This window comes from Schistocerca serialis, chromosome 9 (assembly GCF_023864345.2).
Source record: "Schistocerca serialis cubense isolate TAMUIC-IGC-003099 chromosome 9, iqSchSeri2.2, whole genome shotgun sequence".
NCBI lineage: Eukaryota > Metazoa > Arthropoda > Insecta > Orthoptera > Acrididae > Schistocerca > Schistocerca serialis.
This window is the reverse complement of record NC_064646.1, coordinates 380729915-380802003: the sequence shown is the minus strand read 5'-3', so window position 1 is coordinate 380802003 and position 72089 is coordinate 380729915. Positions and strand designations below refer to the sequence as shown.

At 42.3% G+C, this 72089-nt stretch overlaps 2 protein-coding genes across 3 annotated transcripts; both read left to right on the top strand.

The window, feature by feature from the left end:
- The first annotated feature begins 14715 nt into the window (after positions 1-14715).
- LOC126419006 (histone chaperone ASF1) lies at positions 14716-61135 on the top strand. 2 transcript variants are annotated; one of them, XM_050086059.1, is made up of 6 exons: positions 14716-14756; positions 15742-15836; positions 17236-17421; positions 59679-59818; positions 59911-60055; positions 60805-61135. In XM_050086059.1, the coding sequence occupies exons 3-6, from the start codon at positions 17257-17259 to the stop codon at positions 60997-60999; spliced, it is 645 nt and encodes a 214-aa protein (XP_049942016.1). In that variant the 5' UTR covers positions 14716-14756; positions 15742-15836; positions 17236-17256; the 3' UTR covers positions 61000-61135. The 2 variants fall into 2 exon arrangements, with proteins under 2 accessions (XP_049942016.1, XP_049942015.1); XM_050086058.1 differs by lacking the exon at positions 14716-14756 and adding an exon at positions 15905-16052.
- LOC126419005 (NADH-cytochrome b5 reductase-like) lies at positions 61117-62634 on the top strand. The gene has a single exon (XM_050086057.1). The coding sequence runs from the start codon at positions 61117-61119 to the stop codon at positions 62080-62082; it is 966 nt and encodes a 321-aa protein (XP_049942014.1). The 3' UTR covers positions 62083-62634.
- Positions 62635-72089: the final 9455 nt, after the last annotated feature.

Sequence of the window (72089 nt, the reverse complement as noted above, 5' to 3'; positions counted from 1 at the left end):
TACACAAAATATTGCATGACACTAATGTTTAAGTTGTTTTTTTTTTTCTCCTTAATTTATATCTAAAAATTCAGTCAACAAGTAGAAGCAGTTGTCATCTAGAAATTCTTTTAATTTATTTTTAAATGTTGGTTGGCTATCTGTCAGGCTTCTGATGCTGTTTGGTAGGTGACCAAAGACTTTTGTGGCAGCATAATTTACCCCTTTCTGTGCCAAAGTCAGATTTAACCCTGCATAGTGAAGATCATCCTTTCTCCTGGTGTTATAGCTATGCACACTGCTATTACTTTTGAACTGGGTTGGATTATTAACAACAAATTTCATAAGTGAATATATATACTGTGAGGTTACTGTGAGGATCTGTAGATCCTTAAATAGATGTCTGCAGCATGACCGTGGGTGGGCTCCAGCAATTATTCTGAATACACGTTTTTGAGCAATGAATACTTTACTCCTCAACGATGAATTACCCCAGAATATGATGCCATACGAAAGCAGTGAATGAAAGTAGGCATAGTAAGCTAATTTACTGAGATTCTTATCACCAAAATTTGCAATAACCCTAATAGCATATGTAGCTGAACTCAGACGTTTCGTCAGACCATCAATGTGTTGCTTCCAGTTTAACCTCTCATCAATGGACACACCTAAAAATTTTGAAAATTCTACCTTAGCTACAGACTTCTGTTCAAAGTCTATATTTATTACTGGAGTTGTGCCATTTACTGTACGGAACTGTATATACTGTGTTTTATCAAAATTTAAGGAGAGTCCGTTTGCTGAGAACCACTTAATAATTTTGTGAAAAACATCATTTACAATTACATCACTTAGTTCCTGGTTTTTGGATGTTATTACTATACTTGTATCATCAGCAAAAAGAACTAACTTTGCACCTTCATCAATGTGGAATGATAAGTCATTAATGTATATCAAGAACAGTAAAGGACCTAAGACCGAACCCTGTGGGACCCCGGACTTGATAGCCCCCCAGTTTGACGTATCAGCTGTTGTTTTAACATTACATGAATCACTTATTTCAATTGTCTGCATTCTTCCAGTTAAGTATGAATTAAACCATTTGTACACTGCCCCCCTCAAACCATAATGATGTAGCTTGTCTAAAAGAATTCCATGATTTACACAATCAAAGGCCTTTGAGAGATCACAAAAGATACGAATGGGTGATGTCCGGTTATTCAGAGCATTTAATGTTTAATCAGTGAAAGCGTATATAGCATTTTCTGTTGAAAAGCCTTTCTGAAAACCAAACTGACATTTTGTTACTATTTTATTTTTACAAATATGGGAGGCTACTCTTGAATACATTACTTTCTCAAAATTTTTTGATAGAGCTGTCAGAAGAGAGATTGGGCGGTAGTTGTTGACATCCGACATATCCCCCTTTTTATGCAATGGTTTTACAATGGCATATTTCAGTCTATCGGGGAAAACATCCTGCTCCAAAGAGCTATTACATACATGGCTGAGAATCCAACTTATCTGTGGGGAACAAGTGGCTGCTGGACGACACAACAGCTCGTCGCGTGGAGGACATCAATTTTCCGTCCCAAGCCACACATCTAAGCTGGTTCCACTGGCTTTTCTACATCTAAGTCTACATCATTTTCAGACGCAAGTGGCGATGAGCACGTTGTTTATTTGTATGTACATCATGAGAGGCACCGTGGCTGCGCTCCTTTCAAATATATACATGGGTTTTCTCGAAGACACCGACAGATGTCTGTTGTCAAGGTATCGTCGTGACTGCGGCAGCCATTCTAACAGCCGAATTAAAGCACAAGCTCTTCATATGTTCAGCTGATTCGCTCATTGCAAATCTGGGAACTATTATGTCTCTTCTTTCTTTGAAAGTGACCTTCTGCCCATTTCATACTCATTATTTACATAGTGGCATATAGTGCGAATATTTACTTATTTATTTATTTCATTAACAGTACAGAGTACCCCACCGCCTTGAAATGTAAGGTGGATCAGATGCTTCTGAATCCAACAGCAAAAACTTCTCAGTACTACAATGTTATAAGAATACAGTTGTTAATGCTTTTTTGAAATAATATAAGGAACAAAATATAAACATTTCTATAACATTACAACGAATTGAGTGCTTAATGGTTGTTAAAATGGTTCTATATAATTTGTTTCTGCTTAGCTGGTGAGAAAATACACTCCTGGAAATTGAAATAAGAACACCGTGAATTCATTGTCCCAGGAAGGGGAAACTTTATTGACACATTCCTGGGGTCAGATACATCACATGATCACACTGACAGAACCACAGGCACATAGACACAGGCAACAGAGCATGCACAATGTCGGCACTAGTACAGTGTATATCCACCTTTCGCAGCAATGCAGGCTGCTATTCTCCCATGGAGACGATCGTAGAGATGCTGGATGTAGTCCTGTGGAACGACTTGCCATGCCATTTCCACCTGGCGCCTCAGTTGGACCAGCGTTCGTGCTGGACGTGCAGACCGCGTGAGACGACGCTTCATCCAGTCCCAAACATGCTCAATGGGGGACAGATCCGGAGATCTTGCTGGCCATGGTAGTTGACTTACACCTTCTAGAGCACGTTGGGTGGCACGGGATACATGCAGATGGGTATTGTCCTGTTGGAACAGCAAGTTCCCTTGCCGGTCTAGGAATGGTAGAACGATGGGTTCGATGACGGTTTGGATGTACCGTGCACTATTCAATGTCCCCTCGACGATCACCAGTGGTGTACGGCCAGTGTAGGAGATCGCTCCCTACACCATGATGCCGGGTGTTGGCCCTGTGTGCCTCGGTCGTATGCAGTCCTGATTGTGGCGCTCACCTGGACGGCGCCAAACACGCATACGACCATCATTGGCACCAAGGCAGAAGCGACTCTCATCGCTGAAGACGACACGTCTCCATTCGTCCCTCCATTCACGCCTGTCGCGACACCACTGGAGGCGGGCTGCACGATGTTGGGGCGTGAGCGGAAGACGGCCTAACGGTGTGCGGGACCGTAGCCCAGCTTCCTTGAGACGGTTGCGAATGGTCCTCGCCGATACCCCAGGAGCAACAGTGTCCCTAATTTGCTGGGAAGTGGCGGTGCGGTCCCCTACCGCACTGCGTAGGATCCTACGGTCTTGGCGTGCATCCGTGCGTCGCTGCGTTCCGGTCCCAGGTCGATGGGCACGTGCACCTTCCGCCGACCACTGGCGACAACATCGATGTACTGTGGAGACCTCACGCCCCACGTGTTGAGCAATTCGGCGGTACGTCCACCCGGCCTCCCGCATGCCCACTATACGCCCTCGCTCAAAGTCCGTCAACTGCACATACGGTTCACGTCCACGCTGTCGCGGCATGCTACCAGTGTTAAAGACTGCGATGGAGCTCCGTATGCCACGGCAAACTGGCTGACACTGACGGCGGCGGTGCACAAATGCTGCGCAGCTAGCGCCATTCGACGGCCAACACCGCGGTTCGTGGTGTGTCCGCTGTGCCGTGCGTGTGATCATTGCTTGTACAGCCCTCTCGCAGTGTCCGGAGCAAGTATGGTGGGTCTGACACACCCATGTCAATGTGTTCTTTTTTCCATTTCCAGGAGTGTAATTTATACATGCAAATGTCAAAGAAAAAAAAGTGATACAATGAGCATGGTGGAAATAATTTACAATATGTAGAGGGAAGTGATATACTGTATCTGGATGTGTAATATAGCTTATGTATCATGTTGGTTGGTAATGGCCTATTTCTACCTATTTCGGGTGAGAAGGTCTCGGTAAAACCTCGACCTATTTTCATCTGAAATGGTTTGTGCCTATGTATGTTTACTGTGTTTGTGTGTATTGATTTATTACTGGGAGTACTGGAAGTCAGGACACTACATGGTATTCAGCAGCAGGTTGCTTGTCCTATTGTTGGTAGTTTAAGTATATTCTGTGTGATACCTTAGATACATGCACATGGTATTATTCAGATTAAATACTGACTGAGCATTTGATACACGGAATACATGACTTTTAGCTTTACATGGGAAATACACAATGTTTGCAAATCTGTTTGTAGAAAAAGAATGTAGTTTATAGGTATTTCATTATACCTTAAATAAATTAATACATTACAGTTTTAGAATTATACATACTTTATGCAGAAAATGCTTTTGATATAAAAAATTAATTCATTGTAGCTTTAAACAGAGAAGCTCTAAATAAGTGTGCTGGTTGTGTGAAGAGTGTTCTAATTTGTGCATAACTTGCAAGGTTTGATGTATTTTCTTCCTTTGGATGTGAGAACCTGTCAACTACATGCTACTTATTTATGTAGCGATATGTATTACAAAAATTACTTATGGAGAAGCTAAATAATTGTGCTGGTTGTGTGAAGAATGTTCTAATTTGCGCAAAAATTACAATTCATTGGCAGGAAAGTAAAACTCTTCCCTTCGTCTTGAAAGTAACAGAAACACCTATGAAAAACACCAGCAGAAATGTGCCTGCATCATTACTAGAATATATTTCATACACATATGTGCTTAATTTGAAGACATTCTTACCTGAAAAAGAAGTCTCCTAAAATAACTACTTCGTAATTTCTCTTTTATACTTTATACTGACAGTGAGACTAAATCACCTTTTAATTCTTGCTCACATGTGTCAGTGTCGTTTCTTTTTTGTTCTGACGATGAGAGGTAGTTTGTTTTTACCAGATAATAGATGTGTTTTGAATATTCACTCTCACTTTCCTATTTCATGCTTGATTTTTAAATGACTGACAGTGACAAGTCACAGAAAATGACCGAAACATGATGTGAATATTAAAATGTTTGCGGATTGTAGGATATGGACCAACAGTTCAGTTCATACAACTTAATATCATCTACTCTTGTTATCCGATACACCATAGTGTTGCATTGTAATGTGTGGATTTGTTCTGTGTCATATGGCCACTGACACCTGCAAATGCTGATAACTCATTATTTGACAATCGGTATCAATAAATTGTACCTTTTCGAGAGATCCTCAATGTACTAGTATTTTGTGGTAAGGTTTTACAGGACCAAACTGCTGATGTCATTGGTCCCTAAGCCTACACACTACTTAATCTACCTTAAACTAACTTACGCTATGGACAACACACACACCCATGCCCGAGGGATGACTCGAACCTCTGACGGGGGAGGGAGCCACTTGGACCGTGACAAGACGCCTCAGACTGTGTGACACTAGTACTTTGGAGCAGCATTTATTTACAGGACTTAAATCATAAGTTGGTTATAATATAAAACACACTAAATATGTGCTTGATGAGATCCAATATGGCATCTTCCAGGTGCTTCAGCCAAAGTATATCTTTGAAAGGAGTGCAGCCACAGTTCTTCTCGTGATGTATATACAAATAAAGGCATGTCAATAGTTATGCACACTTCACCATTGTGTTGTGCGAACCGCGTTGCACATGCTGAATCCCAGATGCTACCCAAGGCGTCCATCTACTAGATACGACAACACCCTCAACGACGTCAGACTGCAGTATTTGCGCCATATGGAAAAGAATGTTACTCCATTGACGTCCTAGTAACGTACCAAGGTTCCACTGACATCTGATAGGTAACTAGTTACACTAAGAAGCTGTCTCCACAACATTTGTTCCCTCTTGAACGATTGCAATAGCTGTGTGACCAAGTCATGGCATACAATTTGCTCTATTAAAACAACCCTCTCTCACAACACATGACAACTGCAGCACAGGTCACGGGGTCTGCCACCCCTGGCATATTTATGAATTCTCATCCTGACAACTCACACCATACAATCTCTGTGATAAACTGTTCGGTCATGCCTCACACCAACAACACTTACAATACAGCTGATCACACTTATCTGCATCTCCATACCACGATAAACAGTCCATCTGTGCCCTGTCTCACAGCCAGCCACGGTATGGGTGGTCACATGCATTTGCGCAAAGATCAACTCACCAGTATTATACAAATCTTCTCTCCTCATCCCGTGCTCCACATTAAATGGGAGGAAGGAGGACGGACCTCTGTGTGGAAGCGACCAGCAAAACTCCACAACACAACATCTCTGACTATCGAGCTGCGTTGAGTAGATATTCTCCATCAATTTAGTCTGGACTCACCTGTGATATGTTAGGACACACAGTCCATGTAGTGTATACACTGCGATGACAGAATTGATGTGCACATCCTGCAGTCTTTCTCAAACTATTTTACAAAACTCATTCCATAAAAAAATCATTTTTGATGTACTTATTGTTCTGTATGTCAGTTTCATGATGACGTGCCCATCATGTCGATAATAGTTGTAGTTATTATGATACTTGCAATGAAGTAAGGCACTATGCGAAATTCAAGAAAGTTGCAATGAATAATAGGCGTCGCTAGGGTTTTGGGTTTGGTGCATATTACATTATATGTTGCTACAAATGAAACTTAGCTAACGTGTTTAATTTTTATTTTGAATTGGATGGATGTCTCTACCAGTCTCGAGAAACTTTATCCGATGTAGCACACTATTTTGCGAGCATACCCGCCTGTAATAAAGCCAGAATAAAATATCCACAACATTCGAAATGAGATTTTCGCAATTGGTAGCACACAAAGTGGAGGGTACTTTGCCATATGGTTATTATACAAAACTTCATTATATACCATGTTATTTCACTACCTACAGATTTCTTAGATGAAAGGATGTAATTTTAAGGGCCATCAATAGCTGGTGAATCGAGAATCGTGTCGGTTTTGGAACAACATACTTTAAGATATTACACGTTTATTTTTGTACTGAGGATGTCCTTTTACATAATCCATTGACATTACTTTTTCCTCAGCTCCTAACTTAATAAAATTAATGAACCACTGATTAACAATTCTCTCGCAATTGCCTCTGCACAGCATGTTAGTGAAGTGACATTGTGTAAAATCCGCTGTATTTTGGCTAAAGAAGCAAATTTTAACTTGGCTGGAAGAGAAGTGTAGTTTTTTTTCAAATATTCGCCAGTCATGACGTTTCTCTGTTAAGTTACAAATTGTTAACAAGCCAGGCGAAAATAAATCGTCATTTTTGTTGCATTTCTGCGGAATTCTTTCTAGATGCTGACCAAAGTGGCAGTTACAGTAGTTTTTTTGAATATCCATTGTGCAAGTGTGGGTGCGTAGATGCTCCACTTAATGTATACAAAAAGTGCAAGTGTAGGTTTCAGTTTAGGACACCACTTCTTCTCTAGTACTTGTTGTTTCCCCCACAGGGGCTGCCCACAATCCTCACCACCACCACTCTCCACATGCATGCCCCACTGACTGTGCATCTACTGGCCACAGTATTCTCCATGCACTATGCTTGAGATCCTAAAGATTATTGCTCATTTTGCTCTCTTCATTCTCACTTGCTCAGGTATGAAATTTGTTGGTTACAAAACAATAAAAAAGTTATTTAATGTACTCATCATCTTGGACTGTACATAATTAAACCTAGACTTATGATAATAATAATAATAATAATAATAATAATAATAATAATAATAATAATAACAATAATAATAATAATAATATAAATGATAGCATATCACATCATGTGCATTGAGATTTAAAGTTCCCTCAGTTTTGGTACTTCATGCATCATATTCTTGTTTGGTGGATCTTCTGCTTCATGAAAAACATCATGATTCTTTAGTGACACTAGTCAGAACATGCACATTTCTTTCAGAGTCTGTCAGCCAAGATTACTTTTGTTATTGTGTGAATTCATATCTTACAAATATTAGTAACAACAGACAACAGATGATGTATGCGTGTACTATAAAATGATATTGGTTAGGTGGCACTTTAAAAATGAATGTAAGCATCTGTAATTAATTGGTCTTACTGTGCCCTTGTTCCATTATAAAGCAGGCCCCCACCCTCTTTATTTAAATATTAAATACAAGATCATTTTAATCTATGGTTATGAGTTTAGATTTATGAACACTACACTGAGCTCATCAGAGAGAGATGTAAGTAACATAGGCAGGACAGGTTCTGTTCAACCCTACTAGATCACTGTTATGCTGTCTAGCATGACATGTGTTGTGCGTGAAGCAGGAAGTTTCTCTCCATGTCCTCCTGTGTTCTACTGCTCTCTTCATTTCCACATAGTTACTACGTTAGCTTACAGGTGTTGTGAACGTCTCCTGTAGCCTACCAAGAGCTTCAGTAAGTAACAGTAGATGGATCTGCTCTTGTTCTGCTTCTGTTTATTCAATGGTGTAAGTTTTGAGTCGTTTGTTTGTGTATGAGAATAGTTAGTGTTACAGCAAAAGCAGCTTTTGCCTTCATCTACAAAAATAAAAACTCTTTAATGTGGCAAAATGTTCATACACGTTGTGATAGGTATCTTATTCCAGGCTGCAGTAAATCCTTTTAATCACTGGCTAATGTTAAAGTAACACATTACTATTTACTGTAATGCAAGATGTTTAAAATGTGTTGTAATTGACAATATGCACTTGCTGAGGTGCACAGTACTGGATGTTTAAAAATATTGTAGAGGTATTTTTATTTCAATATAATATTACTATAGTTTTAGATTAGTCACTGAGTGTAAGTATGACAATGAACTGAGAATAATTGTCTATACCTTCATTCCCATGTAAATGCAACAGTACTTTTATTAACATAATCGTATTGGTGATTCTTTACATTAATACAAAGTCTGGTTACAAAATTCAGTAGGGTCAACTAAAAATATAATTCGTATGCAATGAATTGTGAAAGGTCATGGTCGCAAATTAATTTATTGATGCATTTTGATACATAATCATAAGACATAGAATGAAAAACATACCACTTCAAACTGAGCTGCCTTATGTATCCAGTTTGATGTAGTTTGGTTTTATATTTCATTCTATGTCTGATGATGTAGTATCTAAGCACATCAATAAATTAATAGTCAAACAAGATCTCTGCAATACATTGTGTGCTAACTCTGAACAGTTGCCTTCCTTGTAAATAGAAGCATTTCTTTATCAGGTGAAGAAAAGTATAACTATTCTAGGAGTTTTTAAAGTTAATTTTAAAAATGACTATGTTAAACTATGTGTTTTAATATAACAGTGAATGGATATGAAGACACTATAACGTTATAAATTGGTCTGAAACAATAATTCCAATTAATTGTGAGCATGCACAAATTTGAATATGTCAATGAAATCAAAGTAATATTGATCTTGAATATTTAATCTGAGAATAATGTATTGGCCAATGATAAATACAGAGAGAGAGAAGACGCTAATTAATGCTGACAGCACAAGGATTCGTAATAACATTGCAAAAAAGGGTTACGGATCACTTTTTTAAAACCTCATTATTTTCTCCTAGTGTGACAGGGAACTATGAAATTTGGCTCACAGGTATACAACCCTCTTCTATAGTGGCAAGCATGGTGTCCTGCAACATCAGCCTGTAACTCAACCGAGCATCAAACAGCAAGACAAACTGAAGAAAGGCCAGAGTCCTAAAGATCAAGTGAGGTGTAAGGTGCATTAATGACTTCACATTGACATGAACTTTCACTGCAGTTCTACCCAACTCCACTGTCGACATGTCACTCAACGGGTAGGGGTCGCCATACCTCCTCTTACCTACGTCTCACCCTTCCTCTTGACCCCACTGCGATGGAGGTCAGACCTGTAAAGCTCAGCATTGGAATCCCACCATTTTTTTAGGGGTTGTCAAACACATGGGTAATCCAGAGAACAGAAAAGTAAGAGACATATTCAGGATGTTAACTAAATCTACCAGGGAAACTGAAGCATTGAGCCATATGTAAAAATTTATAGAGGTTAAAGCAGAACAAAATTTTTATACTACATACAACATGATAATCACCCCTACATTAAGAAATATAGTTACAAAATGAAAACATGTTGGGAAGTAATAAAAAGGAAAAGAAATGCCAACATTACTGTAAAAAGTGAAGGCAAGACTGCTAAGGACCCACTGCTGATAGCCAGGATATTCCACAAACACTTGATTCAAACTAAATCTCAATCTAGTTTGAGAGTTAATACCCCATGAATGACAATACGATGTTTCTCCATACTGTAAGTACGAGGTGTGGCTAGAAAAAAACCGGACTAGTACTGGTGAAACAATAAAACGAATGCAATAAAGCTGAAAGTCGCGTGGCCTGTCACGTGACTCTCGCTCCGCCTACTGCTCGAGTTTCATCTGCCTCCTACACTCAGTCTGCCCGTGGCGTCTGTTTTAAGTAGTTGACGTTTTGTCTGTGCGTCGGAAAATGTTGAGTGTACAGAAAGAACAGCGTGTTAACATCAAATTTTGTTTCAAACTAGGAAAATCTGCAAGTGAAACGTTTGTAATGTTACAACAAGTGTACGGCGATGATTGTTTATCGCGAAAACAAGTGTTTGAGTGGTTTAAACGATTTAAAGATGGCCGCGAGGACACCAGTGATGACACTCGCACTGGCAGACCATTGTCAGCAAAAACTGATGCAAACATTGAAAAAATCGGTAAACTTGTTCGACAACATCGCCGTTTAACAATCAGAGCAGTGTCTGAGTTAACAGGAGTTGACAAGGAAAGTGTTAGGCAGATTCTTCATGAAAGTTTCAACATGAACAAAGTGTGTTCAAAAATGGTTCCAAAGTGTCTCACAATTGAACAGAAGGAATGTCGAAGAATGATTTGTTCTGACATCCTGGAAAACATTGAAAGTGATCCCACCTTCTTACAAAATGTTATTACTTGCGATGAATCGTGGTTTTTTACTTACGATCCCGAAACTAAACGCCAATCGATGCATTGGAAAACTCCTGGTTCTCCATGACAAAAAAAAGCACGAATGTCAAAATCGAAATTCAAGGCAATGATGATTTCTTTTTACATCAAAGGGATTGTGCACATTGATTGGGTACCAGAGGGACAAACAGTGAATCAGCATTACTACATTAGCGTCCTGGCTACCCTACGTGAGCGAGTACGGAGAAAACAGAACGATTTGTGGAGAAAAAAGTCATGGATCCTTCACCAAGACAATGCCCCAGCTCACAGTGCGTTGTCAGTGAAGACGTTTTTGGCAAAACACAACATTCCCATCTTAGATCATCCACCCTACTCACCTGATTTGGCCCCCTGTGACTTTTTTCCTTTCCCTAAAGTCAAGTCAGCTTTGAAAGGAACTAGATTTGAGACTGTTGAAGCAGTAAAAGAAAAAGCGACGGTAGTAATGTATGGACTTACCGAAAATGATCTGCAGCATTGCTATGAACAGTGGAAAATTCGTATGGAGCGGTGTAGAGACCGAGGAGGAGAGTACATTGAAGGAGATAACATGAAATTGTAAATAATTGTAAATAAATGTTTTTTCCAGCATCTGTCCGGTTTTTTTCTAGCCGCACCTCGTATATTAGATGTATCAGACTTACAGATATATTAGAAAAGTAATTTAGGAATGTTGGGATTCCAAACAACCTAATAAAATACAGTGAAAGTAACATAGCATTCCAAGTGTCTTATATCATTAATGCATCATTTAGCACAGGAGCCTTCCCAAAAAACTAAAAAATCAATAATGTCAAACCAATTTACAACAAAGGTAACTAATCTGACATTAGTAATTACAGACGATATGAAAGTTCCTTGTTTTTAACAGATTTTTAATTTCATTTACATTATGTATATTTTTGTTACTTCAAATGAAATATTTATGTTCCACCAATCACAATACTATACTTTCTTATCTTGACTAAAAAATTAAATAAATTCTCCAGTTTTTCTAAAAGCGTTAGTGGATCTGCATTTTGTGACCTATAAAGTGATAAAATAACAATTTCTAAATGCTTAAACTATATATATTTGTCGTTTCAAAGTGCAACTTACTATGTAGTTATTATCCAGTACTACCATTTAATAAAGCTTTATTAATATAAACTGGCTCACCTCCATAAATATGCAACTCCCTGCTGAAACTAGTATTAACTAACTGGAAATCATCTAATACACAATAAGAAATTTCAGTTCCCTTGCACCAGTGTTCGTTCAAACATAATGGATCGCGCATATTCCCATTTTCATTGTGTCCAATATATGAGATCCGTCAATTTTTGGGACACAGTTCACATCAAAATATCGAAATCATATATATCCTGTTACTATAGGAGAAATTGTGAATTTTAGTCCAGAATTGTACTTTTCCATTACTTTCCATATTTTTACGTAAAAAATTAGCTCTACAACTGATGTTAGATTAGGCAGCATCATAAAATTAATATCATGAAGAGTGAACTTACCTTTCTCATTGACATCGATACAAAGAATGAATTTGCTTGGCAAGAATGAAAGGAAACGATTAAGTAAACAACGGACAGGAAGGAGAAAGAGAGATAAATGGCTGGATAACTCGATAAGGAGGTGGGGATATACGAGCAAAAATGACATTGAGATTGTAAAAGACGAAATATACATATAAATAAGGGAAAAACTCATTGTGGTGGCAATAATATGTTCATAATTTGCATTCCTAACTTTGTAGCAGTGTTTATGTATTGTGGACAACTCTCACAAGACAAAACATATGATAGGTTGTTATAGCTTTTCCTCTGGTAATGCCTGTTTGTAATGCACAGGAATGCAGTTCAGTATAGTAGTCGATGGTAGCTGTCACTGCTACGTGTAAATATTAGCTATTCTCTTTAAGAGTGGGTAAAGGTTCACGCACAGAGATATCGGCCTTCTTCCGAGGTTCTACCCACTAATATTCCCGTTAGATCCTTAAAAAGCCAAAATAAACACAGTGGAAACGTTGTAATGCTTGAACTAAAGCCTGCAACTTTTAAATTTTATTAGTAGAAAAAGTAAATAGGCCAAATGACAGTCCAGTCAAAAAAGGCAGTAGTTTCTAAGATCGATTTATGTTTTCATTGTGGAAGTAATGTAAGGTCTCGTATATTTTTACATGTGATTTGATTTTTTTTATAAATTATTACCATTGTGGTGCTGCTATTACTCTTAGATGTAATTTATTTCCTTAATGATTCGTGAATATAGACCCAAGATTATAACAATAGACACATATATACATCGATCTGAGAAACTACTGCCTTTTTTGATTGGACTGTAATTTGGCCTATTCACTTTTTCTACTAACAAAATTTAAAAGATGCAAATTTTAGTTCAAGCTTTACAACGTTTCCACAATATTTCTTTTGTCTTCTTAAGGTTCTAACGGAAATATTAGTGGGTAGAACCTCAGAAGATGGCCGATATTTCTGTGTGTGAACCTTTACCGACTTCTAAAGAAAATAGAGAGTATTTACATGTGGCGGTGTCAGCTATCATCGACTACTATACTGAACTGCATTCCTGTGCATTACAAACAGGCATTATGAGAGGAAAAACTGTAACAAGCAATCATACATTTTGTGTTGTGAGAGTTGTCCATAATACATAAACACTGCTGAAAGTCAGGAATGCAAATTATGAACATATTATTGCCACCACAGTTTATTTTTTCCCCTTATTTGTATCTATATTCTTTTACAATGTCAATGCTTTTTTTCCTCATATATCCCTACTTCCTTATCATGTTATCCAGTCATATATATAATCTTGGGCCTATATTCACGAATCAAGAAGAAAATAATTTACATCTTAGTGTATTAGCAGCGTCATAATGGCAATAATTTAGAAAGACAATCAAAGCATATTATGGCGCTCTTTAATGAGAACGTAAAAAGTATTAAGAAGCGACTCGCAATTATGAAAATTTCATCGTGCTTGCGTACTGTTCAGAAAGTTCTGCAGCACTCAATTTCGACAACCTTCCACAGGAAGTAAAGATGGTCAGTGACACACTTCATGTTTGGAAGCTCTAGCTGAAGGCTGTCTTCAGGAACAGCTAAGTACTCATTTTGTGGTGGTTTATGTCACTGCAAATCATTGTAATGAATAACAACTAGGAAACAAATGTTTTATAAATGGGACTCACGAGTGCTACCTATTCGTGGCCTCTGGATTTGGCATTTCCATAGGTTTCGCAAAAGGTTTAAACGCAGCAGCAGGAAGGTTCCTAACAATAGCCCACGCCCATTACGTTGCTTCTCCACAGATCATTTTTGTTGATTTGAAATTAACATAGTAGTTCATATAGATACATTGTTAATGTTGCTAATTCAGTTTAGATTAGATTTACTTTCATTCAAATTGATCCGTAGTGAGGAGGTCCTCCAGGAGTGGAACATGTCAGAAAAACAACAATACATGACAAATATATAATCTTGGGCCTATATTCACGAATCAAGAAGAAAATAATTTACATCTTAGTGTATTATTATTTCAGCAGCGCGATTCTTTCCATGAGCTTGTGATAATTTTTAAGTGATCCTGAGTAATTGATAAAGAGACTAAAATAGGCAATTAATAAATGCAGGCCTCTAGAATGAATTAGTCACCACCATTTAGCTCTTGAAATGAGTGATTCAAACTTCGCACCAAAGACATCTCTAACTGTATTCGAGCGATATATGTTTTATTTATATAAAATATTTTTTTAACAATTTCAGCGGCTAATTATAATTATAGTATCAAAGATCCATATCGGTATAAATATTGTAGTCATCCTTGATCACTGAGGTGGGGGGTGTGAATATATGTGTTCAAGTTTTTCGCGCTGCGGCAGTTTCCCGCGTTCTTGCAGGGGTCGTGTGGACGGAAGTTGCTGAACTTTGAACAGGCAAGAGTAATACCGTGTTAAACATTTAGTGTGTAATGTTGTCTTCCAACGTTGCTTAAGCAATCTCCTTACGTTCAGTATGCCTTATGTATTAGTATCTACACAGATACGATTGGTAAGAGTATTTACTGCGTTTGAAGTCTGTGCATGTTGGAAATAGTGAGAGTATAATGAAGACACCGAAGTTTCGTATATCGTGACGGTTATTATGTTTTCAAAATATGAGCGCCGTTGCATTGCAAAAGAACTGTTTGTGGGAAGCGAAAACTCGTTATTTTCAGCTCCACTTCCACTGCGCTTATTGATAGAACCCAGTTTCATTTACGAATCAATTACTCCGGAATTGTTCACAATTATCGTTTAGACAGGATTTGCGGAAACAGTAGTATTGTTTTGGACATTGCCATGTTATTTGAGAGCATATCTACTGTGAAATTAAATGTTAGGTGCACGGTTTGTCACAAGATTTAAGCGGTAATAAAGTTACGAACTCCTTTGCAGTTTGCGCAGGGAAGTATTACTGGAATGTAACTCTAAATTAGTCCAGCACTTTGCTTGAAATATATATAAGTAAACAGCAGTTTTGTATGTATTTAACACTGCCAGTTTCTCTGCCATTTATTCTTTTTGTGTCTTCTTGTGAGAAAGAGACAAAGATGTCTTATCACTTAAATGATTGTATGTTGCCTTGTTATTTGTGACATTTCCCCATTTGATGTGTGGCTTCCTATTTCTTTAAGTAACTTGTAAAACTATGCTGTTCTGTTGTAAACAGTACATTTTTTATTCTGTGCACACTATGCCTATGTTTTTAAGCATTGTGCATACCTATTTGCTTAGAAATTTTCCAACCGTTGTGTATATTGTCATTGCTTCAGCCAGTTTCTCCTGTCGTTACACGCCGGAGTGTTGCTGCGGAAAAGCATGCTGTATATAATGAATGAGCCGTGGCATGACTAATCTTGTTGTTATTTTCTTTATATAGGAAAGAGGCCCAACGATTGTCGGTGATGAGAATTCTGATCCGGAGTTAATGCTTAAACTTGGTGCTGTTAAAAAAGTTGATCCTGGGAATAACTTGTAAGTCCTGAATTGTTTATCTGGCAACTTTTATGGTTGATAACCATTTACTGTTTATGTCTATGAAGTTCTTTTTTAGCTATGTTTACGTCTGTGACAAAGTGCCACGTGAGGTCCTAGATTCTCTGGAGGAACTGGGATATCATCTTGTAGGGACAGGTGGTGTAGGACAAACATACGTGTGGACAATGCACAAACCTGCTGGCATTTGAAAAGGTATTACATTGTTTCATAAAAGGGATAATTGGTGTTGTAAGTAGTTTAAACTCCTTGTTTTATAATTTATTAGTAGGCTGTTGGTGAACTGTTAATGCCCTTTTAATACATTTTAATTTTGAATTTTACTACCAATGCACTGCTCAGATATGTACCATTTTATGCTCATGTGCTATAAAGATCCCACTAGAACCTGTAATTGTTGGGTGCATGTGTGTAATTGGGTTTCTTATTAAGGCTCTATCCATAATAGCAGGAAGTTTTTATTGTAATATGTTGTCATTTGCTTCACAATAGTATCTAATGATGAGTTACATATGTAGTGAAGTGCTGTTGGCTGTTAATACTCAAAGGTTTTAGTAAATTTTTAAAAGGTGTGTTTGACAGAAACATACTATATAAGTAGTAGTGGGAATAACTTGTTAGGAAAGATGATGGGAAGATTGCATTCATTTTTTGCAACTTGACCTAAATGACCTATTTGTGTCTAGAATTTTTGGCACATGTGTAACACCATATCTTTCAAAGAAATACTTGAAATTTCAGAAAACCAATTTCATAGTGTGATGGACTTACATATTTTGTCAAAAAAATTAATTTCAAAGCTTGCATTTTAAAACAGCATCTCAGATAGTACCTTCAGAAGAGGAGCATTGGTTCAGCACTCAATGGATTATGTGAAGATAACGGAATGAAATTATGTTGAAAATACGTTATTTATTGAATTTAATAAAAAAAAAAGTCTGCTGTATTGGCTTGTAAATTTATTGTTCAAGCAACTGCTGTTCTTTCCTTCTTAAGACTGTTTTATGCAGTGAATCTTATTTTTGTACTTTTTAGTATTCCACATGCGTTCTGCTTACTTAGGTGCCAGTTAGTGTTAGTTGCCAGACCTACTCAATTTTCATACCACATACAAAAATCTCAACCCAGCCTAAAGATCAAAATTTGCTATGCCATGCAGTAGCTGGCCAGAAACATTTTCCTGTGATGCGGACTGATACTTCACAAATAACATGTTGGAAATATCAACCACCCGTTAGTAGTTTGAAACATTGTTGAAGAGTGTGTGTGTGTGTGTGTGTGTGTGTGTGTGTGTGTGTGTGTGTGTGTGTGTTTTATGAGAATGTAAATTGTTCTTTAATTGTACAAGTGCTCAGGAAACTTTTTTTATTCTTTACAGGAACATTGGTGCATTTAAAACATGGCTAAAGTCCAGGTGATGAATGTTGTTGTACTCGACAATCCGTCAGCTTTCTTGAATCCATTTCAGTTTGAAATAACATTTGAGTGTGTAGAAGATCTCCAGGAAGATCTCGAATGGAAAATAATTTATGTTGGTTCTGCAGAAAGTGAAGCATTTGATCAGGTAAGCAGAAGTGCTTTAAGCTCAGTATATTACAGGGCAAAACTAGCATACCACTACTGACAGAAATGTAAGTATCAACGAATGGTGTGAAATACAAAAAATATTAAAATTAACAAGAATATTCTGGGCTAAGTTGACTTCCAGTGAGATGGGGGAAAATTGAAACCTAACAAATGTGTTAAGTGCTATACTTCCACAAATGTCATTGGTTTTGAAAACACTGTACATTAATTATTTAGTACTGAAAATATAAGCAGGTTAGCATTTATAGTTAATTCAGGTAGTGTAATAATGTGAAAACATGCCGCTGCTTATGTTCATTGAACTTGCTGATATATTTCTTGACCATTTTTCCCCACTTGCCATCAGTGTGGCCTTCGGAATATATAGCAATAACTACAGCAACTTCCTGGTACTGACTTAATTTTCCATTTCCTGTAAAGTTGATAATTTGATAAAACAGCATTACATTGCCTTACCAAATAAAGGAAATGTGCTGCTCATACAAAGTTTGTTTGTAGTGTGACAATATTTAAGTTTAGAATTGGGGCATTGTTTCGTGGAGTAAGTCGCAGCCTTCACCATTGTGGTATGGGAGCATAAGAAACTAACGGTAGGTAATAAATGACCAACTGAGAGCTATTGGCAGACATGTTTTGTAGCAGTGAGTTGTAATAGTGCCAAATCCTGGTAGTAATATTACCATAGAGTAGTTCTGATCTTAAGATTTTTGCGATTTTAGTACAACAATAAAACTAATTTTAAGGACACTCTACATGAGTAACTGTAGCTGAACTACTCAACACACAATTTTGTCTTCACCAGTATCTTGTACTAATTACTGCCAACCTAGCCTTTGCTACAGACAGATCTGTCATCACAACCTCCATTCCAAAAGGGGAACATGTGATGGTTTTGTCAGAGTAATTTAAGGCAGCTTTGCAAGACTAAATGCAACTCGAAACAAGTTATAGTTGTCAAAGATTTCAATATTGGTGTGCAAATTACATTGCCTTTATGCCTGCTTTTGTTGCATGTTCATAACCATCTTTCCATTGCCTATGTATAGATAATCTATCAGTATTATGAAAAGGATATTGCTACTTACCATATATCGGAGATGCTGAGTCACAGATAGGCACAAGAATAAGCCAAACTGGCTTCAGCTGCCAGAGACTGTGGTTTTGTGTGATTATGCAAGTGTCATAATATTGTTACATTCCGCCCTGGATTTTCCATTGTTTCATAGATAATCTATGTATTTTAACAGATGAATGCCCTGTCTAGCATTGCCACTATTCAAAATTTACACTGTGACTATATATCACTCATCTTTATATAATTTCAATCCTGCCCCTCCGCTCCTAGGGCTCACAGTTCTTTAGTGCATGGTGCACACATGTCCTGGAACTATTGCAGCCCTTTCTTCCTGGACTGAATTTTCTACCCAGTGCCACTCCCTGTCCTCATTGCTTCTCCTCTCTTGGTGTTACACTGACCTGACTATCCAACAAGTCTCTTGTATTCCTTCTGGTTTTTGTTCCCTTGCCATTTCTTTTCAGTCCTACCTTTTTGGCATTTTTGGTCCCCCTTTAGGGTTTGACCTCCACTTCCCAATTTTCTCTTTATAATGTGAGCCATTTGGGGAAGAAATCTCTCCCTAACATCTACGGTGTGGATACCTCTCCTCTCCTTCCATCTTCCTTCCCTGCTGTAGCCCCTCTGTCCCATTTGGTCACCAGCAAGTTTAGCCAATCCTAGTGGTGGGGCTATTAAGTACCCATCTGGCCAAGCTCGCTGACAGCACAGGGACTACACTTCTGATACCTGAGCTGTTGCCTCCTCTTGTATGCCTAGGAATAATTGCTTGTCATTCTGGGACATCAGGACTCCTGGCAACAATCACTGTGCCAGATGGCTCTTGCTGTGGCTGGATGGCACCTGTGGGGAGAGCCTCTGATCAGAGTGGATGGTATCATAGCAAATGGTATTTGTAAGAAATGTATTGAGCTCCAAACAGCTTGTCATTCGCCTACAGCTGTCTATGCAATTGGTAATGGCTCTTGCAGTGCTGCTTCTTATGATTCTGTGGCCTTCCCTTCCCTGGGTACACCCTGGGAGGAGGGCCAGGCTCAATTGGCTTGCAGTGAAATACTTTCCCTGCAACTTGGTCTGCACTAGGACTTTCAGATGAATTAAAATACAATTGCATAATTACAGAAGACTATAATGTGTTGTTTAACAATGGAAACTCCATTCGTATTCTGTATCAATCTAGGAAAAGACAGATGTCTACTTAAAGATGAATAGTTGCAGACAGGCCCAATTAAGACAAATACAGCTTTTGGCCTCATCTTTAGTACTCCCCCCCCCCCCCCCCCCTCTCTCTCTCTCTCTCTCTCTCTCTCTCACTCACTCACTCACACACACACACACACACACACACACACACACACACTCTACCAACCCCCCAGGGCATCCACAACTCTTTCGTGGATATGTGCGTAGCGAGCACAGGACCCCGAGCTAATGTGGCCCTCCTTCCTTTCCAGGCTGCATACCTTCCTTTTCCGCATCCTTCCCTATCCCCCATCTTTGCCCACCCCTCCCCTCACCTATGGCTCTTTCCTTCCCCCCCCCCCCCCCCCCCCCCTCCCCTCTGGGAGTATGTTTTGTGCCTACGTCCGGAGATGGACGCTCGAAAATGTAACACATTCTTCGCTTTCTCTGCTTGCATGTCTTCATCCTTCCTTTGTCCTTCTTTTCCTTGCCTGCGGCGTTTGAGACCTCTCTTCTTTCCTTTCCTTTCCTTCCCTTCCCTTTCTCTTTTTTCCTCCCTGTGCGTGTCTGAAGGCCGACCCACGCAATTGCATGTGTAGCCGGTGACAGGGTAACGCGTAATTCCCAGCCCCAGGTAGACAGGTAGGACACGTACGTACCCCCTGGTAACGGCCAGGCCCAAGGAGGGGTGATTACCCGAGCTGATACCTTCCGAAAGTGCCGATTGGTCCCTCCGTCCATTTCTCGGGAGGTGTGACCTGAGGTGTGAACAATCACCTAAGGTGGGAGTGCCCTCAGAGAGGGCCCCGACAAGGGAGGAGCGCGGCATCGGAGACACCGGTAATCATGGGGAGTCTTCCGCAATGGTTTCCTCATCTTCCACTATGTCTGCTCACAAGTGTAAGTTCATTGAGTCTCAGCCACAGACAATTCTTCCATCGTTGCCACCGTTCCTTGATGTTTCTCGGTCTGACGAAGGTCACGACTTCTCCACGGTCAACCCTTTCATTATTCAGAAAGGTGTCGACGCAATTGCAGGTCCTGTAAAATCTTGTTCCAGATTACGGAATGGCACCTTGTTAGAAACAGTCAGTGCCCTCCAGGCACAAAAATTGCTGCATACTTCGCTGCTCCACACCTTCCCTGTCCTGGTGGAAGCGCACCGCACTTTAAATTCCTCACGTTGAGTCGTATATACACGCTCCCTCGACGGACTGTCCAACGAGGAAATTCAACACTACCTGTCTGACCAGGGTGTAACGACTGTTCATAGTCATGAAAAGGGTTGACTAGAACATCATTCCAACCTGTACTGTCTTCTTGACATTTGACAGAGTTTAACTCCCATCGAAAATAAAAGCGGGCTATGAGATAATTTCCGTTTGCCCCTACATTCCAAACCCTACGCATTGCTATCGGTGTCACCGGTTCAATCATACCAGCCAGTCCTGTTCCAACCCGGCCAAATGTGTTAAGTGTGGCAAGTATGCCCATGAGGGTGCTTGTCCACCTCCATCCCCTCGTTGCATCAACTGTATGGGTGACCACGCTGCTTCCTCTCGAGATTGCCGCATTTTTAAAGATGAAAAGCTCATTCAGAAAATCAGAGTGAAGGAAAAGGTGTCCTCCTTTGCTGCTCGAAAATTATTCGCCAGTTGAAAGCTCACTGTGCCTCAGACAGGAAAATACAGCACTGTCCTTGCTTCTCCTCGGCCAACAAAGGAGGCAGCCATGCAGACTTGTGATCTCACCTTTAGTGACACTGTCGTCAGATCGGCCAGCGCTCCCCCAGGGGATCCACAACTCTTTTGTGGATACGTGCGTAGCGAACATGGGACCCCGAGCTAATGTGGCCTTCCTTCCTTTCCAGTCTGCATACCTTCCTTTTCCGCATCCTTCCCCATCCCCCATGTTCGCCCCCCCCCTCCCCCCCTCACCTCTGGCTCTTTCCTTCTCTTTCTCCCCCTCTGGGAGTATGGTTTGTGCCTACGTCCGGAGATGGACGCTCGAAACTGTTCCAAATTCCTTGCTTTCTACACTTGCAAGTCTTCGTCCTTCCTCTGTCCTTCTCTTTTCCTTCCCTCTTCTCTTTGCCCTTTTCTCCGCTGCTGCGTTTGAGACCCCTCTTCTTTCCTTTCCCGTTCTCTTTTTTCCTCCCTGTGCGTGTCTGAAGGCCGACCCATGCACTTCCATGTGTAGCCGGTGACGGGGTAACGCGTAATTCCCCGCCCCGGGTAGACAGGTAGGACACGTACGTACCCCCTGGTAATGGCCAGGCCCAGGGAGGGGTGATTACCCGAGCTGATACCTTCCGAAAGTGCCGATTGGTCCCTCCGTCCATTTCTCGGGAGGTGTGACCTGAGGTGTGAACAATCACCTAAGGCGGGAGTGCCCTCAGTGAGGGCCCCCACAAGGGAGGAGCACGCCATCGGACACGCCGGTAATCATGGGGGATTCTTCCGCAATGGTTTCCTCACCTTCCACTATGTCTGCTCACAAACGTAAGTTCACTGAGTCTCAGCCACAGACAGTTCTTCCATCGTTGCCACAGTTCCTTGTTGTTTCTCGGTCTGACGAAGGTCACGACTTCTCCACGGTCAACCCTTTCATTATTCAGAAAGGTGTCGACGAAATTGCAGGTCCTGTAAAGTCTTGTTCCAGATTACGGAATGGCACCCTGTTGTTAGAAACAAACAGTGCCCTCCAGGCACAAAAATTGCTGCGTACTTCTCTGCTTCACACCTTCCCTGTCCGGGTGGAACCGCACCGTACCTTAAATTCCTCGCGAGGAGTCGTTTATACACGCTCCCTCGATGGATTGTCTGACGAAGAAATTCAGCACTACCTGTCTGACCAGGGCGTAACGGCTGTTCATAGAGTTATGAAAAGGGTTGACACGAACATCATTCCAACCCGCACTGTCTTCTTGACATTTGACAAAGTTCAACTCCCATCGAAAATCAAAGCAGGCTATGAGATAATTTCCATTCGCCCTTACGTCCCAAACCCTACGCGTTGCTATCGATGTCAGCGGTTCAATCACACCAGCCAGTCCTGTTCCAATCCGGCCAAATGTGTTACGTGTGGCAAGGATGCCCATGAGGGTGCTTGTCCACCTCCATCCCCTCGCTGCATCAACTGTATAGGTGACCACGCTGCTTCCTCTCGGGATTGCCCCGTTTTTAAGGACGAAAAGATCATCCAGGAAATAAGAGTGAAGGAAAAGGTGTCAATCTTTGCTGCTCGAAAATTATTCGCCAGTCGACAGCCCACCGTGCCTCAGACAGGAAAATACAGCACTGTCCTTGCTTCTCCTCGGCCAACAAAGGAGGCAGCCACGCAGACTTGCGAACTCACCTTTAGTGCCACGGTCGTCAGATCGGCCAGCGCAAAGATCGCCCGTTCAGCCTCCCCACTTTCGCCTGCTCACTCTATGGCTCACCCTTCATCGGGTTCTGCTAAATCTCGATCCCAAAAGTGACACACCCGGACTTCCAAAAAAGAGCTTACTCGTGAAGATTTTTTTCGTACCCCAACTTCACAATCATCGGTTCCTTCTCCATCTAAACATCATATTTCCAAGAAGGCTAATAAGAAACCCAGTTCCTCTCCTGCACCACGGCGTGTCTCATCTACAGCACCACCTGGCGGTAACCGCCCTCGGCCGCCTTCTGTGTCGCCGAGGTGCACTGCTGGCGGCCGATCAACCGTCCGATCGCTGGTGGCAGGAGCTGCTCTTGAACAACCTATGGATCAGGATTTTCTGCCTTCGGCTGAGTGCCATTCCACACTGTCGGTCGCAAGCTCTGAGCAGTCGTTGATGGCAACCTTGGTCACATTCTTCCATTTTCTGTCCGCCCTATGTCCATTATCCATTCGAATATCTGTGGCATTTGAGCCAATCGGGCTGAATTGACAATCCTCTTACGATCCTACTCGCTGGTCATCTTCTGTCTTCAGGAAACAAAGCTGCGTCCCCACGACCGCTTTGTTTTCCCCCATTTTCAGTCGGTCCGATTTGATCTCCCCTCTGTTGAATGCACTCCAGCACATGGAGGACTCATGATTCTTCTCCATAATTCTCTCCATTATCACTCAATCCCCTTAAACACTTCCTTCCAAGCAGTCGCTGTCCGTCTTTCCCTTTCTGGATACACCTTCTCTCTTCGTACTGTATACATTCCATCATCCACATCAATGGCACGAGCTGATCTCCTTCATCTTCTTGGTCAGATTCCACCCCCTTATTTGCTGGTGGGGACTTCAATGCCCACCACCCGCTTTGGGGATCTCCACATCCCACGTGGCTCACTATTGCTAGACTTCTTCCACCAAGTGGATTTTGTTTGCCTCAACACTGGGGACCCTACATTTTTGTCTGCCTCCACGACAAATTTCTCTCATTTGGACCTTTCGGTCGGTACTGTTCCGCTAGCTCGGTGCTTCGAATGGTTTGCCCTTGCTGATACACACTCGAGTGACCATTTTCCATGTATCCTTCGATTGCAGCCACAACTGCCATATATGCGCCCAAGACGCTGGAAGTTTGCCCAAGCCGATTGGACACTTTTTTTCGTCTCTAGCGACATTTGATGACTGTCACTTTCCTAGCGTCGACGATGAGGTCACTCATAAGACGTTATTCTTACAGCTCTGGAACATTCAATACCTCGCACCTCTGAATTGCCCCGGCGCCCCCCAGTTCCTTGGTGGAACGAGGCATGCCGTGATACAATACGTGAGCGGCGACGTGCTTTTCGCGTTTCCAGACACCATCCTACTTTGGCCAACTGTATCAGCTAAAAGCAGTTCCGTGCGCGATGCCGTTGCGTCATCCGCGATAACAAGAAGGCAAGCTGGGACTTCTTTACTAGCTCATTTAACACCTTCACTCCCTCTTCGGAAGTTTGGAGTCAGATTCGGCAGTTATAAGGCGCGCCTAGTTTCTCCCCGGTCTCTGGGCTCACAGTCCTGCATGATACATTAGTGGACCCCGTCGCAATTTCTAACTCATTGGTTCAGCACTTTGCTGAGATTTCGAGCTCTTCAAATTACCCGCCAGTGTTTCTCCCGAAGAAACGCAGCGGAAGTGCGACCTCTTGCTTTCACCTCTCAAAATCGCAAAAGCTACAATACTGTTTTCTCCATGTGGGAACTCCAACATGCACTCTAATTCTTCTCGCTCCTCCGCCCCAGGACCGGATGGTATCCACATCCAAATGTTGCTGCATTTATCATACCATAGTCTGCGTTACCTCCTTCGCCTTTATAATCGAATTTGGACTGACAGTACTTTACCCAGGAGATGCCGGGAAGCTATCGTCGTTCCTGTTCCGAAACCTGGAAAGGACAAACATCTCTCCTCTAGCTATTGCCCCATTTCTCTCAAGAGTAGTGTATGTAAGGTTTTGGAGCGTATGGTGAATTGCCGTTTAGCTTGGTGACTGGAGTCCTGCAGTCTTTTAACACCTGCTCAATGCGGTTTCCGAAAGCATCGTTCTGCAGTTGACCATCTTGTTGCTCTCTCCACTTATATCGTGAACAATTTTCTCCGGAAACGCCGAACAGTAGCAATATTTTTTTTGATCTGGAGAGAGCATACGATACCTGTTGGAGGACAGGCATCCTCCGCACACTGTCCTCTTGGGGCTTTCGCGGTCGGTTGCCCCTTTTTCTTCGCGAATTTATGGCAGAGTGCACATTTAAAGTGCCGGTGAACACTACTCTCTCCCGTACTTTCTCCCAAGAAAATAGGGTACTCAAGGGCTCTGTGCTAAGTGTTGTACTGTATGCCATTGCCATAAATCCAATTATGGGTTGTCTCCTTCCTGATGTCTCGGGCTCCTCTTTGTGGATGATTTTGCGATCTACTACAGCTCTCAATGGACCAGCCTTCTTGAACGACGTCTTCAAGGCTGGCTCGATCGCCTCCACTCTTGGAGCATCGAAACAGGCTTCCGCTTTTCTCCCAGTAAGACCGTTTGTATTAATTTTTGGCGATGTCAGGAGTTTCTTCCACCTTCCTTACATCTAGGACCTGTCAACCTTCCGTTTCCGGACGTCGCTAAATTCTTGGGTCTTATGTTTGACAGAAAACTGTGCTGGTCCTCCCACGTTTCCTATCTTTCGGCTTGCTATCTGCGATCCCTCGAAACCCTCAGTGTCCTGAATGGTACCTCCTGGGGAGCGGACCGAGTGGTCCTTCTCCGCTTCTATCGCGCCTTAGTGCGCTCGAAATTGGACTATGGAAGCATAGTTTACTCCTCTGCTCGGCCGTCTATTCTTCGCCGTCTCGACATTATCCACCACCGTGGATTACGTTTAGTGTCTGGAGCTTTTTACACCAGCCCTGTGGAAAGCCTTTATGCTGAGACTGCTGAACCTCCGCTGCCCAATCGGCGAACTGTCCTAAGTCGTTATGCTAGCCATTTGTCTTCCATGCCTGTTAATCCGGCCCATGACATTTTTTTCGACGCCTCCTTGGATTTAGGGTATGCAGGCTGCCCTTCCTCCCTACTACCACCAGGAGTCTGCTTCCGTCAACTGCTCCATTCTCTTTCCTTCTGCTTTCCTAAAACTTTCTTGACAACTTGGGGTACAGCACTGCCTTGGCTCTGTCCCCGGACCTGCCTGCTCCGTGATCTTTGTCAGTTTCACAAGGATGGTACCCCTTCACTTGTTTATCGTCGGGCATTTTCTGCTCTATGCGCACAAATGAAGGATGCCACATTTATATACACTGATGACTCAAAAACATCGATAGGTGTAGGGAGTGCCTATATTGTTGGCGACACTCCAAATCGATTTCGGCTTCCCGACCAGTGTTCGGTTTATACTGCGGAGCTTTACGCTGTTCTCCAGGCTGTCCAATACATCCGTCGCCATCAGCGGATACAGTATGTTATCTGTTCAGATTCTCTCAGCTCTCTCCTCAGTCTCCAAGCTCTCTACCCTGTCCACCCTCTGGTCCACCGGATTCAGGACTGCCTACGCTTGCTCCACTTGGGGGGGCCGTCTCGGTGGTGTTCCTCTGGATCCCAGGACGCGTTGGTATCTGTGGAAATGAGGCGGCAGATATAGCGGCCAAGGCTGCAGTCTCTCTTCTTCGGCCAGCTATTCACACGATTCCCTCCGCCGATCTATGGAGTGTTTTATGTCGTCGTGTTGTTCTTTTATGGCATGCACATTGGTCGACACTTCCCCATAATAAATTGCGGGACGTGAAAGCTCTTCCCTGTACTTGGACCTCTTCCATAACGCGTCGTCGGGAGGAGGTAATTTTAACTAGACTCCGGATAGGGCACTGTCTTTTTAGCCATCGGCAAGCGGCGATCCTCCCCCACTCTGTCCCCACTGCTCTCAGCTGTGGATGGTAAGACACCTTTTACTTGAGTGCCCCTATTTTACTCTGTTATGCGCCTGTCTACAGCTGTCGCCTGAAATTCATCCATTTTAGCAGATGACATGCGCTCAGCCGATCGCGTTCTCGAGTTTATTAGTGCCAGTGAGATGTCAGTCATTTGAAGCTCTTTTTGGGGACAACCAACCCCTTTCTGTATAGGTTTTTTAAGCTTTTCTTCTGCTTTTAGTTTCTCCAATTTTTTGAGTTTCGTTCCCATTGCTGCTGGTTTCCATTTTCGTTTTTTACCTTTTCTGAAGTCACAGACCGGGTGCTAATGACAAAAACAACAAACGCAACTCTACCAACTCCAGCACCTCAGGCCCTTTGTTTTCTGATTTTATTTTTTGTTTTATTATTTGAAATGGAGTGTTTCATTCCATATTGTTGCTCAGTTTCAACTCTTTGATGAATTTCAAGTGTACAGCTTTGTATTGTGATGCTTAATACCAGGTAGGGGCTCCTGTTTCTTTAGCCATAATGAAAGATCTGATAATTCGCCAAGTGCTGTTTCTATATTTGGCATTCCTTATAGGGATAGAATATAATAAAACATTTGCCCTAAGTATAATAACTATATATGTCCTGTCCAAACAACATGTTGCACATGGTCACTTGACCACACTACCCTCAAAATTCTAAACAGAAAGCCAACAAGAAGCGTATGAACAGAGCAAGCACAAGCTTTGTGTTATCATAGTTGTGCTTGCGCACTAGTGTCTGTTTTCTGGTGATCTCTGGCAACTATACAGATAAACTATTCCTGATAAGTTGCGAAAAAATGTTACCAATGGTGGTTTGAGAAGTAGTACTTTAAAATAATAATAATAATAATAATTGGCCAAACGACTTAGAAGATACAAAAAAGGTGAAAATAGAAGGAAACAAAACCAAACATTCAACACAAACCAAACGAAATTTTACCAGACAATAGATAACACATACATTAAAATAGACAATCCACCAAACATAACAGACATGGAACACTTCTGGAGCAACATATGGTCAAACCCGGTACAACATAACAGGCATGCACGGTGGATACAAGCAGAAACAGATACATACAAGATGATACCACAAATGCCTGAAGTGATAATTTTGCAACATGAAGTCACCCAAGCAATTAATTCTACTCACAATTGGAAAGCCCCTGGAAAAGATAAAATAGCAAATTTCTGGCTAAAGAAATTCACCTCAACACATTCACATCTAAATTATTTAACATATTTAAAAACAAAAGATGATGTGACTTACGATACGAAAGGGCTGGCAGGTCGATAGAAACACAAACAGACACATACATACACACAAAATTCTAGCTTTCGCAACCAACGGTTGCTTCGTCAGGGAAGAGGGAAGGAGAGGGAAAGACGAAAGGATGTGGGTTTTAGGAGAGGGTAAGGAGTCATTCCAAGACTTACCTTGGGGGGGAAAAAGGGGGGTACACACACACACACACACACACACACACACACACACACACACACACACACACACAGATATATATGACACTTCCCCTCCCCCCCCCCATCTTCCTCTCCCCTTCCCCCCCCCCCCATCTTCCTCTCCCCTTCCCCCCCCCCATCTTCCTCTCACCTTCCCCCCCCCCCCATCTTCCTCTCACCTTCCCCCCCCCCCCCATCTTCCTCTCCCCTTCCTTTCGTCTTTCCCTCACCTTCCCTCTTTCCTGACGAAGCAACCGTTGGTTGCGAAAGTTAGAATTTTGTGTGTATGTATGTGTCTGTCTGTGTTTCTATCTACCTGCCAGCGCTTTCATATGGTAAGTCACATCATCTTTTGTTTTTAAATATATTTTTCCCACGTGGAATGTTTCCCTATTATATTCATGAATTATTTAACAGTTACATTGCAGACCCATACACATTCCCTGATACACTTACACATGGAATAACTTATCTGAAACCTAAAGATCAAGCAGACACAGCAAACCCAGCTAAATATCGCCCCATAACATGCCTACCAACAATATACAAAATATTAACTTCAGTCATTACACAGAAATTAATGACACATACAACACAGAACAAAATTATAAATGAAGAACAAAAAGGCTGTTGCAAAGGAGCACGAGGATGTAAAGAGCAACTGATAATAGATGCAGAGGTGACATATCAAGCTAAAATTAAACAAAGGTCGCTACACTATGCATACATTGATCACCAAAAAGCTTTTGATAGTGTACCCCACTCATGGTTACTACAAATATTGGAAATATACAAAGTAGATCCTAAATTGATACAGTTCCTAAACATAATAATGAAAAATTGGAAAACCACACTTAATATCCAAACAAATTCAAATAATATCACATCACAGCCAATACAGATTAAGCGTGGAATATATCAAGGAGACTCATTAAGTCCTTTATGGTTCTGCCTTGCTCTGAACCCACTATCCAACATGCTAAATAATACAAATTAGGGATACAATATTACTGGAACTTACCCACACAAAATCACACATCTGCTATACATGGATGATCTAAAACTACTGGCAGCAACAAATCAACAACTCAACTAATTACTAAAGATAACAGAAGTATTCAGCAATGATATAAATATGGCTTTTGGAACAGACAAATGTAAGAAAAATAGCATAGTCAAAGGAAAACACACTAAACAAGAAGATTACATATTGGATAGCCACAGCGACTGCATAGAAGCGATGGAAAAAACAGATGCCTATAAATATCTAAGATACAGACAAAGAATAGGAATAGATAATACAAATATTAAAGAAGAACTAAAAGAAAAATATAGACAAAGACTAACAAAAATACTGAAAACAGAATTGACAGCAAGAAACAAGACAAAAGCTATAAATACTTATGCTATACCAATATTGACCTACTCATTTGGAGTAGTGAAATGGAGTGATACAGACCTAGAAGCACTCAATACACTTACACGATCACAATGCCACAAATATAGAATACATCACATACATTCAGCAACTGAAAGATTCACATTAAGCAGAAAGGAAGGAGGAAGGGGATTTATTGACATAAAAAACCTACATTATGGACAGGTAGACAATTTAAGAAAATTCTTTATAGAACGAGCAGAAACTAGCAAAATACACAAAGCAATCACTCATATAAATACATCTGCTACACCACTGCAATTTCATAACTACTTCTACAACCCTTTAGATCACATAACATCAAAAGATACGAAGAAAGTAAATTGGAAAAACAAAACACTACATGGCAAGCACTCGTATCATCTAACACAGCCACACATCAATCAAGATACATCCAACACATGGCTAAGAAAAGGCAATATATACAGTGAGATGGAAGGATTCATGATTGCAATACAGGATCAAACAATAAACACCAGATATTACAGCAAGCATATTATTAAAGATCCCAATACCACAACAGATAAATGCAGACTTTGCAAACAACAAATAGAAACATTAGATCACATCACAAGCGGATGTACAATACTAGCAAATACAGAATACCCCAGAAGACATGACAATGTTGCAAAAATAATACATCAACAACTTGCCATACAACATAAACTAATAAAACAGCACGTTCCCACATACAAGTATGCACCACAAAATGTACTGAAGAATGATGAATACAAATTATACTGGAACAGAACCATTATAACAGGTAAAACAACACCACATAACAAACCTGAAATCATACTCACCAATAAAAAGAAGAAACTAACACAACTAATCGAAATATCCATACTCAATGCAACAAATATACAGAAGGAAACAGGAGAAAAAATTGAAAAATACATCCAACTGGCTGAGGAAGTCAAGGACATGTGGCATCAGGATAAAGTTGACATTATACCAATTATACTATCAACTACAGGAGTCATACCACACAATATCCACCAGTACATCAATGCAATACAGCTACATCCAAACTTATATATACAACTACAGAAATATGTAATTATTGACACTTGTTCAATTACCCGAAAGTTCCTAAATGCAATGTAACATATACCATACAGTTAAAAGGAAGTCACACTTGATCAACGTCCGTGTCACTTTCCAGTTTTGACCAGACATAACGTCTGAGAAAAGAAAGAATAAGTGTATTTTTAACTGAGAAATCAGGAATCTTGTGCATGTATACACTGGCTGGTATCCATTACTCCTTGCCAATTCAGGGAGTTCTGAATCTGGTTCATGAAGTTGTTTTTCATAGAGACCTCTTCCTTCAAACTGACTGAGGGAGGTGCCAGCTAAGAAGTGAAGGTTATGTCTTCCAGGTGTGATGTGAAGCCCCAGTGTCCCTCCACCCATGAGGTGCTTGTGGTTTGGGCACATGTCTTCCCACTGTATGGTGAGCCCTCTCCATGGTGAGTGCGGACACCCACTCCTAAGGGAAGCACCTGTGTCCCGCTGCTTGTGTGTGTTCGTCACGGCTGTCACTCCTCAGGCTCATCAGATTGCCCAGGTTATAAGAAAGGAAAAAAATCAGGAGTAAGCAGAAAGGAAGGAGGAAGGGGATTTATTGACACAAAAAACCTCCTTCCTATAGTCTTCCTCTCCCCTTCCCCCCCATCTTCCTCTCCCCTTCCCCCCCATCTTCCTCTCCCCTTCCCCCCCATCTTCCTCTCCCCTTCCCCCCCATCTTCCTCTCCCCTTCCCCCCCATCTTCCTCTCCCCTTCCCCCCCATCTTCCTCTCCCCTTCCCCCCCATCTTCCTCTCCCCTTCCCCCCCATCTTCCTCTCCCCTTCCCCCCCATCTTCCTCTCCCCTTCCCCCCCATCTTCCTCTCCCCTTCCCCCCCATCTTCCTCTCCCCTTCCCCCCCATCTTCCTCTCCCCTTCCCCCCCATCTTCCTCTCCCCTTCCCCCCCATCTTCCTCTCCCCTTCCCCCCCATCTTCCTCTCCCCTTCCCCCCCATCTTCCTCTCCCCTTCCCCCCCATCTTCCTCTCCCCTTCCCCCCCATCTTCCTCTCCCCTTCCCCCCCATCTTCCTCTCCCCTTCCCCCCCATCTTCCTCTCCCCTTCCCCCCCATCTTCCTCTCCCCTTCCCCCCCATCTTCCTCTCCCCTTCCCCCCCATCTTCCTCTCCCCTTCCCCCCCCATCTTCCTCTCCCCTTCCCCCCCATCTTCCTCTCCCCTTCCCCCCCATCTTCCTCTCCCCTTCCCCCCCATCTTCCTCTCCCCTTCCCCCCCCCATCTTCCTCTCCCCTTCCCCCCCCATCTTCCTCTCCCCTTCCCCCCCCATCTTCCTCTCCCCTTCCCCCCCATCTTCCTCTCCCCTTCCCCCCCCATCTTCCTCTCCCCTTCCCCCCCCCCATCTTCCTCTCCCCTTCCCCCCCCCCCCATCTTCCTCTCCCCTTCCCCCCCATCTTCCTCTCCCCTTCCCCCCCATCTTCCTCTCCCCTTCCCCCCCCATCTTCCTCTCCCCTTCCCCCCCCATCTTCCTCTCCCCTTCCCCCCCATCTTCCTCTCCCCTTCCCCCCCCATCTTCCTCTCCCCTTCCCCCCCCCATCTTCCTCTCCCCTTCCCCCCCCATCTTCCTCTCCCCTTCCCCCCCCCATCTTCCTCTCCCCTTCCCCCCCATCTTCCTCTCCCCTTCCCCCCCCATCTTCCTCTCCCCTTCCCCCCCCATCTTCCTCTCCCCTTCCCCCCCATCTTCCTCTCCCCTTCCCCCCCCATCTTCCTCTCCCCTTCCCCCCCATCTTCCTCTCCCCTTCCCCCCCATCTTCCTCTCCCCTTCCCCCCATCTTCCTCTCCCCTTCCCCCCCATCTTCCTCTCCCCTTCCCCCCCATCTTCCTCTCCCCTTCCCCCCCATCTTCCTCTCCCCTTCCCCCCCATCTTCCTCTCCCCTTCCCCCCCATCTTCCTCTCCCCTTCCCCCCCATCTTCCTCTCCCCTTCCCCCCCATCTTCCTCTCCCCTTCCCCCCCATCTTCCTCTCCCCTTCCCCCCCATCTTCCTCTCCCCTTCCCCCCCATCTTCCTCTCCCCTTTCCCCCCATCTTCCTCTCCCCTTTCCCCCCATCTTCCTCTCCCCTTCCCCCCCTTCCCCCCATCTTCCTCTCCCCTTCCCCCCCTTCCCCCCATCTTCCTCTCCCCTTCCCCCCCTTCCCCCCATCTTCCTCTCCCCTTCCCCCCCTTCCCCCCATCTTCCTCTCCCCTTCCCCCCCTTCCCCCCATCTTCCTCTCCCCTTCCCCCCATCTTCCTCTCCCCTTCCCCCCATCTTCCTCTCCCCTTCCCCCCCTTCCCCCCATCTTCCTCTCCCCTTCCCCCCCTTCCCCCCATCTTCCTCTCCCCTTCCCCCCCTTCCCCCCATCTTCCTCTCCCCTTCCCCCCCTTCCCCCCATCTTCCTCTCCCCTTCCCCCCCTTCCCCCCATCTTCCTCTCCCCTTCCCCCCCTTCCCCCCATCTTCCTCTCCCCTTCCCCCCCTTCCCCCCATCTTCCTCTCCCCTTCCCCCCCTTCCCCCCATCTTCCTCTCCCCTTCCCCCCCTTCCCCCCATCTTCCTCTCCCCTTCCCCCCCTTCCCCCCATCTTCCTCTCCCCTTCCCCCCCTTCCCCCCATCTTCCTCTCCCCTTCCCCCCCTTCCCCCCATCTTCCTCTCCCCTTCCCCCCCTTCCCCCCATCTTCCTCTCCCCTTCCCCCCCTTCCCCCCATCTTCCTCTCCCCTTCCCCCCCTTCCCCCCATCTTCCTCTCCCCTTCCCCCCCTTCCCCCCATCTTCCTCTCCCCTTCCCCCCCTTCCCCCCATCTTCCTCTCCCCTTCCCCCCCTTCCCCCCATCTTCCTCTCCCCTTCCCCCCCTTCCCCCCATCTTCCTCTCCCCTTCCCCCCCTTCCCCCCATCTTCCTCTCCCCTTCCCCCCCTTCCCCCCATCTTCCTCTCCCCTTCCCCCCCTTCCCCCCATCTTCCTCTCCCCTTCCCCCCCTTCCCCCCATCTTCCTCTCCCCTTCCCCCCCTTCCCCCCATCTTCCTCTCCCCTTCCCCCCCTTCCCCCCATCTTCCTCTCCCCTTCCCCCCCTTCCCCCCATCTTCCTCTCCCCTTCCCCCCCTTCCCCCCATCTTCCTCTCCCCTTCCCCCCCTTCCCCCCATCTTCCTCTCCCCTTCCCCCCCTTCCCCCCATCTTCCTCTCCCCTTCCCCCCCTTCCCCCCATCTTCCTCTCCCCTTCCCCCCCTTCCCCCCATCTTCCTCTCCCCTTCCCCCCCTTCCCCCCATCTTCCTCTCCCCTTCCCCCCCTTCCCCCCATCTTCCTCTCCCCTTCCCCCCCTTCCCCCCATCTTCCTCTCCCCTTCCCCCCCTTCCCCCCATCTTCCTCTCCCCTTCCCCCCCTTCCCCCCATCTTCCTCTCCCCTTCCCCCCCTTCCCCCCATCTTCCTCTCCCCTTCCCCCCCTTCCCCCATCTTCCTCTCCCCTTCCCCCCTTCCCCCCATCTTCCTCTCCCCTTCCCCCCCTTCCCCCCATCTTCCTCTCCCCTTCCCCCCCTTCCCCCCATCTTCCTCTCCCCTTCCCCCCCTTCCCCCCATCTTCCTCTCCCCTTCCCCCCCTTCCCCCCATCTTCCTCTCCCCTTCCCCCCCTTCCCCCCATCTTCCTCTCCCCTTCCCCCCCTTCCCCCCATCTTCCTCTCCCCTTCCCCCCTTCCCCCCATCTTCCTCTCCCCTTCCCCCCTTCCCCCCATCTTCCTCTCCCCTTGCCCCCCTTCCCCCCACCTTCCTCTCCCCTTGCCCCCCTTCCCCCCACCTTCCTCTCCCCTTGCCCCCCTTCCCCCCACCTTCCTCTCCCCTTGCCCCCCTTCCCCCCACCTTCCTCTCCCCTTCCCCCCCTTCCCCCCACCTTCCTCTCCCCTTCCCCCCCTTCCCCCCACCTTCCTCTCCCCTTCCCCCCCTTCCCCCCATCTTCCTCTCCCCTTCCCCCCCTTCCCCCCATCTTCCTCTCCCCTTCCCCCCCTTCCCCCCATCTTCCTCTCCCCTTCCCCCCCTTCCCCCCATCTTCCTCTCCCCTTCCCCCCTTCCCCCCATCTTCCTCTCCCCTTCCCCCCTTCCCCCCATCTTCCCCTCCCCTCCCCCCTTCCCTCCCCCCCATCTTCCTCTCCCCTCCCCTCCCCCCTTCCCTCGCCCCCATCTTCCTCTCCCCTCCCCTCCCCCCTTCCCTCGCCCCCATCTTCCTCTCCCCTCCCCTCCCCCCTCCCCCTCCCCCATCTTCCTCTCCCCTCCCCTCCCCCCTCCCCCTCCCCCATCTTCCTCTCCCCTCCCCTCCCCCCTCCCCCTCCCCCATCTTCCTCTCCCCTCCCCTCCCCCCTCCCCCTCCCCCATCTTCCTCTCCCCTCCCCTCCCCCTCCCCCTCCCCCATCTTCCTCTCCCCTCCCCTCCCCCTCCCCCTCCCCCATCTTCCTCTCCCCTCCCCTCCCCCTCCCCCTCCCCCTCCCCCATCTTCCTCTCCCCTCCCCTCCCCCCTCCCCCTCCCCCATCTTCCTCTCCCCTCCCCTCCCCCCTTCCCTCCCCCCATCTTCCCCTCCCCTCCCCTCCCCTCCCCCCCATCTTCCTCTCCCCTCCCCTCCCCCCCATCTTCCTCTCCCCTCCCCTTCCCTTCCCTCCCCCCCCATATTCCTCTCCCCTCCCCTTCCCTTCCCTCCCCCCCATATTCCTCTCCCCTCCCCTTCCCTTCCCTCCCCCCCATATTCCTCTCCCCTCCCCTTCCCTTCCCCCCATATTCCTCTCCCCTTCCCCTCCAGGCCTCCCTCCCTTTTCTCTGGATGTCCGCCAGGCTGGAGGACTGCTACCATAACTCAGCTGTGGGACACACATTCCGCTGTGCTCTAATGATGCCTACTCTCTTTCGGCAGCTGGATCTTGCAGGACCCTGTTGCCCTCCTCAACCTATGAGGAGGGGTGGTGGTGGTGGTGGTGGTGGTGGTGGTGGTGGTGGTGGTGGTGGTGGTGGTGGTGTCTCCCCTTACAACAACAGTCTGACCTCTTACACTATGTAATTAAAAGTATTCGGACACCTGGCTGAAAATTAGTTAAAAGTTCGTGCTGCCCTCCATTGGTAATGCTGGAATTCAATATGGCCTTTGCCCATCCTTACCCTTGATAACAGCTTCCACTCTCTCAGGCATATGTTCAATCAGCTGCTGGAAAGCTTGTTGTGGAATAGCAGCCAATTCTTCAGAGTGCTGCACTGAGAGGAGGTATCGATGTCAGTCGGTGAGGCCTGGCATGAAGTCAGCATTCCAAAACATCCTAAAGGTGTTCTACAGGACTCTGTGCAGGCCAGCTCATTACAGGGATGTTAGTGTTGTATAACCCCTCCACCACAGACTGTGCATATGCACAGGTACTTGATCGTGTTGAAAAATGGAATTTCCATTCCCAGATTGCTCTTCAACAGCAAGAAGGTACTTAAAACATCAGTGTAGTCATGTTCTGTGATAGTGCTGTGTAGAACAAAGGGGTGCAAGCCGCCTCAATGGAAAATGTGACCACACTGTAACACCACCACCTCTGAAGTTTACTGTTGGCACTACACATGCTGGTAGATGACATTCACCAGGCATTTGCCATACCCACACCGTCATCGGATCGCCACATTGTGTACAGCGATTCGTCACATTGTTTTTTCCACTGTCCAATCGTCCAATGTTTACGCTCCTTACACCAAGCGAGGTGTCGTTTTGCATTTACTGGCATGGATGTATAGCCTCTCGATGATGAAATCCCAGTTTTCTCACCTCCTGCCTAACTCTCATAGTACTTGCAGTGGATCCAGATGCAGTTTGGAATTCCTGTATGATGATTTGGATGGATGTCTGCCCATTACACATTATGACCTTCAACTGTCTGCAGTCTGTCGGTCTGTATATGACTGGAATTTTTAGTTTTAAGTTAAAATTTTGTAATCTTGACCAGTAAAAACTGTTACTTTAACAAAGAAGTTTACTGTATCCCACCACTGCAGGAATGTAAGTTGCAAAGGAAATACACGCAATACTTCATAACAATAAACTGCTTCTGTTGAGCATGACGTCACAACTGTTTGCATTAGTTTCATTTCAGCAGTTGCAGTGGGCTCTTGCGCATATGCAGTTGAGTTGCGTATTAACAGTACTGTCTCCCATTCTGGCTGTTAGCTCTGTCAGCAGTTGGGACAAACAACCAGGTGCTACCCAGAAAAATTTTTCTGGCACGCTCAAGCTGTCAGGTTCGCACAGGCACAGAGCAGTGAGGGTTGCTGAGTGGATGTACTAGTCTCCATGTGACCAGTGTTTACATTAAGTTATTTTGTTGTTTCCTCTTTGCTTACAGTGTTTACATCAGATGAAAACAAAATTGATTTCTGTGGCCGGGTGCTATCAAGTGAATTAAAACACATTCACATAATTAGGGAAGGCTAAATTTGTTAATAGTTGGTGTTCTGATTTTATTTCCGTATTTTTGGCAGTCAGGCCTTAATTGCCTTGCAGAAAAATGAAGTTACTTTTATCGGTTCTGTAAAGAAATTTGGCTTTCATTACTCTTTTCCACTGAGGCAATGGATCTATTTGAAGTGAAGTATTTTGTTCCATACTATTGGCTACTTTAAACAGTTTGCTGAATTTATAAAGTGCACATTTTCATCTTCTGGCACATATAACATTATGCCATAATAAAGGACCAAACATGAGATACAGTATTGGTGCTCAAAGAAAATGTGTGTCTCAAAATCCACACTGAAAAACTTAATATCAAGCTGGGGACTATTTCTACATCTACATCTAAACTCTGCAAACCACCATGAGGAGCATGGCAGAGGGCAAGTCCCATTGTACCAGCTACTAGGATTTCTTCCTGTTCCATTCACTTACAGACAAAGGGAAGAATGATTCTTTGAATGCCTCTGTGCTTACAGTAATTATTCTAATCTTATTCTCACAATCCCTGTGTGAGTGATACATAGGGAATTATAGTGTATACCCAGAGTCATCATTTAAAATCAGTTCTTGAAATTTTGACGTTTTTGGGGTAGTTTACACCTATCTTAAAGAGCCTTCCAGTTCAGTTCTTTCAGTATCTCCGTGATACTCCCATAGATTAAACAAACTTGTGACCATTCATGCTGCCTTTCTCTGTGTACATTAAATATCCCCTGTTGGTCCTATCTGGTACTTGTCCCGCACACTTGAGCAATATTCTAGAACCAGTTGCAAGAGTTATTTGTAAGCAATCTCCTTTGTAGATTGATTGTACTTGCCCAATATTCTATCAATAAACCAAAGTCTACCACCAGCTTAACCCATAATCATTGGTATCTGGACATACAAATCTGTACTTTAAGCCAAATGCATTTTAGTATGGCTTAAGAAATTCTGATGCTCATGAAGCATTTTTTGATGCACTGTTTCTTTTATGACATGGTATATTATCTCTGTTAACTTGTTCCTATTTGTGTGTTTGTGCTACTTATCAGTGATGTTGCTATTGGCTGGCTATGTCGCGTGGTGCATGCTGTGAATATGTGAAGTGATTGGCTGGCGAGATCATGTGACGTGATCTACGATTGGCTTACAGAAGCACATCGCAATCTCGATTTCAATGCTTGGAAACTAACATGCTGTGTTTGGAATTTGAATTTATACTTTAGTAATACAAATGTATGTAGCGTACTTGTTGCTGCATGTCAAAGATCTATCCAAAACACTTTTTTCCCCCCTGGATTTAGTTTTCTAAAGTTCTGGGAATTCGTACACTCGTGTATAAAACCTTAATCATTCAAAGGATTGTTAAGTTTTACAGTTCCAAAGGAAAGTATACTGTCACTTAACTCAAAAAAACTGTATTTTCACCTGGGAAAAAGTTGATTTTTTAACTGGGAAATCTGGGAAAAATCCAGGTTTTCTTTTCCTGTTCACATACATCCTGTCTTCAGTAAAACTAAGTTTACCTTCGTTCTCGACAAATTGCTTTGAAGTGAATGGCAGAGGATACTTCCCATTGAACAATATATTGTGGTCTCTTCCTCTTCTGTTGGCATGTGGAGCATGAGGAGAATAAACTGCTTAAATGCCTCTGTGTGTACTGTAATTACTCTAGTTTTTATCTAATCTATAATGTATTTGTAGATTCTTCACTTAATACTCCACCTTGGAACTTGGTTTGTAGACTTTTGCTTGATGGTTGGCACCAGTTGTCTGACAGTTCAGGTTTTCATTTCTGTGATTCTCTAAAATGTTCAATGATTTGTATTCTCCTTCTTTGATATGCTCAGTAGCTCCTTTTTTATATCTATTGTAACATTTTTTTCTAAGTAGAAAGTATGTAGTATTGTGCTGGCATTGCTTGTGGAGTTGACTAGAGGTTCCCAAATGCCTGTTATGGATTTCATAAAATTTTGTGTGAACATTCGCACATGCTCCAAATGAACATAGGTACAGTTTTAATTTTGCCAGTGTAATAATTGCGAAGGTAAGTAATTTATTGGTGTACTGGTGGAAAAATTGTGTAAATATGTTGCTGTGGTCCACTGAGGCTTAACCTTTTCTGATTTCTTTTAAAGTGACAACACCACATATCCATCACCATAGGAGCAACACCAAACAGTTGTGCAACAGCAGCCAAAGTTGGGTTCTTAACATAGGTGTTCAAGCCTTAAGATACTTCTGTTAGAGGCCAATGTTAGAAGAGGTCTCTTCTAAGAGCCTAAGCTTATCTTTATGTAAAGCTACATTTAATTTTTTACTTTTTTATTAATGTGCTGCTGAACATCATGAGGAAAATTGCTGGTGGCCGGATAGTGTCGCTGATTATGCTGGAAGAACTGCAATAATGCACTGTTTTGGAACCCACCACTAGTCACTCCTTGATGCCCAATAAAGAGTTTTCTGGCCATGTGTGTGCATAAAGCTTATTAAAGCAGCCATCTGCTTAAAAGAAGTCTCAGATATTTCCAACCCACCATTCATTTACATAAAGATGTGCAGCATATCGTCCTGCCTGGAGGCGTGATGTTAATATATCTCCTGTACTAAGGTCACCCATTTTGGCCAGAAAAGATGGCGCACTGTTCGAAATTCTGTTAACCTGAGTTGTTTCATCAGCTTGCAAAACATGATTTTCTGTAGTTCTTGCTAGGTTATGAAGAAGGGAAGTAAATGACAACACTCTGGTGGCCTACCTTACTTTAGCTCTTTACCCTCTCTTCCAACCTGTTATGTCACCAGAACACAATCCCTTAATACAGTTCTATTGAATTTAGAGGTAATGCACACATTTAATATTTGTCATTAAGCAACTTCATAGAACAAACATTAATTTTATACTGGTGAAATACTATTTTTATGATTGTCGGATTTGTGACTACATGATTCTTTTCACCAAATTTTCCTTCCTTGACAGTACTGTTTGTGAAATATTAGACTAGAGCTAGTGATTTTTGCCACCAGAGTACCAAATTTAACTTATCTTGATTCTTTTCATGATGCACGGAAAAACATTGTCAATAGTGACATGGAACACAAGATGAGAGAGATAGTAATGTGTGTTAAAATAGCAAAAAATTGTTAAATTCATAAACTCCAATATTTTTTTATTGTATGACCAAAATGCCACAAAGATTGGCTGCATCGTTACTTGAAAAAATTGTCTGTATGGTAGGCCTGACTCAGCCTGTGTTTTCATCTGCATCTACACACTTACACCCTTCTGCAAACATGCATGTTCAAATCTCACATCTTATAACACTTTGTCATTCAGTCGTCTTTGCTGATAAGACAAACATTAATGCTGTTACTTCTCTCAATGCTGAAGAGAAACAGATCAGACCTCCAGCCAGGACAACATGCTGCATACATGTATGAAAGAGTGGTGGGTTGGAAATAAAGACTTCTGCTGAAAAGGATGTTTTCATAAGTTTTATGCACTCACATGGCTAAGGAAATTCATTTCATTGGCCGTCAAGGACTGAAGAGTGATGGGTTCTGGAAAAGCACATTACTGCAGTTTTTTCAGCATAAGCAAGGGCATCATCTGGCTGATAGTACAGTTTTCTTCGTGACGTTAAACAGCAAGATAATGAAACATTAAAAAAAAATTAAAAGTAGCTTGATGTAAACATAAGCTTCGGCTCTTAGAGACCTTTTCTAGCTTTGGCTTCTGACAAAGAAATTTGCCATCTCACTTAAGAGCCTCTGCAAAGAAACCCTTATCAGGCTTTGGAAGCTAGTAAAGAAACCCACCCGTGGCTGCTGTTGTACAGCTATCATACGTGACATCTAAGGTGATGGACGTGCGGTTGAGTAATGTTAAAGAAACGAGTAGTGGTTAAGCCTCCATGTACAAACACACAATATCCTACTAAAAAAAAAAGGTAAAGCACTCCGTCTTCAGGCCACGAATGGCCTGCCGGGACCATCTGACCACCGTGTCATCCTCCGTGGAGGATGCGGATAGGAGTGCCGTGGGGTCAACACTGGAATTAAACTACCAGATCGATAGTATTGTGCAATAGACATACAGAGAATTTTGAGTTCTGTGAATCCTTTCAAAAAATGTCAAGACAGGCTACTAGGAACTTCACCAAAATTTTTATAGCCAGTTTTTCTCAAATGAAACTGACTTCAGTGACCTTTTCAAGTCTCGTACACATGATGTAAATACTCGGCCTGAAGTGACAAATGAAAGTTTGTACAAAGACCAGGATGTGAACCCAGGTCTCTTGGTCACTAGGCAAATATGCTAATCACTATGCCACCCAGGAGCAGTGGCTTTGCACAACTGCTTTGCACAACTGCACAGAGTAACTGGCATGCCTTCCTGCTTCCCTCCTCAATCCAGATTCCCATTCGTGCCTCAGCCCACTTGGTTTTCCCCCTAAGCTCGCACAGAATAGCACTTCGGCGATGGACAAAACGGGATCCTGCCTGAAACACAGTGAATAGTGTATCTGCCTAGTGAACAGGAGACCAGAGTTCGAATCTCAGCATTGTTATAAATTTTCATACATTGCTTCAGTGTGCATATGTAAGTAAGTTTGATTCTGTGATTATAGCAAAAAGAGGCTGAAATATGTTGAGTCATGACATTACACCCATCCCTCCTTTTTTTCTTTTCCTTCTGTCATCAAGGCTTTTGATATTACCTTTCCCTAAAGAATTTTAGGATATGATAAAAGATGTCAGATTTGAGTGCTAGCAGAATATGGGCATATTTTAAATGCACCTCTACCCCCTACCGGGACTGACTTTCTTTCTTTAAGGGCCTAATATGCTTGCAATGAAAAATGAAATTGTTTTGTAGGTAGCTTAGAACATGATCTTACTAATGAAAATAGTTGTGCTAAAAATATCCATTTTTCAGCATAATACAATAATTAGCTAAACTTTATTTTTTTCAAGAGTCTGTTTTCCTTGAGACTTTGCTTCAAATAATTTATATGAAAATTGCTCAAGAAATCTTAATTTAGTTTAAGAGAGCACAAAAAGTTGTAAGAGATGGCAGTTTTGTTTCCTTCAAGAAAATGTTGCCGGAGATACTGTGTCACCAAAAAATCAGGGGTGCACCACTTGGCATGAAATGGTCGTTTTCATGAGTACTCTTGTTGTGCTTTCACTCACAAAACTATATTATCCCATTTGATTTTTGGGCGATTAACCTTATTCTGGCAGTGGTACAAATTGGATAATTTGTGGAGTATGATATTCAGGTTTCTTCATAAATGTTTGAGTCCAACAATACCAGAGAAGGAAAGTTGCCGCTTACCATATAGCGGAGAGGCTGAGTCACAATAGGCACAACAAAAAGATTCACAATAGGCACAACAAAAAGATTCACATAATCATAGCTTTCGGGCATTAAGGCCTTTGTCAGCAGCGCGCGCGCGCATTCACCACACACACACACACACACACACACACACACACACACACACACACACACACACACACACACACGTACACACGTACACACGTCTGCAGTCCGAGAACTGAAACCATTCTCTGAGACTGTGTGTGCTACCACAGGGCACCAGCCTGTGCAGCACCTCTTCCCTTTGTGTTGCATGCCTATCCCCTGCTGTTCTTTTTTCCCTTCCTTGGGAACATGGCTGGAATATGTTTAGGAATGTGTTCTGCAGTCTTGATAGCCTAACATTGGAACAGTTCATCACATGTCTTTCGTTGTTTTCTTTCTTTCCTCGTTCTCAATCTCCTATTCTTCTTTCGCTTCGGTGTTTGAAGTTTCTCTTCATTTCGTGTTCCTCTCCGTGCCCTTCTGAAGGCCGGCTCATGTGTTTGACTCGTAGCAGGTTACTGCCAGCCCTGGGTAAACAGGTAGAGTACACACATACCCCTGATACAGACCAGGCCCAGGGAGGGGTGACTGCCTGAGCTGCCACCATCCCAAATTGCCAACTGGTCCCTCTGTCAGAAGTTCTCTGGCCATGCTGCCTCATCCTGAGAATATCCTGTGTCTCTAGATGAGTGGGCTATCCAGGTGAAAAAGAAAGTACCTTATCCTTTTGCTCACAAGTTGTGGCTAGTTGAAAGCTGTGCATCTTACCATCTGGCACTTACAGTACTGTTCTTGCTACGCCCTGCTCCATGAAGAACATGCCTATGCAAACTTGCGACCTCTTATTTGGCACTGTAGTTGTAAAATTGCCCAGTACATTGTAGCATCCCCATCTCCTTCTCTTACAGGTGCACAAGAAGCCACCAAATTTTTATGCCAGGCAACAAAATCACCTAGTACACAACTGGCAAGCCAGAAGGGGCAAAAGGAAAAATATTCTCCATGAAGACTTTTTGTTTCTCCAGCCAACAGAATCTGAGTCTTCATCTGCCAACCACAAACGCTCTAGGAAATCAAATGGCCTTCTCATTCCCCGACGTGGAGATCGTCTTCAGTGGTGTTGCCACATAATACCCTCACCTGGCTGGCCTACGTGTTGCCAGTGCATACCACCTAACCTTTAGGAAATATGGCTGCTCTTGGAATCACTTTGTCCACTTGTTCTCTGCCTCCAAGAAAAAACATTGTGTCCTCATGACTGTTTTGACCCCTCCTATTCCCTTCTGGTCCCCTGTGGACCTCTCATTCTGCACTGCTCAGCTTGCTCGTCATCTCGCATGGTCCATTCTCTCTGACACATACTTGAGCGACCATTTCCCATGCACTCTTCGATTGCTGACTCCTACCCCACCTATATGTAAACCCAATTGGCAGGTTTCTAAGGCTGACTATAGGCTGTATTCCTTCCTGGCGACTTTCAATGCATAACATTTTCCCAGTTGCGATAAACAAGTACAGTACCTTACAAACGTTACCCTTACCGCTGAAGAACATTCCATACCTCGCACCCATCTTTACCACACTGTGTCCTGGTCCTCTGGTGGACTGAGGTGTGCTGTGATGCGATTCGCTCGTGATGCGCTCTACGCGTTTGTAACTGCTATCCTATGATGGCAAACTGGATTTGTTAGAAATAGCTTCGTATGTAGTGTCATTGCATTCTTTCGTACAAAAAAAGCTACCTGAATTTCACTTACACGTTCGCTTAACAGTTTCACTTCTTTTCTGTCTTATGAGCCAACCTCTGTTGGTTCTTTTGGACGAAGGTCCATTCCCATATTTCTGGCCTGACTGTGGCAGATGTAATTGTGGATCCTATTGCTGTCACAAAGACCTCTTGGTACTATTTTGCAGAGATTCGAGCTCCATGAATGTCACCCTGCCTTCCTCCCTCTGAAATGGGTAGAGGCGGTTTGGGGGATACCCTTCTCTTCTCAGAATCGTGAGGCTACAGTACTATGCAGGAGCTAGATTATGCTCTCGTGTCCTCCCAGCCCCAGCACTGCACAACGTTAACATTCAATATTGCAGCACCTTTCTCTTGCGTGCAAGCACTATGTCCTTATACGTACAATTGCATATGGGTGGATGGCATGTTTCCCAGATGCTGGTGTAAAGCCCCTGTAATACCCATACCTAAGCCTGGTGAAGACAAACAGCTTCCTTCTAACCACCACCCCATTTCTCTCACCAGCTGTGTTTGTAAGGTGATGGAATGTATGACTTGGGGCCAGTTGCTATGGTGGGTCAAATCTTGCAGTCTACTAACCATTGCAGAATGTGGACTTACAGTGTGCTGTTTTGCAGTTGACCATCTTGTCACTTCGTCAACCCATGTCAAGAACGCTTTTCTTGAGAAATAAGACTGTGGCTGTGTCATACACTCTACACGTGGGGCTTCTGAGGCTGCTTGCCCCATTTCCTTCAAGAATTTGTCAGAGTTTTCGAGGAACATGTGGGTTCGGCCTTGTTAGACACCTTCATCCAGGAGAACGGACTGCCTCAAGGCTCTGTGCTGAGCTACATTCTCTATGCTACAGATATTAACCCTGTTATGACCCATACGTTTCTGGCTCCATTTTTATCAAGGACTTTGTGATCTACAGCAGTTCTCCATTGACGTGCTTCCTTTACTGGCAACTTCAGCGATGTCTCGATTGTATTTACTTGTGGAGCATCAACAATGGCCTTCGCTTTTCCACGGACAAAACTGTTTGTATTGCTGTATCCTGACTCTCAACACCCTACATGTCCTAAGCAGTACTTCCTGGGGAGCTGGTCAGACCACTTTACTCAGTTTGTACCTAGTCCTTTGTCTAGAAACTATCCTATGGATGCATTTGGTCATCTGTCCATCTTACAGTCTCAATACAATCCACCATCGTGGAATCCATTCAGCCATTCGTGCCTTTTATACTATCCTGGTTGAGAATCTACGTGGAAGCTGCCGAACTGCCAGTCATACCAGCATGATGGTCTCCTCAGCAGATACGCATTTTGTTTGTCTGCTGTGCCTGGCCACCCTTCCTATGCCTCATTTTTCAGTGACCCCATTGACTGCCATCCCAGATTTCGCTTTCAGCTGTTGCTCTGGCAGATATAACTTCACAGTACCTGCCACCACCATCACTTTGTGTGGTGTCCGGTATCCATCTTGAAGTTCATCCGCTTCCTAAGGAAACTACTCTAGATATGATAGATTGCTGTAAGTTTTGTGACCTTTGCATGTTACTTAGCAATAGCTCCTTAGTGTGCACTAATGGTGCTACAACTGACCATGGTGTTTGGTGGGCTTTTGTCATTGGCACAATCCATTTTCTGTATCTGCTTCCAGAACACTGCTCTATTTACAGCAGAGCTCTTGACCTTCTGTCTGGCCATCCAGTAAACAGGTGACACAGGCCTTTTAACTGCGTCATATGCTCTGATTATCTGTGCCCTTCAGAGTACGCAGTCCATCCCTTAGTGCAATGGGTCCATGAAAGCTTCCATTTGTTCGCTGTTGAGGGAACTGCTGTGATGTTCGTTAGTTCCTAGTCAAATCAGTCTGATTGCAAATGAGGCTGCTGACACTGCTGCCAAGACTGCAGTCTTCCTACCTTGTCCAGCTAGCTCTTCCATTCGTTCGGATAATCTGTGTTGCTATCTGTTGGCAGATGGTGTCAGTTTGGCATCACCTCTGTTTTTCTCGTCAAGGGAACAAGCTCCAAGGAATTAAACGTCTCTGAGCAGGTTGGCTGATCACCTGTTGGCCCTCTCATTTTAACTAGATTGTGTATTGGGTGCCGTCTTATTAGCCATCGTCATTTAAGTGGTGATCCCCCACCACTTAGCGCCTATTGTCAACCTTTGGCAGTTTGCCGTTTCCTGGCCGAATGAACTTTTTTTTTTTTTACATTTTAGTGCATTTGTCGTCAGTTATCAGCCATTTCAGTGAATGACACTTGGGCTGTCAATCACATTTTACTTTTTATCCCTCTAGCAATATGGCGAAGGACATTTAATCTTTGGTTTGGGACCTCTGCTGTCTCTACAATGTATTTTGTGGACCTTTCTCCCAGAGGAGTCCTTGTTTTTAGCTCTTTTTCTTTTATAAATCGGGCTTAACATGTAGTTGTTTTAGTGTTAGTGTTCCAAGATTCATGGGTGCTAATGACCTTACTTGTTTTCGTTTTCTGAAACAAAACCAACAAAAGAAACCATTAATTGCTACTGATATACTGTATAACTTTTCCCATTTGGGAATTGCTGGCACTTCCAGAGTGGGCTGAACTAAGTGGAGTCACTTACCACGCGCCCACAGTTTACCTCCAAGGTGGGTGTGAATATGTCTGATGGAAACGGACTGATCATGTTAAAGTTCGGAACACTAACTTGCTGAAATATGTTGCTTGACTTGGTTGAATTATCTGAAGTTCCAAAAGCTCAAAGGTGACCTACTTCTGTCACAGAGAGTGCAAATTTAAGCCTGTGGGTCTCTTCATATACTGGCAGGGCTCAGGCTGGAGAGATACTTTTGATGGCCCTCATCTTGTAAAAAGTATCAGCCATTGTTAGTGGAGACAATGAAATCAGTATTGTTAAATGCATATTATCAGCATGTTACACTTGGGACAGGCTCTTCTTTGTGGTAGACAGTTGATAACAGCTCCTCTAAAACCTGTAAATAATTACTCACTCAATAAGCTGAATAAGCTCTTGTGTATAAATATGAGCTAAGTGAAGTTATTTTTGTCCACTCATATGAGAAGATGGTTATGAAATGCTGGGGAGGAATAAAAAATCTGGAAACTGAAGAGCAAGCAGCACTTGGGATTGGAAACTTATATTTCCTGGAAAAATGTTAGTTACGATACAGGGTGACTTAAGAATAAATTTCCTTCCAGTCGTGTACACAATTAACAGAAATTTACATAGAATGTGCTGATATGCATTTCTTTTACCACATTGTTAGTAACTTGTCTTTAATCCCAGTAGTGTTAATGCACTTTGTGGAAAATATACTACTCTGCCTCCAGTGATTCATAAGATACGCTGCAGAAGTGGCAATGCTGTGGAGTGACTAATCACTTGCTTGTTCTATAGTTTGCAGAATTATGAAGAAGGGAAGTAAATGACAACACTCTGGTGGCCTACCTTACTTTAGCTCTTTACCCTCTCTTCCAACCTGTTACATCACCAGAACACAATCCCTTAATACAGTTCTATTGAATTTAGAGGTAATGCACAAACTTAATATTTGTCATTAAGCAACTTCATAGAACAAACATTAATTTTATACTGGTGAAATACTATTTTTATGATTGTCGGATTTGTGACTACATGATTCTTTTCACCAAATTTTCCTTCCTTGACAGTGCTGTTTGTGAAATATTAGACTAGAGCTAGTGATTTTTGCCACCAGAGTACCAGATTTAACTTCTTGATTCTTTTCATGATGCACGGAAAAACATTGTCAATAGTGACATGGAACACAAGATGAGAGAGATAGTAATGTAAGTGTTAAAATAGCAAAAAATTGTTAAATTCATAAACTCCAATATTTATTTATTGTATGACCAAAACGCCACAAAGATTGGCTGCATTGTTACTTGAAAAAATTGTCTGTATGGTAGGCCTGACTCAGCCTGTGTTTTCATCTGTATCTACACACTTACACCCTTCTGCAACCACGCATGTGTACAAAGTGCAATCAGCAATTCATTGGACTTTCTAGTGCTTGCATGTTTATGGCTTAGAAGAGCATGCAAGCCATTTACAACCTTATCAGAGAAGCAACCTGAAGTCTGTGTAACAAATTTAAAAGTCAGTATAAGGTTGTAGCAATCTACCATCCTTGTTATTTAAAAGTTCTAGAGTGATTTTGGAGAAGACTAATTTCTTAAATGTTTACTTTTCCGTGAATACTGTGAGTTTAAATATAAACTATGGCCAAAACAGGGACACCGCTGGATGTTGACTACTTCTGCGGCACCCACTTACAGCCAAACTTTCGATTTTGATGCAGAAGTCTCTGTGATCCTGAGAGCACTGGGAGTAGACTATTAGAGAAAGAAGGAACTTTTGCACTCAAAATCCCAAAGTGTGTTACATAATACCTGTCATATCTGCCCAGCAGATAGAACTGTTAAGTATATTAAGATACACATTTCCATTTAAGACTAGAAATGAACTTCACTGTGGGTAAAGATATATATGTCAAAAGGTAAAGGAGCATGTCAAAAGATCTAATAGGGAGAATATGCCATGCTTCTGCATGTGGTCAATTTGGTTTAGAGGAAGGTAATTGGATTAGATGCATAACAAATTAATGGTGGTCAAGCTGTGTGACCATAGTGGAAATTGTATTATAGACTGTATTGTCCATTTAACGTAATCATTGTGATACACCTTACAGAACATTATTATTTGTGAATCAGATGATGTACATGTGAGGCATTTACGACATTATACTGTGGTACACTGTTTACCATTGAACTCAGTTTTGGAAAAATCGTGAGGGGCGGTTAATTTTAAATTGATGATAACTATCTATCCATGGCCAGTCATTTGGTTCCCAATTAGTTGGCAAAGCATATTGCCGTAGATTTTAAACAATCCTATAAAGGATGAGTGGTAAGTAAATGTCACAAAATCTATATTAAAAAAAGTGGAAGAAATTAACATTTGTTGAATAGTAATGCAAGATAAAGGAGAATTTAATGCTCAGTATATTTTGCCATTAATGGCTTTAACAAAATGATTGACTGTAATGCGAAAGCAATGGAAGGCTGCTCATAAAAATGTTTCGTTTTGAGGGGAGTTCATCTCTAACAGTTTCAAAGCCCAGCCTCTTTATTAGTACTAATCTGGAATTTGAGAGTCCATCTTCTGGTAACATGTTGGTAACGTGAGCCATACTTTGGTTTGATGTGTAGAGAGTTGCACCATCTTGTTGGAATACAGTATAAAATTTCTCTAAATCTGTTAATTATGCATAGAAAGTGTCAAAGATCTCAAGATATCTTACACTGTTCAAAGTGGCCAGTAACGTGTGAGCTGGACAATGCACACAAAATGCTTACCTTCTTTGAGTGGAGAAGCTGTTAATGCAAAATACATGGTGTCTTGAGACAAGTCTCCGCAATTCTGCACATTGGCATTTACATAACCTGGCAATTGAAACCAGCAACCCCCCCCCCCCCCCCCCCCTGCCACAGGGGGGTTCTCGCTGCTCTTTGGTGGGTTCGTCCTTGGCTACCAGGTGGCCCCAGCCTTTGCAGCATCTTCTCACTTCCCTGCTGCAAGTCTGTCTCTTGTTATTCTTTTTCCTCTCCCTTCGGGAACATGTCTGGGATGTTGTTGGAAATTTTTTTTTTTCCATTCCCCTTCTCCTAGCCTTCTTCCACTTCGGTGTTTGAGGTTAACACTTTTTCTTCCTCCCTCTGCTCCTGAAGGCCAGCCCACGCATCTGATGCTTAACAGTTGACTGGGTAAAGCATAATTCCCAGCCCTGGGTTGATGAGTAAGGTTCACACTCACCCTAGTAAAGGCCAGGCCCATGGAGGGGTGATTGCCTGAGCTGCTACCTTCCTAAATTGCCCATTGGTCCCTGTCAAGTATTCAGGAAGTGTGACCTAAGATGTGTAAGTAGTATCCTCCAGTCACTGTGCCCCTGTAGCAGGAAGTCTTCAGACTCCATTTTTTTCAGTCGTGACTGTAATCCAATGGAACATTCGCACCCTTCGATCCAACAAAGGGGACTTAAGGCTACTCTTAGAATTGCAGCATCTAATTGTACTCTGCCTCCAGGAAACAACATTGCATCCCCACGACCGCTTTGAGCTCATGCATTTGCTCCTGGTCCACTTTGAGCTTCCCCCAAAGACAGCATCCCATTTCGTGGGGGAGACTTGCTGCTCATCTGGGATGATGTTTGTCAACTCATGTGCCTAACTACCTGGCTTAAAGCTGCTGTTTTCTGCATTGTCTTTTCCCACTTCACGTTTTCCCTTTATACCATTTACATCCCCTGTCATTCAGGGTCACCAGGGCAGACTTCCTTCATCTTATTGGGCAACTCCCTCACCATTTTTTGCTTCTCGGTGACTTTTAACGCACACCATCTCCTTCGGCACTCACCAGAACCTGTCGGAGAGGTGCTCTCTCAACTGACCTTGGCAGCTTAACGTCATCTGCATTAACGGGGGAGCATGTGCACTCCTTTCAGACTCAACTCAAACCTGTTCCTATTTGGACCTATTCTTCTGCACTGCCCGGCTTGCCCATAATCTTGAGTGGTCTGTTATCTCTGACACGGACTTGCACAACCATTTCCAGTGTGCTGTCTCATTGCTGACTCCTACCCCACCTACATGCACACCCAAATGGCAGCTTTCTAAAGCCAACTGGAGGCTGTACTCCTCCCTGGCAACCTTCGACGAACATTTCCCCAGTTGTAGTGACCAGATAGACTATCTTATCAAAGCTATCCTTACCACCCCAGAATGTTCCATTCCTCACAATTCCTCTTTACCATGCTGTGTCCCCGTTCCTTGGTGCACTGAGGCATGCCGTGACGCAATTCACACAATTTAGCAGTCACCCTACAATGGCAAACTGCATTTGTTACAAACAGTTGTGTGCACAGTGTCGTCGCATGCTTCAGGATAGCAGAAAAGCTAGCTTTGTTCCACAAAATTTCAGGAGAACTGCCTGATGTTTGAAACTTCCTGCCACAATATTTCGGCTTTGTTTCCTTTACCAGTTCTGTTAACTTCCACACCATCTTTAGTCATGTGGGCCAACCTCTGATGGCCGTCTGGGACCAAGGTCCATTTACCAATTTCAGCATGATGGTAGGGTCCACTACATCATCTGCTACTATCTCCAACATCTTAGGCTGCTATTTTGTGGAGATTTCGTGCTCCACGCACTATCACCCTGTCTTTCTCCATCAGAAATGAGTGGAGGGGGCTCGAGCGATACCTTTCTCTTATCAGAATGATGAGAGCTACAATTCCACCTTTACCATGAGGCAGCTGGATCATGCTCTTGCTTCGTCCTGATCCTCCACCTCAGGACCAGACTGTTCAGATGTGGCAGAACCTTTCTCTTGCGGGCAAGCAGTTTCTGCTTCATTAGTATAATCGCATCTGGGCAGAGGGCACAGTTCCCAGATGCTGGCGTGAAGCCTCTGTCATATCCACACACAAGCCTGGCAAGAACCACAACTTTCCTTCTAGTTATCGCTCCATTTCTCCCACCAACTGTGTTCACAAGAGAATGGAATGTATGACTCGTGCCCATCTATTATGGTGGCTAGAGTCTCACAGTTTATTAACCACTGCACAGAGTGGTTTTTGAGCACTCTGTTCTGCAGTTGACCGTCTTGTCATCTCGTCAATCCATGTCATGAACAGTTCTCTACATAAATACCAGACTGGAGTTGTGTTTTTCGATTTCGAGAAAGCCTAAGAGACCTGGTGCGGGACTGGTATTTTCTGTACTCTCTACACATGGGGTTTGAATCCACATGCCCCATTTCCTCCAGGAATTTTTTAATGGCCAGTTTTCCAAGGAATGTGTGGGTTCTGCCATGTTGCTCACCTTTATCCAGGAAAATGGCGTGCCCCAGTGTCCGTCCTTAGCATCGTCCACTTTGCTATCGCCATTAACTCTATTATGGCCTGTCTCCCATTGGGCATCTCAGCCTACATTTTTGTTTATGACTTTGCCACCTATTAAAGTTCTCCACGGACTTGTCTCCTTGAGCGATGCCCTATGTGGTGTCTTGATTGTCTATACTCGTGGAGCATGTATGAAATTTTGGAGGTGCAATTGGTTTCTTCCACCGTTTTCACATCTTGGGCCTGTTGCTCTTTTTGTTCATTGAAATTACGAAATTTCTGGAGTAAATGCGTGATAGGAAAGTTTCTTGGTCCTCTCGTGCGTCTTACCTGCCCACCTGTTTACGCAGTCCCTGAATGTCCTACGTGTCCTGAGCGGTACTTCCTGGGGAGCGTATCGGACCACTCTCCTCAGATTGTATCAGTCTCTTGTCCGGTCAAAATTAGACTAAGTGTGTGGTTTATTCATCTGCATGTCTGTCACTCTTACATTGTCTCAATACTATCCACCATTGCAGAGTCCGTTTGGCCACTGGTGCCTTCTACAGTAGCCCAGTTTGCGTGTGCGCGCGCGCGCGCACACACTACCACTGTCATACTGCTGTCATTTTCTGCTCAGCAGATATGCATGCCCTTTATTTGCTGTGCGTGGCCATGCATTCTGTATCTCCTTCGTCGATGACTCATTTCACTGCCAGTATGGGGTGTGTCCCACTTCTGTTAGCTCCTGGAGTTCGTTTTCGGCTATTGCTCCTGCAGATCAACTACATGCTACCTGCCACTTGCCGATGGGTGTAAACTCTTCACCACCTTGGATTTGTGTGGTGGCTTGTATTAACCTTTGAGACTGAAGTAGTGTCCTTCAGAACCAAGTTAAGTCCACCACTTTAAGTTTCTCGACCTTCGCACAGAACTTCGTGATAGTACTTTCGTGTACACTGATGGCTCTTGGACTAACCATGGTGACGGGTGTGTTTTTCTCATTGGCAACGAGTTTCAGTATTGGCTTCTGGAGCACTGCTCATTGTTTACAGCCGTGCTCTTTGCCCTGTATCAGGCCACACGGCACATCCGGCGACACAAGCTTTTCAATTGTCCACTGATCCAACACTCTGTGCCCTTCAGAGCCTCTGTGTGCTGACACTTTAATGCAATGGGTCCAGGAATGCCCTTAATGGAGCAACACTTATGTTGTTTATGTGGGTCCCTGGTTACCTTCATCTGAAGCGAAATGAGGTTGCGGATGCTGCTGCCAAGACTGCAGTTCTCATACCTTGACACGCTAGCTCTTCAGTTCCTCTGATCTCTGTATTGCCATCTGTCAGCAGGTGGAGTCAGTTTTGCATCACCACTGGTCTTCCCTTCATGGGAACAAGCTCCAGGGAATGAAGCCTCTGCCACCATATTGGCTGACCACCTCTCGGCCCTCTTCCCACAAGATCATCATTTTAGCTAGGTTGCGTATTGGGCACTGTCTTTTTAGCCATTGCCACTTGTTAGTGATCCCCAACCCCGTTGTACTCACTTCCCTCAGCCTCTGATGGTTCACCATTTCCTGATGGGAATTTTTTTTTTTTTAAAAAAAATCACTTACATTCTCATTTGTTTGCCGTCTGAGTTATCGGTTGTTTTAACAAATGACACGCGGGCTATCAATCACATTTTATGTTTTATCTGTTGTAGCAATATGGTGAAGGACATTTAATCTTTATTTCAGGACCTCCAATGTCTCTATGGTTTATTTTATGGAGCTTTCTCCAAGTCCCTGTTTTTAGCCCTCTCTCCTTTTGTCCCTTGGGCTTCACAAGTAGTCGTTTTTAACTCCTTTTAAGTCTTCATGTTGTGTGTGGGACAGTGGGTTAATAATATAGGAAATATTAGAATATTGTTCGCCATCTTTTACGACAGCCTGAAAACTACTACTTTGGTCAGCCAGAAAGCGATGAACATGCTAACCATAGTTTCCAGTCTGCAAATCCATATTCTTGTCCAGCGCACTGAAAGAAATATTTCTATTCTCCGTTTACTCAGCGGGATCAGGGACTATGATTATAAATGAAGATTTTGAGTTTTAATTGATACATTTGGTCAGCTTTCACACGCACAACATAGTAGTATTTGTGACAATAAGACTAAATAAATGTGTGTATCCTAAACAGCACTAGGAACAGTTAAGAGGTGACCTTTAAGGTAAGTTGCCATTAAATGGGGTTTTCCTCTGACTTTTAATAATCAAAATAATTGCTCACCATAAAAGTGGAAAATAATCATCACCGCTTGCCACATGGATTTGTTAACATTATGAGCAGCACACAAACAGTTACTTTAGCAAAATCTAAGCGATCGAGGATGGTGTATTTGCACCAAAAACATGAGTTTAGTGCAGTATGAGTGTGATGTCGGCTGAGACAGCGCCTAAGCCGGCGTTTGACTGATGACCGTATGGTAGCTGGGTGCAAAGTAAAGTGAAGTCACTGCCTCTCCAGCTGTATTAATATACGGGCGCAGCAGACAGCTGACGGAAACGCCTGCCGTCGTCCGCTCTGTACCCAAGTAGCAGTATGTAAATGACCACTTCCTCGGACACACATTATTTTATGACACTGTTGTGTACCCCCCATGAACCATGGACCTTGCCGTTGGTGGGGAGGCTTGCGCGCCTCAGCGATACAGATGGCCGTACCGTAGGTGCAACCACAACGGAGGGGTATCTGTTGAGAGGCCAGACAAACATGTGGTTCCTGAAGAGGGGCAGCAGCCTTTTCAGTAGTTGCAGAGACAACAGTCTGGATTATGGACTGATCTGGCCTTGTAACATTAACCAAAACGGCCTTGCTGTGCTGGTACTGCGAACGGCTGAAAGCAAGGGGAAACTACAGCCGTAATTTTTCCCGAGGACATGCAGCTTTACTGTATGATTAAATGATGATGGTGTCCTCTTGGGTAAAATATTCCGGAGGTAAAATAGTCCCCCATTCGGATCTCCGGGCGGGGACTACTCAAGAGGACGTCGTTATCAGGAGAAAGAAAACTGGCATTCTACGGATCGGAGCGTGGAATGTCAGATCCCTTAATCGGGCAGGTAGGTTAGAAAATTTAAAAAGGGAAATGGATAGGTTAAAGTTAGATATAGTGGGAATTAGTGAAGTTCGGTGGCAGGAGGAACAAGACTTTTGGTCGGGTGATTACAGGGTTATAAATACAAAATCAAATAGGGGTAATGCAGGAGTAGGTTTAATAATGAATAAAAATATTGGAGTGCGGGTTAGCTACTACAAACAGCATAGTGAACGCATTATTGTGGCCAAGATAGACACAAAGCCCATGCCTACTACAGTAGTAAAAGTTTATATGCCAACTAGCTCTGCAGATGATGAAGAAATTGATGAAATGTATGACGAGATAAAAGAAATTATTCAGGTAGTGAAGGGAGACGAAAATTTAATAGTCATGGGTGACTGGAATTCGTCAGTAGGGAAAGGGAGAGAAGGAAACATAGTAGGTGAATATGGATTGGGGGGAAGAAATGAAAGAGGAAGCCGCCTTGTAGAATTTTGCACAGAGCATAACTTAATCATAGCTAACACTTGGTTCAAGAATCATGAAAGAAGGTTGTATACCTGGAAGAATCCTGGAGATACTAAAAGGTATCAGATAGATTACATAATGGTAAGACAGAGATTTAGGAACCAGGTTTTAAATTGTAAGACATTTCCAGGGGCAGATGTGGATTCTGACCACAATCTATTGGTTATGAACTGCAGATTGAAACTGAAGAAACTGCAAAACGGCGGGAATTTAAGGAGATGGGACCTGGATAAACTGAAAGAACCAGAGGTTGTACAGAGTTTCAGGGAGAGCATAAGGGAACAATTGACAGGAATGGGGGAAAGAAATACAGTAGAAGAAGAATGGGTAGCTCTGAGGGATGTAGTAGTTAAGGCAGCAGAGGATCAAGTAGGTAAAAAGACGAGGGCTAATAGAAATCCTTGGGTAACAGATTAAATATTGAATTTAATTGATGAAAGGAGAAAATATAAAAATGCAGTAAATGAAGCAGGCAAAAAGAAATACAAACGTCTCAAAAAGGAGATAGACAGGAAGTATAAAATGGCTAAGTAGGGATGGCTAGAGGACAAATGTAAGGATGTAGAGGCTTGTCTCACTAGGGGTAAGATAGATACTGCCTACAGGAAAATTAAAGAGACCTTCGGAGAGAAGAGAACCACTTGTATGAATATCAAGAGCTCAGATGGCAACCCAGTTCTAAGCAAAGAAGGGAAGGCAGAAAGGTGGAAGGAGTATATAGAGAGTTTATACAAGGGCGATGTACTTGAGGACAATATTGTGGAAATGGAAGAGGATGTAGATGAAGATGAAATGGGAGATAAGATGCTGCGCGAAGAGTTTGACGGAGCACTGAAAGACCTGAGTCGAAACAAGGCCCTGGGAGTAGACAACATTCCATTAGAACTACTGACAACCTTGGGAGAGCCAGTCCTGAAAAAACTCTACCATCTGGTGAGCAAGATGTATGAGACAGGTGAAATACCCTCAGACTTCAAGAAGAATATAATAATTCCAATCCCAAAGAAAGCTGGTGTTGACAGAGGTGAAAATTACCAAACTATCAGTTTAATAAGTCACAGCTGCAAAATATTAACAAGAATTCTTTACTGACGAATGGAAAAACTGGTAGAAGCGGACCTTTGGGAAGATCAGTTTGGATTCCGTAGAAATGTTGGAACACGTGAGGCAATACTAACCTTATGACTTATCTTAGAAGAAAGATTAAGAAAAGGCAAACCTACGTTTCTAGCATTTGTAGACTTGGAGAAAGCTTTTGACAACGTTAACTGGAATACTCTCTTTCAAATTCTGAAGGTGGCAGGGGTAAAATACAGGGAGCGAAAGGCTATTTACAATTTGTACAGAAACCAGATGGCAGTTATAAGAGTCGAGGGACATGAAAGGGAAGCAGTGGTTGGGAAAGGAGTGAGACAGGGTTGTAGCCTCTCCCTGATGTTATTCAATCTGTATATTGAGCAAGCAGTAAAAGAAACAAAAGAAAATTTCGGAGTAGGTATTAAAATTCATGGAGAAGAAATAAAAACTTTGAGGTTCGCCGATGACATTGTAATTCTGTCAGAGACAGCAAAGGACTTGGAAGAGCAGTTGAACGGAATGGACAGTGTCTTGAAAGGAGGATATAAGATGAACATCAACAAAATCAAAACGAGGATAATGGAATGTAGTCAAATTAAATCGGGTGATGCTGAGGGGATTAGATTAGGAAATGAGACACTTAAAGTAGTGAAGGGGTTTTGCTATTTAGGGAGTAAAATAACTGATGATGATCGAAGTAGAGAGGATATAAAATGTAGACTGGCAATGGCAAGGAAATCGTTTCTGAAGAAGAGAAATTTGTTAACATTGAGTATAGATTGAAGTGTCAGGAAGTCGTTTCTGAAAGTATTTGTATGGAGTGTAGCCATGTATGGAAGTGAAACATGGACGATAACCAGTTTGGACAAGAAGAGAATAGAAGCTTTCGAAATGTGGTGCTACAGAAGAATGCTGAAGATAAGGTGGGTAGATCACGTAACTAATGGGGAGGTATTGAATAGGATTGGGGAGAAGAGAAGTTTTTGGCACAACTTGACTAGAAGAAGGGATCGGTTGGTAGGACATGTTCTGAGGCATCAGGGGATCACAAATTTAGCATTGGAGGGCAGCGTGGAGGGTAAAAATCGTAGAGGGGACCAAGAGATCAATACACTAAGCAGATTCAGAAGGATGTAGGTTGCAGTAAGTACTGGGAGATGAAGAAGCTTGCACAGGATAGAGTAGCATGGAGAGCTGCATCAAACCAGTCTCAGGACTGAAGACCACAACAACAACAACAACAACTGTTGTGTATTAATTTAAAATCTTTGCAATTTTTGTATGAATGGAATTAAGTTGGTTATAATCACAGAAAAAGATTTAGCTCGACTGCATTTAAACTTTGCCATCTAGAATTTTTAGAACGGAACTGACAGTAGAATGTGACCTCTGAACTACAACTTTAAGAGACTTTGTATTAAGTGTTATTTACGTAAGTCTTGAAACTTGGTATAGCTTTATTTAATGGATGTCATGTGGTGCTGTAATCAAAACTTTTTATCATTAATATAAATAATACTTAATCCACTACAAATAAGGCAATTTTTGTTCCAAATTCAGTGTTCAGTAAATTACTCAAACTATTAGAGATATCTTAATGAGGTCAGGTACTTCAGGTTTTCATATCGAACTAAGGCTTCATACAAATTTTTGACTTCTAGCTTTATCATTTAGCGCCATTTATTTTTCGTGAATACATGAATTCTGGCTAAAATTTTGTTCCGATCAAGCTGAAACGACTAGTTATTTCCCCAAAAATAAAAACAACAAATGAAACAAGGTCTCATCTGACCTTAAGTAAACCAAGGGGTCCAAGTAACAGTTGGCAAATGATGTTAACAGCCATTTACAATAATGTACTCTCTTTGCCTGATCGTCAAATTTTAGTTCTTGCACAACACTCGCACAATAGGCTTTTAGGCTTTTAATTTCATATCTTTTCCTCTGCGCATTCTGAATGGATGTTACAACCCTCCTTTTCTCATACATATCATGAATAGTGTTGATCATGGGGAGTTTCCTACCAAGATATTTCGCATGAAACATTCCTTGATGATGCCTATCTTTATATAACACTCCACAATATCAGTTTTCTATTCTAATGCAAAGTGCCCCATTTCTATAACAACTCAACAGCACAAGCTTCACACAATTGATGCACGAACACACAGCTACATTTATTTTTCCGAGAAAATGCAGTGTAGCCAACTTTTGATATAGTGTTGCCACTTCACAATCCATTTGAGTAGAGATGATTAACTAGTACTTGAAGTGTACTGGTTTTATGCGGGATGCCCTGTGTAATACGATTTTGTAATTCTAAAGAATAGCTATTTAAAATTCTGAAAAATGTTTTGTTGCTCTACAGCCACTAGTTCCTACTGTTAATGTAATGCCAAACTGCACTAGTCTATACTCACTTTTTGACATAGATGCTGAAGAAATGAACTCTGTGATATTGATGTTAATACTGCTTTGAAATAATATGAACTTTTTGTCCAGGTACTAGATACTGTGTATGTGGGACCTGTGCCAGAGGGACGGCATATGTTTGTATTCCAAGCAGAACCTCCAGATCCAAAAAAAATACCAGTTGCAGATGTTGTTGGTGTCACTGTTGTGTTGCTCACATGTTCATATAGGTGAGGAATTACTAAGTAGTTCCCATCTTTTAACATTATTTGTTGTCGATTGTAAATTGTTGGAATTACTTCAGTGACATATTTATGTTTAGGGGCCAGGAATTCATCCGTGTTGGTTACTACGTAAATAATGATTACACGGACCCTGAGCTGCAGGCCCAGCCACCAGCAACACCACAGTTCGACAAACTGCAACGCAATATTCTCGCAACAAATCCTAGAGTAACTCGTTTCAAGGTAGTTTTCTTCCCCCTACCTCACTTTAAAACTTGTTTACAGTAGTTTATTGTTTCATTTTAACTTCATGCTTTTTGAAGTTTGTAAATATTGTATAAAGCTGTTAGTGTAAACAAATTTGCATCATAATTGAAAACAAAAAGGAGGATGGTAAGTGGCTTTGAAAGGGTTTTGTTAGCCAATAATATTCATTACTTTGGTGCTTCAATTGCAATTTCGTAGATACTTCAAAAATTTATAGAGGACATACTACATTTCAGTGACTTACTTTTTGCTGTTTCTTGTTACTTTGTTCCACCTTATTTAGTTTAACAGTAATTCTATTTTGTAATTCTGATGCCTGAAAAGGTAATGTAGGTCGTAGATTGAATCAGGACAATTGCAGAACTTTCTGGTAGTTTAAGTTGATATCAGTAGTTCTTAATATTGTAACAGTGTCTCCTATAGTAATTTAAAAAATTCTATTGTTCCATTAGCAAAAGGAAAAAACAGATACTACTCACTGTAAAGATGACAAGTTGAGTTGCAGACAGGCACTACAAAATGACATGCATTTAGCTTTGGCCAAAGCCTTCATCGGAAAAGGAAACCCACACATTCATTCACACAAGCAACCACACCTGATGCACACACGACTACCATCTCCAGCAGCTGAGATTGCTGATCCACCTTTACAATGAGTAGCAATCAGTCCTTTTCCTTTAATAATTGATATTCCAATCTGTAGTTCCCACTGTTTTGTTCCATAGGTTGACTGGGATGACAACCCCAGTAGAGCAACAAGTAATGGAGGTGGTGAGAATGGTACTGCTGTGATGGAAAGTGGAAGTACTACAAATGGCATGCGCTCATCCCTTGAGGCAACTATGACAGCAAATAGTTTGGATGGTGGACCTATAAGGGCTAGTATATTAGCTTCTGGAGAGACAAGCATGGAGATGTAGTTGTTTATTTGTGAAACATTGTTAAAAGTGCTGCAAAGAAAGTGGTTAAGACATTCAATTGCACATTTTGCAAGCAAGACTGCAGTAATAAAACATTATTTAAGGCAAGCTGACAAGATGGATCAATACAGTGGTGAGCAAGAAGTTAATAATAGTTCTGTGCATCCAAAGATACATGTGCCGTGTCCCTCTCTGGCTCTTCCACCCAAACCGGAAGAACCACGAGTGGAAGACTGTTGTGGGCAAGGTTGTCAACCTTGCATATTTGACATTTATCAGCAGCAAATGAGGGCCTGGGAAGCAGAATGCAGAAGACTGGAAGCTACAAAATACAACACTGATACAGCTGAAATCATTTCTCCATTGCGGTGGTCTCCATTTCGTTGTGTTTCTGTAGAACATGAGGCCGTCAATGTTAATGTGTACTGCTTTGAATCGACAGAATGTGACAGGAGTATAAATTTTTCTCCATGGCATTACTTGGTAGCTCAAAGTAATTTAAATGTTTCCATATCCAGAGCTTACACCCCTCTCCCTGGCAAAACTCAAAGTCAATTCAATGTTCTTGTGAAACTCTATGAGGGTGGCCTGATGTCAGAGTTTTGGAAAAAGGTTTATTGTGATGAAGTGGTGCTATGGAAAGGACCATATGAGACTGGCTTCCACTATAATCCCAATAGCTACAGCCATATAGTGATGTTTTGTGCTGGAACAGGGCTAGCACCATGTTTCGCATTGGCTCATTATGTTACATCCAATGAATTAGATGAGACTTTTGTTAGGATTATTTTTTCGTGCAGGACTAGAAATAACATTTTGCTCAGACAACCCCTTCGAAAGCTCAGAGAGAACTGGAATTTTACCTCAAAAACTGTATTAACACAAGATGATGATACATGTTTGGAGAAATGGTATGGCGAGGATCTTTCATCGGGAAGGATCACTTCAGAAGTTGTTTCCAGTGAACTTGCAGGGAAGAGTTCTGTTTTTGTTATGATTTGTGGTACACAGTCATTCAACAAAGACATTTGTGGTTATGTAAGGAAATGTGGTGTGAGAGAAGAAGACACCTTGGTTCTATGATTTAAGTGTTCAGCTATTGCGTAAACAAAAAAGTGATGAGTAACGTTAGAGTTGGATTAGTGAGAGAGATTTTACAGGGTGTGATATTTAAACAGAAAAATACTCATATCATGCAACTTTTTAACACATTGTGAACCATAAATATTAGTGTGATTGGTGATGTTTACTCTCTGTTCTATGTTATTTTATTTGCTCTGTTTGTTTGAAAGTAAATTTGTACTGAAAAACAAGGTAGTAACATATGTGAAACATGTGCCTATTATCAGTGAAGCCTTGTTCGTGGTTTTTGTATGTGTACAAAGTTTTATATTTACCATACATTTATACATCAGGTAGAAAATTTGAGAGATTGGTTGTAATTATTCTTTACGTAAAATTTAACATAAATGTGAATGATTGGTTTTGTGGTTAGCTGAAATTGACCTTGTGTGCTGAATGCTGTATATTATTGTAAAGTGCAAGATTGTTTTGGCAACATAAGTATTTTGATCATATTCAGATTAAAAAATATTACAAAATTAAATTGCAAGAAAATAAATTTTTAAAGGTAAATTTTTGTTGCAAATTTTAGTCAATCCACAATTGTTAATAGAGTAATTCATGCACCATGTTACGTAAATCCTATCATGGAGAATCCTCAGGTATGTGGAAAGTGTTTTATGTTAACATGCAGAAGCAAACACTAAAGGCTACCTCCATGAAGTATACAATGAACTGACTGCTACTCTGGTTACATTTATCAGAGGAATTACTATTACTCTACTCTTCCATTACTTGGCTGTTGTTTTTATCCGCTATTTCAAACTAAGCTTTTATGTGACTTAACTGGTTTCAAAGACTTCTCAGCTACCTTTATACCTTGTATATCTTAATCTTCTCAGATTCTTCCGATAAGCAGTGCAAAATTTAATTATATGAGGTACAGTGTAAAACATGAGTGGGGCACTTTCAGTATTATGCTTCCTTATTTCATGTCATTGCTTTTAAAGTGATCACCTATAGTGCTCTCCAATATATTCTGCTAGTGTCTTGTAGCTAACATTATTCTTCATGCACTGTGGTATCTCATAACAAACATATGTGGAATTGTCTACTAATCTGCCATATGGTATTTAAATTCCTCCAGGACTGAAGTTTCCCACTCATTGTCCTAAAGGTATGAAAAGAAAGACTAAGCTGTAAGAAGAGGAGATAGTCATTAAGAGTGAAATGTGGGAGGAGGAGGAGGAGGAGGAGTGTTGAAATTTTAGAAGTTAACATTTTAAGGTTTCACCCTTATGACATAGTGGGGACCTGCATTGAGTGGTGTTAATGTAGTCTCGTCTCGGGTTTCCATGTTGTCAGTTTTCACTTGTACATACCAGTCCCTGAAGAATTTTGGCAAGGAATCCTAGATATGTCATTTTATCAGCTCTGAATTCTACCAAGAGAGCTTATTGTTCCAAAACAGATGCCTAAGAGTTTTCACACAGATTTTTGAAATTTTTTAGGTTTGGTTAATCATCAAGTAATGATCAGTCAAAACCATCGATGTCATGTTCATATGTATATGTAACGTGTCATGTGTATTTCAAAGGATAATGCCTTGTTGATATACACATTCACACTGGCAACATCTCACTCCACGGAGGAGATGGCCATGGAGACATGCAACCTCAAATTTGACACTGCTGTTGTGAAATCACCCAATGTAATGGTAGCATTCCTGTCTCCTCCAGCTGTGCAACAAGCCACCATACTTTCGCCTCAAGGGAGAAGTCACCTGCTACACGACTGGCAGGCCTGAAAGAACAGAAGGAATACGCCTGCGAAGACTTCTTATGTCCCTCCAGCCTACAAACATCTGAATCTTCCTCTGCCAACCCGAAAGTCTCTAAAGAGTCAAACCAAGGCAAATGGTCTTCACATTTGCCGACTCGGAGATCCTCTTTGATGTTGTTGTCACGTGATACCCTCGCCCAGCTGACCTTTGTGTCACTGGTGTACACCACCAACCATTTTTCTGCCCTGTATCATGGACCCTCTCTACTACGCTACAAAGTTATTTCCATAAAGACACCATTACGGTCTGGCTAATGGATGTCAAGTACTTTGAAGATATGATCATGTCACTTACCTTGATGCTACTGAATATCTATTGTCCATGTGGCTTCATTGTCTAGGCGATGACTGATTCTATTGCTGCTCTGAATGGAAAAAGGTGTGGGTTTTGACTATCACCAGAGTACTGAAGTGATGAAGCAGGATTCCACAGTTTTTTGTTTAGAAAAAAACACATATTTATTGCCAGAACTTAAAAAATAAAAAACTCTCAACCATAGCCAGAGCACAAGCGGCGAAATAACGTTGCTGACCAAAGATAAGTCATATTGGCAAAGAACTTACAATTACTGTATCGATTATGGATTGCAACACCTACCCTAAAATCGTACAAAGTAAATACTTTACAAAACAACTTTAATTAGTGTATAATATAACAAAATGGGTTCTGTCAGTTCCATTACAATAGCCCCCCAAGAATTTCGTAAGTATGAACATGCGAACAAAATTCTGACACCAGAATAATGGAACTGCCAAGAATGATTTTAAATAAATTAAAATTTTTAATAGGACTGTTTTCTTTGAATTTTGCCAACCTTCTGCCCATAGCAATTGGCATGATATTAGGTTTAACATTGAAATTGTTACACAAAGTAAAGGAAAACATAAAATTGGATCTGTCTGAGTAATACTGCACAGGTAGGGACTAGCCCAGAAAGGATCCTTTAACTAACAATAAATTCAATAAACATTGTAGTACAAATGCGTTAACATATTGGGTGTAAAATGTCTTATTGCAAACTGTTACACTTACACTAAGGATAAACAAAAAAATTAAGTAGTTTTCAAAAGTAAAGCTACAGTCTGTTACAAGGGTTCATATTCACAGTAAAAGTGCAAGGGTAGAGCCATGGTTGTTTGAAAGTTTTAGGTTGATATGTATATATCAAAATTGGAAAAATATTACTGCCTATGCTTTGCAGTGGTGGGAAACAAATATACAGCAATTCATGTTGTTAACTTAAAACGATTCTCCCCCTTGTGTAGTTGGACATTTCAACAACTTAAGTGTGTAGTAATTAAGACTCTGCCTTTAAGACTAAAAAAAATTTAAAAAACCTGTTAATTGTTGCAAGACAGATTTAGTGCTGATTAGTGGTTTACATTTTAAATGTCTCAATAAGTGTGGTGTGAGAATGTTACACAAGCTAAAGTTACACACATTATCAAATATCATTCAAATTGCACACACACACAGAAATATCAGGAACTAACACAATAAGCATGTTACACTTCATTGCAAACACTTCATACAGCAAATACATTTTAAAGAAATAATAAACATTTTCAAGGACAAAACAATATCGAAATCAGTCAGTTTTTATACACTGCATTTCATAACTTCCAGTGAAAAACTTTTGTTACGTCACCTTTTAACTTTCTCAGTTTATACAGTTTTAACGAAACAATATTCCTTAGCCCGAGAACTTTCCTGTTTTTAGGATACACCAACAGGTATGCATTAAGGTGTGAATTCTCCAGTCTCGAATGGACCCGTGTATATATCAAAGAATTTCTTTATTTCAGAACTTAACATTTTTGATTTCTGATATATTACTAAAACATAATCTCCAACTTTAAACTTGCTTGCTTTGATCTTGCAATCATGTCGTCTTTCTCTTGTCTTCCCGTTTTATCATGGTTTCTTTCACTATGGCTTCACGTTCACGCACAGTCATCATTGTGCATGGTGGAAATTCTAAGAGTTCAGTGACAATGTTGTCCGGTTTTAGATGAAACATAATTTCATAAGGTGAAAAATCCTGTGGAAGTACGTTGCTAGCTGTTCATGACATCTTCAAAGTCTAGTACATGGTCGTACCTTGTAGGACGTTTATGACTGCAATACCTATGACCAAATTTCGCTCATGTACCTCTCAACTGGGTTTGACGACGGATTATATACAGATATTTGAACATGTTTGATTCCTGATTTATCAATAAAGGCTTTCTATACTTTTGCCAAAACCTCAAACCATTATCCGACAAAATCGCTTTTGGTTTCCCAATGTTTAAGAAAGTATCTCTCTCTCTCTCTCTCTCTCTCTCTCTCTCTCTCTCTCTCTCTCTCTCTCTCTCTCTCTCTCTCTCTCTCTCTCTCTCCACCTGTGGCTTTTCTGACAGGATATAACTTGATTAGGTCAGAAAATACATCCACTATGACAAAAATGTAGCAGTGGCCACTCCTTCTCCTTGGAAGAGGCCCATAGAAATCAACAGCGACTAAGTCCAGAGGTTGTGCAGGAGTAATGTTTTGCCTTTCGCATAGACATTTTCTGTTACTTAGTTTGACTCATTGACACTTACCACAAGTTCACAATTATCTTCTAACTTTCTTGGCCATATTGTGGAAGTGTATATTTCCTTGTAATTTCTGCATACATTTCTGAATGCCTCGATGACGATAGCTCTCGTTTATACCTAATTTATTAATTTCTTATTTGTATCCAGTTCTGGCTCCTGATTTTTCTCGCACAATGATCTAACAACGGTTTAATCTGTGGCCCCTTTAATATACCTCATTTTAAACTGTTTTTCTTCATTCTGATAAATTTGTTTCCCCTCCTACTGGTAACCTCTGTAGAGCATCTGCAACTATGTTGTCACTACCTTTAATATACTTAATTTCGAAGTTGAATTGTTGTAAATACAATGCTCATCTTCTATCGTGGTAGAGCTTGCATTCCTGTAAATAGCTTAAGGCTTTATGATCGGAGTACGCTATTACCTTATGTCCAAGTAAATAGGTCCTGAATTTTGAAAAATACCACTGTATGACTGATAGCTCTTTCTGTGACTGTATAGTTTTTTTTCCCCTGCTTCAATCACATTCTGCTTGCAAATGAAATTGTAGAATGAACTGTCTCCCCATTGACTTCTTTTTCTTGAAATTATTCATCACATAACCCATAATCACTATTCAGTATGTAAACAGAAAGATAAACTGAAATCTGGTCTGTGTAACAGGTTCTGGTTATTCAATTGTTTATTTTGTCAAAAGCCTCTTGACAATCTTTACTTAAAGTGCATTTAAGATTTGTTTACTCACAATTTTTCTGTAGAATTCAAATGGCCCGTAAAATGATTTCAATTGTTTTCTGTTACGGGGTATAGGAAACTGAACTAGCTTTAATTTTGTCTGGATCTGCCAAAATATGTTTTTCTGTTAAGACATGTCCCAAAAAGTTTAACTCTGGCACTGCAAATTTGGGCTTTTCATGTTTTTGTGCCATTCCTCCTCTTCTAAGTTTATCACACACCTGTCTTAAAAGCCCAACTTGCTCATTCCAATCTTGACCATTTACTAAAATGCCATCTGTGTAAATCACTAATTTGGATACACATTCCTGCCCAAGTACATGGTCTAAAGTTTTAATAAATTCTGCTACTGATAGGTTCAATCCGAAAGGGACTACACAATACTGATAGCAATGACCTTTGTATAGAAAAGCGGTGTATTTCCTAGAGTTGGGTGCCAGGGGTACTTGGTGACAGCCTGAGGTTAAGTCTAAACTTGACATTAATTTTATATCCTTGAACTTGTGCAACAGATCATAAAGGTTTTCAGGGTAGTCTGTTTCCCTGTATAACATCTTGTTTAAAGGCCTACAGTCAAGAACTATTCTCACTCCCCGTATCTCTTTGACACAACCACCACTGGGTTATTATACACATTGATACTCCTTTCAATAATGCCACACACTTCCATCTTGTGTAATTCATTCTCAACCACTGTAAGTTTTACAGTGGGCACACAATATGGTTTTATGAAAAATGGATCATGGCATCTCACTAGCACAGTACATTGGTAACCTCTTAACTATCCCTGAAATGTTGCTAAAAACATCACTGTATGCCCATAACAAAGATTCTAGTTCCTGTTTTTGCCCATCTTTTAGACCACTACCTTCTGAAATCTTAGTGTTTACAAGTGATTTGAAATCTACTTCACTTAAGTCTAGTTCTGGTATGTCTTTGTCAACATATCTTTCTTCCTTTACAAGATTTACAGTATCAAATTTATCGTTATACGAAACTGTATTTGATCTGACATACTTGGTGAAGATACATCCCCCATTTGGTGCTTTTATGATAAGTTTTTGTCCTCCACAGCTAAATCTTGCATCTACACTTCTAATCCATGACATCCCAAGAATACAGTCCTCACTGAGTCCTGGTATGATTAGGCATCCATGTGTAAATGTGACTCCCGCAATTCTAAAATATAGCAAAGTTTGACTTTTAACTCTGTTGCTGTGTTTTCCTGTTGCACCCCCCAATGATTGCCATTTCAATGTAGTCTTTCTTGCACTTAAGCTTTTTGCGTAGTATTTCAGATATTCCTGACACTTGATTCCCTGTGCCTATAAGCCACTTGCCATCCCAGGTACCAACTATTACTGTAATGAATGGACTACGTATGTCATCACCTTTTTCAGACTGAACATATTCACACAACAAATCACTTTCAATTTCACTAAAACAATGACTTCCTGAATTACAGTTACCTATATTACTGTCACCTTTATTACCTACTGTCATTACATTAACATACACATCATTAACACTGTCACTTGCATTGATAATTTCATTAATCCAAACCTTTTCGTGAGTATAAAATTGTTCGTCATTAAGGTACTTATCCTTCAGTTGTTCAACAATAATATGTTTAGTATTTTGCCACCAATCAGGATATAAAATTTGACACATGTTAAGAATCATTTTTCTAAAATTACTATCATTTCCAATTGAATCACTATTTAGCCACATATTATATAGAAATAATTCACTTTTGTTCATTGCAAATGGTAGCCTACTTGCACAGTCTGTTTTACTATTCAGAGAATATTTATCATCTACACGTTTCTTCATAAGATGTTTGATTACAGAACCTATTGGTTGTGACACTGACATTAACATCACTTGAATTGTTAACAACATCCTTGGGTATATCTACAACATGCATATCAGTTTCTCCCACAACACCTAATGCTTCCATTTCCTCTTTCAAGCAAGGAAAATATTTCTCACTATCATCATGTACCATTAAATCTTCATTTTCCCAAATACTACAATCATCAACCTCTCTTTCCTGAAAACTTACAACGTTGCTTTCATGTCCAGGTGTGTTTAATTTGCTCATGAAGTCAGTGCTTCAATTCCTAAATCTTGTAAACGATTAACCTGCTGGTCCTCTGACAAACTAAAAGTTTCTGCCCATTCATAAAATTCAACTAAGTCAATTACTTCCTCTGGCTCTTTATTACAACCAATGTGTTCATTCCTCTTACTTGCATTTTTAGTGTTGGATGAGGAACAAATGTCATTCTTAATGGATAGTGTGTTTACATGGTAGTGCACATTTGTAAGATAACTACTCATTACTTCAGATGTATCTTTTGGTACAGTGTACTCACTGTTATTGGTCCATCTATGATCTAAGTTTTTCGCCCCTACCTTGTGGACCAACAATGGAGTGCATGCTACTTTTTTTTTTTACTTCATGAGTTCTCAGTGTTTTGACTCCTGGTGTCCCTATGTTCATGCCCATTCGTGTTCCTGTTTTCAAACTCCCTGTTATTATTTCTGTTCTAATTGTTCCCAGATTGTCGTCTTGAATGGAAATTATAGTTTCCCCTTGAATGGAAATTATTATTATTCTGACTATTTTGTTCCCTATGATGAAAACTATGGTAGTTAGGCTTACTGTTTTCCTTACTGATAAAATTAGTATTTCCCCAACTATGATCCCCACTTCTCTGTGTGTGATTGAGTTTTGTGGTTTCTCCACTTTATCTATAATTCTATTTTGTCCACGTAGTTCAGAAATTGTTCAATGTTGTCATCAGGTCCATAAACTAGGTCCCATTACTTATCAGTTGGCAATCTTCTTTTTAAAGCATCAATCTGTGGGAGCTCATCAAAGGTTTTACTCAAATGTAGAAGTTTCTTCAAGTAATTTTTACAAAACTGTTTCATAGTCCCTTCTGTTTCCCTACAGCTGTTTTAAGAACTCTCTTTCAAATTCTGCAAAAGACATGTCCACATGAAAATTTTGATTGGTCCATCAGAGATTCACCCTCCAAAAAGTTTTTCAGAAACTTATGTTTCAAACTTTCACTCACATTAGGCAAAAAGTCGTCACTACAACTCTGCAGAAAGTAGACAGGATGCAAACTACACTCATTAGAAAAGTTTATAACTGGAATATTGGATAGCAAGGTACATGTGTCCATAGAAAAAATTTTGTTAGCTACATCATTGCTAAGTATTTCAGACTTGTGGTTTAACTCTGATATTGTACTTTTTACTTCACTAACATTTGTCTTAGTTTCAACCTCATGGAGTTTTACAGTGTTACTGACTGTTTCCACTTTATCATTCACAACAATTACTTTCGAATCTACTCTACTTTCAAGATCTACAGCCATAGATTTTACATTTACACAAATTGTATCTACATGCATGCTCATAAATTAAGGATAATTCCAGATTGTGGTGCCACACAACGTGGCACTATACAAAACTACCACTAATAGCATAGGCACATAGGGAACACACACGACACAGATCTGTAAGTCCACAGTATTGTTAATAAGTTGAGAAAACCGCCCTGAAACACGTGCTACAAAACACCAGTTTCCTGCGCATGTACCCCGACATCAATATGGGATATGATCACCGTGCACATGTACACAGGCCGCACAACAGGTTGGCATACTCTGGATCACGTGGTCGAGCAGCTGCTGGGGTATAGCCTCCCATTCTTGCACCAGTGCCTGTCGGAGTTCCTGAAGTGTCGTAGGGGTTTGAAGGCATGCAGTGATATGCCGACCAAGAGCATCCCAGACGTGCTCAGTGGGGTCTGGAGAACAGGAAGACCACTCCATTCGCCTGATATCTTCTGTTGCAAGGTACTCCTCCACGATGGCAACCCGGTCGGGCCGTGCGTTATCCATCAGGAGGAAGATGGGACCCACTGCACCTCTGAAAAGGGGTCCCTATACACCTGACCTTTTACAGTTTCTCTGTCAAAGACATGCAGGGGTGTACGCGCACCAATCATAATCCCACTCCTCACCATCAAACCACGACCTCCATACAGGTCCCTTTCAAGGACATTAAGGGGTTGGTATCTGGTTCCTGGTTCATGCCAGATGAAGACCAAGCGAAAATCACTGTTCAGACTATACCTGAACTTGTCTGTGAACATAACCTGGGACCACTGTTACAATGAAATGGCGTGTGACGAGGGCCTCCCGTCGGGTAGACCGCTCGTCTGGTGCAAGTCTTTCGATTTGACGCCACTTCGGAGACTTGCGCGTTGATGGGGATGAAATGATGATGATTAGGACAACACAACACCCAGTCCCTGAGCCGAGAAAATCTCCGACCCAGGCGGGAATCGAACACGGGCCCTTAGGATTGACAGTCTGTCGCGTTGACCACTCAGCTACCGGGGGCGGACACTTTTACAATGACCATGTACTGTGTTCTTGACACCTGGCTTTATGGCCTCTCCCGTGACCAGGGGTCAGTGGAATCCACCTTGCAGGTCTCCACGCAAATAAACGAAGTCTGTTCACTCGTCTGTAGATTGCGTGTCTGGAGACAACTGTTCCAGTGGCTGCGGTGAGGCCCCAAGCAAGGCTACCTGCAGTACTCCGTGGCAGTCTGCTGGCATGATGGTGAGGTATTGGTTTTCTTTTGGTGTTGTACACTCTGGACGTCCTGTACTGTAGTGCCTGGACACGTTTCCTGTCTGCTGGAATCGTTGTCATAATCTTGAGATCACACTCTGTGGCACACGGAGGCCTGTGCTACGACCTGCTTTGTTTGACCAGCCTCCAGTCGCCCTTGTATTCTACCCCTCATAATGTGTTCTTTGAGCCATTTTCAACATACAG

Coding starts and splice junctions, on each gene's coding strand:
- LOC126419006 (XM_050086059.1), top strand. CDS start 17,257: ATGGCTAAAGTCCAGGTGATGAATGTTGTTGTACTCGACAATCCGTCA. Junction 17,422..59,678: donor AAAGTGAAGCATTTGATCAG/GTAAGCAGAAGT, acceptor CTTTTTGTCCAG/GTACTAGATACTGTGTATGT. Junction 60,056..60,804: donor CTAGAGTAACTCGTTTCAAG/GTAGTTTTCTTC, acceptor TTTGTTCCATAG/GTTGACTGGGATGACAACCC.
- LOC126419005 (XM_050086057.1), top strand. CDS start 61,117: ATGGATCAATACAGTGGTGAGCAAGAAGTTAATAATAGTTCTGTGCAT.